At 37.2% G+C, this 72,089-nt stretch overlaps 2 protein-coding genes and 2 pseudogenes across 11 annotated transcripts; 1 reads left to right on the forward strand and 3 right to left on the reverse strand.

The window, feature by feature from the left end:
- The first annotated feature begins 7,297 nt into the window (after nt 1–7,297).
- Nucleotides 7,298–17,456, forward strand: LOC149249505 (uncharacterized). 10 transcript variants are annotated; one of them, XM_089458718.1, is made up of 5 exons: nt 7,298–8,038; nt 8,277–8,353; nt 8,483–8,579; nt 11,589–11,660; nt 12,062–12,421. In XM_089458718.1, the coding sequence occupies exons 1-2, from the start codon at nt 7,800–7,802 to the stop codon at nt 8,350–8,352; spliced, it is 315 nt and encodes a 104-aa protein (XP_089314844.1). In that variant the 5' UTR covers nt 7,298–7,799; the 3' UTR covers nt 8,353; nt 8,483–8,579; nt 11,589–11,660; nt 12,062–12,421. The 10 variants fall into 10 exon arrangements, 7 of the variants coding, with proteins under 7 accessions (XP_089314844.1, XP_089314846.1, XP_089314840.1 ...); XM_089458720.1 differs by having other exon boundaries at nt 8,277–8,326; nt 8,439–8,579; XR_016266774.1 differs by lacking the exon at nt 11,589–11,660 and having other exon boundaries at nt 8,283–8,353; nt 8,439–8,579.
- A 188-nt stretch (nt 17,457–17,644) lies between these two features.
- Nucleotides 17,645–20,523, reverse strand: LOC149249506 (uncharacterized; annotated as a pseudogene).
- Nucleotides 20,520–44,321, reverse strand: LOC149249507 (uncharacterized; annotated as a pseudogene).
- A 2,534-nt stretch (nt 44,322–46,855) lies between these two features.
- Nucleotides 46,856–48,001, reverse strand: LOC149249508 (uncharacterized). The gene has a single exon (XM_089453311.1). It carries the CDS (start codon nt 47,999–48,001, stop codon nt 46,856–46,858), a length of 1,146 nt encoding a protein of 381 aa, XP_089309437.1.
- Between the last annotated feature and the right edge of the window lie 24,088 nt (nt 48,002–72,089).

The raw sequence follows: 72,089 nt of genomic DNA on the forward strand, positions 1-72,089 counted from the left end.
AAATGATTAACCAACAACAAAAAACACATAAAACATGCACCACATTGACATACAATTTACCTTGGAAAACCCTTATAGGAAAAACCAGGCAAAGTTATCTTTGTACCCTTGAACAAGGCCAACTAAGTCTCTAAGCCCATTACAATGGAGTATCCCAAGCCTTTCTAAAGACTTAATTACATCAAAATTATAGGTTTTAACCCTGTATAAAAAATATTGCAAACTAATTCTTAAAAACAGAAAAAAAAAATGGTGAGAGCATAAAACTTAAAATAGATACACACTGAGATTTTCCCCTAGATCCCAAAATCGGGACTACCATATTGATTTTTCATTACATTCATTTCAATGTTACAATACATACATATATATATATACACATGTTGAAGCATCTATAAACCCCAATTCATTAACCCTGGACTAGAACATAACCATAGTTCCCTTGAACAGATCTATAAAATACCATGGGAAAAAAACCATCATGCCCAAAACCATGTGCGAAATCCATGCACAAAACCATAGGTAGGTCCATCCACCTAATATAGGGTCCAAAAAAAACTTCACAGGGTGTTGCCTCAGACCCCGTGCAGGGGGGGCTATCACCCCCCTGAAACCCCCCCAACAGGGGGGCTACACCCCTTGTGACCCCCCTATGTGCCCTAGTCGTGGAAATAATATAACACACACCCAAGATTTTCCCACTTGTTGTTTATTTTCAACACAGGGGATCACATGAGATTTTAGTCATTGGTCCAACCCTAGAGCACCCATTATTTCTCTACACGAAGAGAACTTCTCAGTTCTCACAAACTTTGTCAATGCATCTGCAGTATTATTCAAAGTGTCCACCTTTACCAGCAACACCTTTTCTTCCTCAACCATATCCCTTACAAAGTGATACTGAACATCAATGTGCTTTGTCTTTGAATGATAAGCAGGGTTCTTTGCCAAGAAAATTTCACTTTGGCTGTCACAGTCGATCCTTGTAACTCGATGTAATAACCCCATACTTGAACATAATCTGTGCAAACAAACTGCTTCCTTGCTTGCATGAGTGGTTGCCATGTATTCTTCCTATGTAGTTGAAAGTGCCACTATAGACTCTTCGTTACTCATCCAACTAACTGCACCTCCAAATAGGTTAAACACACCCACTTGTAGATCTTCTCTGATCCAAATCTCCAAACCATGCTCCATCAACAAAGCCATGGATGTCCAAAATTTTTTCCAATCTTGGTCTTGCTTGGTAGCAGAGGCCATAATCTCTAATGCCACAAAAATACCTAAAAAGCCGCTTCACTACTGTCCAATGCTCCTTCCCTAGTTTTGACATAAAGCTGCTTAATACTCCCACTGCATGTGTAATGTATGGTTTAACCAAAGATTTCTCTTTTCCTGATCCCATTTCATTTCCATACCCAAAATATAATTTGCAGCACCAAGATCCTACACATTGAATTTGGAGGATAATTGGGTCTTCAAATCCTGGATAATTTCTTTGTAATTTCCAAATAAAAACATATCATCCACATATAAGACCAGATAAATAAAACGATCACCAATTAATTTAAAATACACACAGTGATCTACTTTGCTTTTGGTGAAGCCAATTCCCCGTATAAATGTATCAAATTTCTAATACCACATCCTTGGTGATTGTTTTAACCCAGACAAAGAACTTTTTAAGCTACATACCAGTTCTTTCTAACCCTTCACTGCAAAGCCTTCAGGTTCGTTCATGTAGATATCTTCTTCTAGATCTCATGAAGAAATGTTGTCTTCACATCCATATTTTCTACCTCAAAATCAAAAGCAACAACAATATCAACAAAATCAATTCCCGACACTTGGAAATAACCTTTTTTTACCAACCGAGATTTGTATTTCTCCACCTTGCCTTCTTCATTCATATTCTTCTTAAACACCCATTTTCTTCCAATGGGTTTCCTTCTAGCTAACAACTCCACCAGATCCCAAGCCTCATTTTTTTCCAAAGATCCCATTTCATCAACCATGGCTTCTTTCTAGAGTTTTCCATCCTCTGAATCTACCGCCTCCCTTAAAGTTCTGGGATCATCATCAGTAATAGATAAAGAAAAAATTGGATAGAAAGCAAATGGACTGTACCTTTCCGGCTTCCTTCTTTCTCGAACTGATCTTCTCATAGCTGGCTCTTCATCTTCTAATTCCTCTTCTATTGTAGAGTCTGATTCTTCCTCTTTTAGCTCAAACTTTATCTTCTCAGGTTCCTTTGGTAGGAATTCATGTTTAATAACATATGTCACCTCTATAAGCACCACATCTCGCTTGTACAAAACCTTCCTAGTTTCTATGTTCCAAAGCTTATAACCTTTTAAACCATCCTATACCCAATAAATATTCACCTTTCAGATTTACTACCCAACTTGGTTATTTTTCCTTTGCAACATGTACATATGCATCACAACCAAATACCCTCATATGTGAAAGAGAGGTTTTCTTATCTGTCCATACCTCTTATGGAGACTTATCCTCCAACGTCGATGAAGGTGTTCTATTAATGAGGTAACATGCAGTCTCCACCACCTCTACCCATAGTTCTTGTCCTAATCCGACACCACTGAGCATGCTTCTTGCCTTTTCCATCAACGTCCTATTCATTGTTTATGCAACTCCGTTTTGTTGAGGTGTGTATGGAGTAGTATTTTGTCGTGCTATATCACACTTCTTACATAACCCTTAAAATTCCTTCTTGCAGAACTCTCTACCATTATCTGTCCTTAGCACCTTTATCTCCTTCTCTATCTAGTTTTCCACTGGAGCCTTAAATTCTTTAAACCTATCAAAGACTTCAAATTTATTCTCGAGGAAATATATCCATGTATTCCTTGAGAATTCACCTATGAATGATACATAGTACATAGACTTACCTAGTGATGGAACCAACACAGGTCCAAACACATCAATGTGAATAAGCTCTAATATCCCTTTCACCCTCTTAGAACGAGAGGGGAAACTCACCCTATTTTGCGTCCCATATACACAATATTCACATAAATCAAAATCCAAAGAGAAATTAGACATACCTTATACCATATCATTGCCATGAAGTATTCGAAGGCCCTTCTCTCCAACATGTCCAAGCCTTTGATGCCATAACATGGTCTTTTCTTGAGAGACCACAAGGTTTTCTGCTTCACTTTTAGGAACCACAGAATTGTTGCACCCATCAATAAAAATGCTACCCAAAAGTTGTACAGATTTCCAATCCGAACTCCCCGCATCAATACCAGTGCTCCTTAACCATCTTGTAGGTATCTTTCTCGAACACTATTTTTAAACCTGCATCATCTTTCTTGCTTAAAGAAATCAAATTTCTGGCCAATGCAAGAATATACAGAACACTCGGAAGTGTTCTAATACTTCCACCTTGCAACTTCAACTTGACTTTTCCGTGACCTGTGATTCTAGCCTTCCTCTCATCCCCTAAGAAGACATCACCACCATCATATTTCTCATATTTGTATAACCACTACCTATGGGGAGTGAAATGAAAGGATGCACCTGAGTCAATCAACCATGCCTCATGATCTACATGTGTACTTGAAGAAGAAGCCAAGTACACATCCCCACCTTCATCTGAGGTGGTTTCTACCTCTGTAAAAGGAGCATCATTAGATCCATTTCCTTTCTCAGGACCTTTATATATACAATACTTTTTGAAGTGCCCTTCCTTTCTGCATTTCCAGCACACCTTTACAGGGTTTCCTGGAGATTTAGATCTCCCACTTGAAAACTTATTTTTATTTTTGTTCTGGGACGGTCCTTATACAGACAAGGCATCTCCATTTTGGCCCTCCATATTTTTCAATCTCATCTCCTCTGACAACAAGGATGAGACTATTTCGTCAAACTTTAAGGTAGTTGTATTGCTACTTACTGCAACAACCAGAATATCCCACGAATTTGGTAGAGAACAAAGAAAACCGATGCACTTATCTTCATATGAAATTTTAATATCAATAGATAACAATTGACTTACCATAGTATTAAATGCGTTCAGATGCTCTGTCACCGAGTCTCCATCCTTCATCCTCAGGTTATACAACTTTTTCCATAAGAACAATTTGTTCACCAAAGACATAGATTGGTACAAAGTCCCTAACTTGTCCCACAAATCCTTCACTGTAGATTTCCTTGATACATTCAATAATACTGAATCTGAGATACACAACTGTATTATGATCTTTCCTTTATGATCCAACTTCCCCCAGTCTTCATCTGACATTGTCGATTGTTTAGTACACGGATCTACCATGATCCACTAATCTTTATCCACCAGTAGATCCTCCATCTTGAGTTTCCACAACTCAAAACTCTGACCATTAAATTCCTCAATCTCTATCTTTCCACTACTCACCATATTCTTCCACCACAAGAATCGATCCCACAGATCTCCCACTGAACAGGGTCTACCACAGGTCCGAGCAAAACCCCTCAGCAGTAGAGGCATTCCCTTGAAGCCGAAACAACTCTGATACCAAATGTAGGTTTTAACCCTGTATATAAATGACCTACAAATGAATTCTTAAAAACATAAAATAAACAATGACGCGAGAATAAAACATAAAATAGATGCACACATAGATTTTCCCCTGGATCCCAAAACCGGGACTACTAGATTGATTTTTCATTATATTCCTTTCAATGTTACAATACATATATATACATGTCAAACCATCCATAAACCCTAATACATTAACCCTGGATTAGAACATAACCATAGTTCCCTTGACCGGATCTACAAAATAACATGGGAAAAAAACCATCATGGCCAAAACCTTGTGCAAAATCGATGCACAAAACCATAGGTAGGTTTGTCCACCTAATATAGGGTCCATTTTTTTTCCCAAGGCGCTGCCTTGGACCCCGTGCAGGGGGGCTATGCACCCCTATGACCCCCCTACTATGCCCTAGTCGTGGAAAGAATATAACACACACCCAACAAAAATCCAGGGCCTGCCAAAAACATGGCTCGAAATCCACCATTGTTGACCTTAACACAATGGCTCATTTACAAATTTAAGGTTAACCTAACATTCCCTTATTTAAGGCTTCACTACATCAAAACCCATGGGCACAAAACCATGGCATGAAATCCACCAATTTTTACATTAACATAATGATTCATTTACCAAGTCAAGGTTAACTAGTGTTCTCCCCTTTAAACTTGACTTGGGATAATTATCCATGTCTTATCCTTCTCAAAGTTTATAACCAAGGTATCTTGGAATCTGGCATGCTTCCCCACCTTTTCAGTCTAGACTTTATTAGTAATTTGCATAGGTGACATCATCAATAGCCAGAGAAATTGCAACAGTTAATTGCCTTAGTGTAGAAGTATTTTAATTTTTAACATTTACATAAATTTTTCATTTTCTCCAGATTCTACAAACAAATTTGTAGTGGAGGAGGGAATCTATCTTTGTTAGTAATTATTCCTTTAGTTGCAACAAACCCCAAGATGGCATAGAGTGCCTCTGAAGATAAGTGGGACTGCTTTAGTAGGGAATGCACAAAATGTCGACCCAAATGTATATCAATATTTCATGGTTGCTTCTTAAAATCACTTCCTAGATGGTTAAATGGAATGTAGATACTATTTGTACAATTGTATCTCTGAAGGATATTACCCACTTCGCTGCCTAAATATTGAGGGGCCTAGTGTTCATGGAGACTCTTTGAAAATTGGAGCTTCATCCTTTTTTTTACGGGGGTGACATCATCAATAGCCAAAGAAATTGCAACAGTTAATTGCCTTGGTGTAGAGGTATTTTAATTTTTAGCATTTATGATTTTTTTTCATTTTCTCCATACTCTACAAACAAATCTATAGTGGAGGAGGGAATCTATCTTTGTTAGTAATTATTCCTTTAGTTACATTTTTCTTATACAAACACATGGTCACAAGAATGTTCCTTTTAATTCCTTATGGAAACAATCGATTCAGTGTGTTATATATATGACATCTAGTGGTGGTAAAGACTACTGTATAATGTTATATACATTTCATGCTTGCTAGTTGACTCAAAACGTAATGATCTTTCTCAGGTTGCAATTGTTGTAGGAGGGAGGAACTTCTTTTGTGGAGCTTCATGGGTGTGATCTACAGGTCTGGATAGAGCTTCTGCAAATCAGATAGGGTGATGTAAAATTACCTCCCTTTATTCTAGTTTTGTTGTGTTTTCTTGTGGATAGTTATATTTTGAAGTCATTTTTTTCTATATTTATTAAATTTCATTTTGCTATGAATTTTGATTTTCCTTATAAAATTGTCTAAAGAATACATAATACATGTTAAAGTATCAGCAATCTAAGATCTTGTTTGAGACAGCTATAATATTTTTTTTTTTTTGTTTTACTGCAGATAATTGTATATAGAACATCTTATTGCTAGTTAAATGAGATGCATGGATTGTATTCTTTATTTTTCCAAGAGGCTTATAAAATTAAATTCACTATAGCCCAAAATTTTGAAGGATATTGATGCATGCGTTTGAATTTTGACATTATTCAGTACATCCTTTGATGGCACTTAGACCTATATTATTTTAGAAATTTGTCCAACTCCATGTAATTGAACCCATAACCTTGCAGTTGGAATCTTTTATTGATTGAGACTACAACATGTTATCTTTGGTGTCATTGCTCAAAGGGTATTCATATTCTTTGTCTCTGCATCAATGTTTTAAAACTCTCACATGGCTTTGGGATCATAAAATGATCAATTTGGACTTGGACTCGGATTGACTAAGATTGATTTGATTTCAATGATTTGGTCTACTAAAAAAATACATAAAAGTATGTAAATTTTAATGAAAAATTATTTTTCAAAGATTTCAAACCATTAGATAAAAAAATGCAAAATCTACTCATGTATATAAAATGTCATGGTAAGTATATCAAAATGGTACTAAGTTCATGTATATAAAATGTCATGGTAAGTATATCAAAATGGTACTAAGTTCAATACATATCAGCAAGAAAATACATAATCAATGAGCCTTTTCCTCTCTAAGTGGCCTCAAAAGTCCAAAAAACATGCAACAAGCTATTGGAGTCTAGCCTACTACATAATACATTATTAAATAGTACATATCATTGATCAAAATACATTAATACATAGTCTCGAGTCTCCATGACCAAAGCTTTGGATACCCTCTACCATGGTAAGTTGACCAAAGTGAAATTACATTTCCAATTCGACTTCAAACCCCCCTCCCCCCCATTTTTTGGGGATCTATAACAATTTCTACAATTATTATTTTGATATTTTTTGTTCGTGCGTCAATAACCGTCCTCAATGCAAGGGCTTGTAGTCTTCTTTTTTTATTCTAGGGTCAATGGCAGAAGCTCTGATTACTGAAGAATAAAGGGTTGATATGAATAATGAGACAGTCATGGAAACACACCAGATCGGAGGGGAAGATGATTCAAAATGTGGATCTACCCGCTGATGTCTCTACCCGAAGAGGGGGCATGTCCTTGTCGAACTTCGACTCTGTGTTTTGATAGCATACAAACTTAAGGTTTTGTGTGGCAAATTTTTGTTTATTCTGCAAGGTTTTGTGTGGATTTTGCCTAGGTTTTGTGTGGCTTTTGCATTTGCAGAAGAGAAATGTCGAGCGGCTGAGCAACCTCGAACTAAAGACCTTTAGCAAGATTTTAAGCGGAAAAGAGATGAATTGAAGCCCAATTTAGTTTGGGGAACATCACATTTGCATTGCCACTACAGAGAAGCCGAAATCCAGCCACTGCGTATGGAAATGACATGGCAACACATGATTTATGGTGAAGAAAAGGATTTTTTCCTCGAGTACATTTATGGCAATTATTTCCAGCACCTTGAAGAAGATGAAAATGTTGAGGCTGAAAAGGATGTCGATAATTCAGTTTTGTGGGAGCTAATGGAGAAAGACAACAAGGTCAATGCTCACATTTTGTGCGGAAGAAGTCATTGGGATCCAATCATTGAATTAATTATATTTGTGGTTGTCTGGTAAGGGTTTGTCGTGGATCAATCTACTAGGGTTTATTTTGGGTCTGTATGTTAGGGTTTATTTTGGTTTTGTCCGGTTGAATTCCTTCTTAATTTTGGGTTTGTCTGTTAGGATTTATTTTGAGTCTGTCCACTTGAATTTCAGTTTGAGGGTATTGTCCAATGAGGAAGACTTACATATTGTTTGCATGAAAGAACTATTTGTATATTTCTTTCATCATTTTGTAAAGTGTTTTAGGTGCAGAGGATATAGCAAAAAGAATGGTCAGTGGGGGATTTACAGTCCAAGTAAGTTCTGCGACTGTCGACTTTAAGGTGCGTATAACAACTTAAGTTATCATAGCATGTATCATGGCTGCCAGCGATGGGTTGATGTTTGGATACCATATTGGAATTTCAGGTAAGCTATGGAAGATTTGATGTCAGCCTATTCTTTCTTACCAGAGTCACCTTCAATGTTGCAACGGAGGATCTTCTGAAGCGCATCATTGGAAGATTATTTGGATGTGGAGTCAGATTTGCTAATCAGGATTGTAAATAGGTGATTAATATTCCTGCTCAGATGGAATCATTGATTGAATACTGAGATACATCTAATTGCAAAGGAATCGCTCTTACACATTCCCTTCAAGAGAAAACCGACTCTAATCTTTAACTTCTTTTTATAAAATTATTGCATTTATTGTATATTATATTTTATATAACTAGAATCCAGATCTGTAAATTTCCTGACATGAATTTGAAAAGACAAAATTCGTCTGTAATTGAATTATTTATCGCTTCTTTTAAAACATATTACGTCGAAATAATTTTCATTAAAACATATTCTATTACATTTGTCTGGCATATTCAATTGATTCTAATTGTCCTGTAAATTTCTCAGCCACCTTATGCTCTGCCTGCCTTCATTTTGGGATAAATCTTACACAGTGTTTTTTTTCTCCTTCAGTCTATCTATTTGAACACTGACGTGATGAAAGGGACTTTATTTTAAAGAGACCACTAAAATAACCCACGCTCACTCTAACAAGATCATTGAAACTAAAAAACATAATGTCTTAGAATCTATGCACATTCCATATGATTTTTACAATTTCCCTATTGTTTCTCAACTAGTGTTTTTTTTTCATATTATCATCTCCCTTGTCCAACCATAAGGCTTTGCTTTTGAGTCTTGGGTTGTTTTCTTCTCAACTAGTAAGGTTATTTTACTTTTCTCTAACTAAATTACTATAACTTTATGATCCTCACTTGAGAAACCAGCAGGGTCTTTAAAATATAACTCTTCCAACTAATTTTCAACCATTTTTTTTAAAACCCTCTCATCTTTAATCTTTTCCTGATGGTACCACCATTTCACAAGAAATTGTTTTATCTTCTTTATGTTAACTTCAAATTGAATTTTCAACATTACATAATCTCCCTATTAAAAGAGGTCCACTATTTTTTTACTAAATTTATGAAATCAACATCCTCTAACCATTAGGAATTGAATTTGAAAGAGCTAGGGTATTTCCCCCCTCAATAGCTAGCTCCATAAGAATGGGAAAATGGTCTGAATCCCCACCTATACCAGCCCATTACTTGACCCTCATATGATCATTCTTAAACCCTTTAGTCAATAGAAACCTATCCAACCTTTTGGATATCATTACATCCACCGTCTCATTTCTTCAAGTTAGATTTAGCTTCATAGGAGCTACATCAAAAGTACTACAATTTTCCAACACCCTTAGAATTTTTTTTGATAAAGGATCCATTATTGTAACTTCACCCTAAATTTCAAAGTTCTCTAATGATAATTTTACATCACCACCCACAATGGTATATGAATGACCCATTAAACTTGTGTTAAAAATACTTTTCAGAAAGGATTTAATGTTTGAGTAAGTTCCATACATATTTAGGAATATAATCTCCATCCTCATATCCCGTGAGAATAGAGTCATGCCTAGACTTGTGTCAAAACCTTAAGAATTAGAACATGAAAGAGATATTAACCTCCATACCAATATTAACCTACTAGATCTACCTCTAGAATTAGAAAATATATATTCCTAACCATTTAAAACCTTTACTACATCCACACAATTTTTTCACCTTCATTGATTGATTCTTGAAGCAAAAGAAAGCCAAATTTTGGGCCTCTAAAGCCTTTTGAGGGTTTTATTTTTTGTGGGGTGATCTAAATCCCATAATATAAAGACATGACAATTGTTAGGGATTGAAATGCCTTAAAAACTTCTTATGTGGACAAGTTCATTCCCTATTGAACCTCTAGATGATCCTTCTCTTGGGCTAGGAGAATATGGGAGTTTCCTCCCTCTAAGACCATCAATTTTACCTTTCCTATTGGAAAAACCAAACCACCTGCCACACCCACTTATACATCACAAATTCCACCCTTTCTAGATCTTAAGAGATATCTAGGATGAACTTCATATACATTTTCCTCCTTAGACATGTAGGACATGGTAGTAACATTAGAGTTAAAAACTGGCTTAAGAGAAAGACCCTTAACAAATTGAGACCCCATTTTGGACCCAAACTACCAAAAAAAATTGAGAGGAGGAAACCCTCCCAACCCTAGGATCCTCAAAATCAACACCCCAACCAATAAAACCATCAAATCCATTACCTATGGCACTACAAATCCCTTGAAACCCACTTAATAGGGCCACTTAAAGACATGCCTTCTAAAGGTGCATATAGGTTAGGACTTAGTCTTGTACACTCAAGCATTAGCTATGGATGCAACACTCATGTACCATCGTGGATGGCTCATTCTCTACATCCTACAACATGATTTTTGAACCATTCTTAAGCATGTCTTCATTGCAAATAAAGTCATGGGCGAGAGTTGAATTGCAACCCAAGGTTTTTATATCACTAGAAGCATCAATCCCTTCGATGAAGTCTTTCTATCACTTTTTATCAACTATATGAACATTCCCCTTCACCCAAACCTTTGGATGGAATGAAAAAGTACGATATTTGGTTGCATGACCACAAACATAGCATAAAACGCATTTGAATGTGATGCCACTATCGTCCAAAACTTGTGTAAATGAAAAAATTACCCTATGCAAAACCAAATCTAGAACATGACCCTTTCTTAAGTAAGATTTTGTGTTTGTCCACTTATCCACTTAATAACCATCAATGAATCACTGAAAATATGTAGATAATTTATACCTCTATCTATATAATTTTTTATTTATTTTATTTGTTATGTATACAATTATTGCTACAATGGATGAATTACTTGCCAAATGTTCCTACTTCAACAAAAACAGAGGTTCCCAATCTCTCCCAGTCTCTCAAGAAGGAACTTTTTGATATTTGTAGGGGTTTTTTCTGAGAAAATATTGTGAACAAACATGTTGAGTTTGTGAATAAGTACAAATGGGACTTCGAACGTGATCTTGATCCTGACAATACATCAACATTTCCACCTACACTATATGATTTGATTAACCATTTAATACTTTGGAAGAATGTTCTACAAATTGATATCTAAGACAGATTTCATGTTGCCTTCAAACTGGAGGAAGAATGCAGGGAAATGTGTGACTTTCATGCAGTTGATCTGGAAGTTTTGGGACAGTACTTTGTAGATTAGGTATGATGATTTTTAAGCATATTCAACTACTGACACTCTATGCCTGAGCATTTGTGGAATATGAGGGCAGCATTCTTGTTTTCCATTTACATACAAGAATTCATATTTTGAATTGTCTTGTACACATTTATTGAAGGTTCTAGAAATTAACATGAATTTATTAAATCAAACATTGAAAAATATAGGAAAATGAATACCAAGACATGTTTAAGTTGTTCTATTTTCTTGCAGTTTCAAGAGGCTTATTAAATTACTTTGAAAATTATATTTTCATGACAGTTTGTGAGAAGGTTCATTTATATTGAAACTAATCTTCTATGGGTTATGATTTATGTATGTGTGTATAGAATTCATGAGGATGGGACAATGGCTTCTAAATCACCTTTATTGGTATCTTGCAGGGGATTGCACCTAGCCATAGAGTGAAATTGGATAGATTTGGGGCTGATTTTCCCATAGTGCACAGACATGGTAGCAACATCAATCAATTGAAAATAGTTGGTTCTGATGGTTCAGAACAACATTTTCTTTTACAAAATTTACTAAGTCCTAGTTCGACAAGTGATGAACAAATAATACAATTGTTTCGTGTCTTAAACAAGTGGTTTGACAAACACAAGGAGTCAAGATGTAGACATCTTGCCTTTCACACTCCAATCATTGTACCAGTTCAGCCACAGGTGCGTTTGTATTCTTACCACTCAAAATGGATTGGTCAACAATTGGTGCTAATTTTTTGACATGTGTTTATTTTTATTTAACTTTTGTGATGTCCTTATGATGCATAGGAATAAATTCTAGTATACATGTTTCTAGTAGAAGAATGAAATTAAGACTGATTTATTATAGTTCATCATATTGCATCATCCAAACAAATTTCAAGTTTACAAATATAGACGAACTTAAATATATTTCTTAGTTCATTAACATGGATAACAATTGAATCCATGTGTCTAATTTGGTTCTATGCTACTCATCCTTATAGTAAAAGCTAGTTATGTATTATAGTTCCTGTTGTTTAACTACATAATTAGGTGAATGGAAATTAATGTTTAATGGCAATGATTTAGTGACCTAATGAAAAAAGTAGTATATGGATATTTACTTGTACTATTCACTTGAAATGTCATTGCTTCAAGTATGTGAAAGAAAATTTTCATAAGCATGAACCGTTTTGAGATGACAGGATTTTCGATAATGGTTTTGAAGGAAGCTTTATCTTTGGATTAGATATTTACTTGGCACCATTGCCTCACTGTGTAATGTTGTACTTGTTTACTTGATATGGGCACACAATGAAAGCAATGAATTTGGAAAGGTAGCCCACTTAACATTCCACAATTATATTACCAAATTAATACAAAAAATCAGATATAGATCTTCATTGTTATAAAACCAACCAAAAAAGATCATCTTCTTATAAATAATGTTGCTCACTTGAGAAACACTATAAATAATTGAGTGCTAAATTTTACTAAAAATAGACAAAACAAAGATTATCTCTGAAAGGGATAATTTGGTTATCCCTACATTTTCCTTGGGGTGGGAAATTTACTCAAAGGGAAAGCTTCCTTTCAAACCAAGTATATAATAATCTAATTGGCTCCAATAGTTCTGGACTTGGTATGGAGTGATGCTTCTTTTGGAAGTAGAGTCAGAAAAAAAAAAACTCTGATGTTAAAGTGCTTAAATTCTGACTCAACAACTTAAAACTATTAATTTCTAGCCAATTTTTGAGACAAATTGACCAAAAAATCTAACCTCGTTAGACTGATACAAATCAAATTATTGTAGTTACATTGTGATTTGATGGCCTAATATTGATAGAGAGCCACATGAAGTTTTTCAACAACCAAAAATCAAATGTTATTTTGGTTTGAGATCGAGGATCGAGGTGAGTTTCATTATTACTATGACATTCTAATGACTAGAGATATGCATAATTAGAAATATCAAAGCGTTGTCGTCAAACAATTTTGAATGAAGGACATAAAGCATATATCAACTTTTGTCAACCAAAACTCAAAATTTTCCAATGAGATGGAGCTGAAAACAATTAAGAAGGTGGCCCATATTGTTAAATTTCTTATTATGGTGCAATGGAAAGGTCAATGCATACCATGGCTTGCATAAGGCCATATATTATCGTGCAATGGAAGGAAGGGTTTAGTAGGTTCCTTTCAAAACCTAGCTTGAATGGTTGCTCAACAATGAGAAATATATTATCATGCCTGCAAGGCACTAAGGGATTGGATTTTAGGTATAGAGTAATTGGAGGGCTAGGAAATGAGGGAAGAAACTATAATTATGTTGATTGGGTTATAGACATTTATGGAAGAAAGTTGATGACAAATTATGTCTTTAATCTTTCTGGGGGGAAATCAATTGGTGTAGAAGACAATACTTTGTTGCTTGACCAAATCTAGAGGCTAAGTAAATGGCCTTGTACCAAGTTAAGAAGGATGGGAAGCAACTCCAGAAATAGGTCCATTGATGGATTTATTTTATAATCTTTTATTCATAGTGTTGTACATATTCCATTAATTGTAACACACAAAATTAGGCATTGTTAGTATGGTGCATTTTTTATCCTTGCTTGTAACAGATTATGCAGACCAACAATTTCACAGATTCCAAACTCACAACATATTTCGAGGGGATTCTCTTCCTTTACAGTTGCATTCTTTGTTATAGGTTGAACCATTTCCTTCCTTGTAAGCTGGTCTACATTTTTTACTATGGGATGCTCTTCCTTTACATTTATATCGTTTGTTATAGAGTGTACCATTGCATGCCTTGTAACATGGTCTACAAGTTATTATATGGGATGCTCTTCCTTATGGTTATAATCTTCGTTATAGACTCTACCATTTTCTGCCTTGTAAGATGGTCTACAATTAAAATCTCATAATAGGAAGGCGACAAATAGATATCATGAAATATCCACCAACTCTTTTACAGTCACTTGTTCTTACCAGCAATATTTACCTAGAATTTAGAGGGATGTTGTCTTCTCAACTCTTACATGGAGTGATCATTGAAACCTAAAGCTAGAAAACTGATATAGGTTGATCAATAATCTCACACAAATATAATTATACTTTTCTCAAAATTGAGGATGAAAAGTTATATAGGGAAACTTTAATATTTATCCTTGATTGAATTGTAAACATTGATACTGCAACCTACTATTAAAAATGAAAGAAACTAGTCAACCAAGAATGGGGCAGCAGAAGAGTTATACATACACTCTCAAGAAGATCACTCTCTCAAGAAACAATTTGTGGCAAGCACAAAATTGCAAAGGATGTAGCAACAATTGGATCTGCAGTAATGTGTGGGATAGATGGATGTCCACCTTTTCCTTCTATAACGGCTTCAAAAATGCCCGACCTAGCCAAAATTGGCCCTGGGCTTGATGCCATACTTGATGCTATAGTCCCAGTTGACTGACTAGGTGTAACATGTATTTCAAATCTGGCTTCTCCATCTCCAAGTGCACCTTCACGAATCATGTGAGCAACACCTCCACCTCCTTCTTCGACAGGTTGAAAAATAAGTCTTACAGTGCCCTTCAAAAGTTCATGGTAAAGAGAAAAAATATTTACATTAGTGAAATGGGCAGTTGTATTACCCAAAAACCCATATGAAATAAAAGAATACAAAACTACAACCAAATAGATTTAAAATATATTGAAGAATATAAAGCATCAGATTAAGTAGGTCTAATAAATGAATTACAGTAAATCTATGGCCATAATGAAAAGTGTATAGTCTAGGTAAAATTTAAACTCAAGTAAGAAAACAAATTTGAATCCATCTAAAAGTGTAAATATAATTTGTTAACATGAACAACATCCTTCAATTTAAAGTTTGAACTATTTATCACTTGCATCTCGTGTATTGCATTAACATATAGATGCATGCTAAGCACCTGACATTTATCTTTGTGTTCATGAAGCAATTTGGCAGCGCCGAGAAGCATAATAACATGTGTATCGTGCCCACAAGCATGTATTTTTCTAATATTCACACACTTGTGCTCCCAATCCACAAGCTCCTTCACATCATACATCAGATCACTGAATTAGTCAAGGAAAATTACCCATGAAAGAATAAACAGGAGTGAAAACATAAATAGGACTCTGATAGAAGAAGAATAGTGAAATGAAACATAATTTGAACACTGCACTCATTTGGTTGCAGGATGGAGGCATTTATGTTCCTTTATAATTATCATACAAGGTTGGCTCAAGCCTCACGAGTCGCATACCTAGTCTCCTTGTCAGAGAATGGTTAGGATTGGATGCATGTTAGGATGACCTTTGGCATATTCGTAAATGTTGTTTATAGGCCCCAAAGTGTTATTGAAACAATTCTTGGTAGAGAATACTACTATCTTCAGAAAATCCCCTTGGTATGAATGCCGAAGTTTCTTTAGGGAACACGGTACTCACCCTGAGCCACATTTCATTACCAAGTTTGTTGTATCATTTTATCTTAAGAAAACTCACAAGTTTAAGAAATTGTCTAGAGACTTATTCTTCTCTCTCGGTTGTGTAGGGCAAGGTCACCCTTGCAAATGAGATTGTTTTGGAGGTGGTAACAACGATTTGAATGGATTTTTCTATCTCTCAGGTGCGAGTCACCCTGATTTTTTTTATCTTGTAGCTGTCAGCTACTTGATTAGCACATGGTTGCAAGTTCCTTCCTTGTTAATGTTGATGGCCTAAAAACCAGGTCTGTGTGGGGGCATCCATCTCCTGGTATGATGCCTTATTCCTTCCTGATGAGAATGATTACTTTTCTCTGAGCTCTATGTGATATTGGGTGTTGATTCATACCCTTGCTCTATAGCAGGCCCTAAAGGGTGGCTAGGATTTACAGATACTCTAATTACTAGATATCACTCTCATTAGGGCTCAAAGCCTCAAATCCTAGCATGTTTGTTTGTTAACTGTTACTCAGAGATATACCTTATCCTCCCACATTTTTATAAGGTCATCTTTTACAGATTTAGAGCTCAATTATCCCTACACCCTTGAGGTCTCAAGGTCAGCATATATACAAGACCATTCTTTACACTCCCCAAGCTCACTCACATGAACGCCCTACCTTATTTTTAATTGTATCTGCTGCCCATGCCAATCTAATCTACTGAAGTAAATAACAATAATCCAACTCTAAATTTTACTAAAACAATGAGCTCGGCTACAAGGGAAGTACAATGAGCATGTTTAGCTAGAGTATTAGCACATTCATTAAAAATTGTGGGTATATGGAAGAATTTTACCTCTTCAAAGTTTTAGATTTCTTGATAGATTTTGACGAAGTTTCGTTTCATCTGTGAATGGATGTTTCCCTTGGATTTTGCATTTCAACAAAGTTTCATATTTCTGGTTGGATTTCAACGAAGTTTTGCTTCATGTGTGAATGGATATTTGTCTTTTGGGTTTTGCATAGCTTTTAAAACTATCTCAAAATCTAGTATAAGAATTTGGTGATCCACCCTGAGAAAGCCAATTAGAGCCCAATAAAAAGAGTACAAGATTAATCTTGGTTATTTGTTGAGTGTTCTAATCCCCATGAATAATCTAATTTCTTTCCAGAAACTGTTCAATGACTGAATTTTTCTTTCATTCAGTGGTGGGTGGCTTCGGTCATATCGTGCCAAGGAAAATAAGCGAGTCACAGTGCATGTTAGAACCTTCCAGAAACTGTTCAATGACTGAATTTTTCGTTCTTTCAGCGGTGGGTGGCTTCGGTCATATCGTGCAAGGAAAATAGACCAGTCAAAGTGCAAGTAACTTCCCAGAAACTGTTCAATGACTGAATTTTTTTTTTCATACAGTATCGCGAGAGCCAATTCATGCCCTTCGCCACTTCAATGGTTTGGATTTGACTTCCAGCCATTTTTCTGTGGGTACTGATTTCTAAACCTTAGTATAGGTTGAGATCATAACCACCAGAGGTAAACCTCAAAACTACATAACCATCCCTGGGGGCTATTTGTCTATTTATTAATGTTGGGTAACATTCGTGTCCAGGCACTTGATCAGGCTCTCGGCCATTGTCCAATAACCATGGCCATTCCTATGAATATCATCTTCCATGCAATAGTATGCATCATGAACCACGGTGCCTATTTCAGGACCACCATCAAGAAATAGTATGCAGATGAACCAGTCAGAGAAGTCTTTGAAACAAAATGCCGACAATTATAAAGCTTGCGGCCGGCTTGCTTTTCGTGTCACATAAGATTGAAGTTTCTCATACTGAGAAGGCGATACCAAATCTGGTTAAAATTACATGTTTCTCTTTTTCATCCATCGTGATCACTTATACCTTCATCCTCTGTTCATCGTGTTAAATTAATCTGTAAATTTAGGGCATCCTCATGAATAAAGCGTATTACATGCATCTTCATGTTGATTGCAGATTTTGGCAATGATGTCATCTTTGAGATTGCTGATTTTGACAATCTTTTCAAGGAGGATCAATTTGTTTGACGTCACTTTTTTAATCTCATATAGATTTGAAAATATTCCTAAAATTCACAATAAAAATAAGTTTAAAACGTATTTCTAAATATAATAATCTCCTCTTTTGCTTCACCGATTAAATTATAGATAGATTGATAAATTATTTATAAACTCAGGATTTGTGAGGTGTGGGTCCGAGAGTAATGATTTTGTTCGAAGGGTAGATGACCATGTGTTGGTGATTGTACTCCATGTGGATGACTTGATCATCACTGGGATACCTCTTTTGGGATTGGAACAATGAGGACTAGGCTGAAGAAGTCACTGGATATTACAGATCTTGGTCTTTTGCACCGATTAAATTATAAATGTAAAATTAGTTCGCAGCAGTCGAAAATATGCGTTTGCAACATGAAAGCCATGCTCGCACCCATTCAATATATTTTTTCTTATAAATAAATAATTAGCAATTACACTAAAAGGTGCAAAGGAACGCCGAAAGGAGGAGTGGGAATGTGGAAAGTAATAATTAAGTAAAAGAGGTCTGCAAGTTTGTGCAATCTACAACAAGGTCTGTTGAATAGGTATGAATGCAAGGAAACATGAAAACAAGTCGAATACAAGTAAGCCACAACTATGAAAATAATGAAAACATAAACGAAACCAATAAATAAAGACCTTTCAGAAGTCGGAAAATGAGTTAATAATCTACATTGAACCTTTGCCTCCCCTCGCTAGAGTCTTCAATACCCCTAAAACAATTGCAATGACCAACCATGATAGTCCATATGCTAGAACACTTTTGTTACAATGTGCAATGTTTAAGTGATAAACAATTCCATATTGGTAAAGGAAAAATCTAAGTGATAACAAGATTTCCCAAATCTGTCCCCGCAAGCCTGAATACTTGAAATGCTCATGTTTTTCATCCCACCAGGATTCCCAACTCTTTTCCTGTGGCACACCAGTACCTCCACGACTGTTGATCCCCTTGTTCCAATTTGTCTAGTCATCTACAATTTTTTGCCACTCAAATCCAGAAGGATTAAACAGGAAACTTGCAAATAGCCATGTCTCGACCATAAACCACATGGAAAAAGTGATAAAGAGATAAGCGAGAGTAGATGAGAGATTGGCCATAGAAATTGTACACAATCAATAGAAACATCAACTCAAGTCCTTTGACAAAATGACTGAGTGAGTAAAAATGGTAATTATCCACAAACTTGGCATCAAAGACAACAAAACTATGCCCAACTCTGTGTTTTTCTCCAATATGAAGTAATGGCTAGCCATAATAATGTGTTTTTATGCCAACAGAGAAAGTAAAGAAGCCTCTACATGACCACGAAGACATTTTTTTATTTAACAGGGAAAATAACAGGCTTTCTTTGGACAATCATTCGCTATTTCATATAATTACAAAACCAAATTAATCAGTAAATTTCAAACTATTCCATATAATTACAAAACCATTTATATGGTTTTTATGAAATCCAACAATTTAAAGAGTTGAGAACTAACATACATTCAGCTCTAAATACATCCCATAATATGTGAATATAATTTAATTATTCCCAACAAATATATGGATTCAAGCTTTAACTTATAAGGGATTAAATTCCACCCTTTCCGTTAGAAACACTTCATCTCTGCTCCTATGCTGAACACAGTTTGCAATTACAATTTACAAACAGTGTGCCAAAAACACGCACATGGCGCACAACGCACTATTCCGAGAACGAAGATATGGATATACCATTCATAGTTCCCCACACAACTGCATTACAAAATATATAAATCCTCGTGTACAAACTGAGCACACCTTCATTCAATCTCAACCTAATTTTAGACAATAAAATGACCCTAGAAGATACTCTGAACTCCACTATGGTTGCCATTAGGAAGAGAATTACACACTGAACATATGGCTCCAGTATTATTTATTATCGTCAACAGACAGCTCGCTCAGGGATCGATTATCGCCACAGCCAGAGTTAGCATGGCCATTAGGGGGGAGTCACTACCAGATCTAAAAGCATATAAACGTTAAAACCATCGTAGCTCGAACCAGACTTGAACCCACCACTGCTACTAATTTCATCGGAATGAATGTGTTGAAACTCGAAAAGAATATTGTTAGAATTCCCCACTTTATCATAACTGGCATCAGCGCCCTGTTCGGTTTTGGTGAGCTCGAAAACATCTGACCTCGCATTGGAGAAATTCCCGTCATTTAACATAACAAAGGACAACAGAAGCTCGTGATGGCTATCGGTTGGCTCGACATTTTCTTCATGGTTGCAGCTCTGGACATCGCTACGAACTTTATCAGAGACTATAGTGGGTTTCTTTTCAACACAATTCTCTTTTTCCAGAAAGAAAAATCAGGATATATATATATTGAGAAAATATAAAGATCTTGGGTACATAGAAGACGCATTGTCTCAATCTGAAAATCTGTATATGGAGAGCATACAAACATAAACCAAATGTGCAGAAGTAGCAGTGCCGCAGCCAATATCTGAGAGTGAAATGCAAAAGATGACAGACCATCAGAGTATAAGGGGCTGTCTGTATGAGATGTGCATATTGTATAAACCATGTGAGCGCAATAGAGAAACCCCAGTCGCCGGACAGAAAGAGCTTACATAGAAAGGCCCGAAGCCTGTATAAACTGAGGAAAATGAAAAACCATATGACACAATTAACACAGACACAAAATCAGAAGATTAAGATCCGCGCCTGATGAAGGCCCATAGCTGTAGAAGACGACAGATCCAATTAAATGGATCGCTGATGACCCAATGACTGAATGAGAAAGGCCAAGGGAGCCAATTAAATCTGAGTGGGCATAGACCCCAAAATGGAAGGAAGAATGGAGGCAAGCGGCAGGCAGGAGGCCTGGAAGATGCGCTTGTTCCTCCATGTCCAGATATTCCAGCATGTGAGACAGAATAGAGCCTGCCAGTTGGGGCATTGAACGCCCCACCAAGAAAAAACATCCTGAACAGAGGAAAACAAACAGTGAGGAAAACCAAAATGCAATGAGAGGTCATACCAGATTGCAAGGGAGGCGGGACACTGAAAAAACATATGGTAGTTAGATTCGCACTCCGTAGGCATAGTTGACATCTGCATGGGCCGTGCCAACCTTTTCTTTGCAATACATCCCAGGAGAGATAAGAAACATATGGTAGTTAGATTCGCACTCCTGTAGGCATAGTTGACATCTGCCTGGGCCGTGCCAACCTTTTCTTTGCAATACATCCCAGGAGAGATTCTTATCGGAGAAGAGAAGCCAAGAGAAAATGATGGTTTTGAGGGGGCATGGGGCCTTCCAGATTTTAACAGGAAAGACAAAGGGGATGGGAGGGAGATCAGCGATCAAGACGGAGTAAATTTTTCGGACAGAGATGGGATGGATAGAGGTGTCAGTGGACCAGATGAGGTTGTCTTTTCATCACAATTCTCAGACTGGTCTATGTGATAAATATTCCAGTGAAGGGTGACGTGCCTATTCTTCTAGCTCTCCACCAACTTCTTGGCCTCATTAAATAGAATTTTGCTTCCCTGAGCAGAAGGGCACATAGCTTGTTGCAGAAAGGCCAAGATAACTTGTCTTACTAGCTCAGTTCTCATTCTCCAGTGCATTAAAACAACCCAATGAACCCCCCAAAGCAGACAAATTGCACTGGTCTAACTTAGTTCCCAACCTCAAATCCTGGAACTTGTCCCATTTCTGTGTTATTTTCATACAATCAAAGCCCCCAGCAGAGCTCAACCCGGGAATCTTTGATTCTTCCCTATCGGATTCGAACCGTGGACTGGTTCTCCGCAATCGACTGAATAAATCTGAGCTCGCATTAACGTTTCTCAAGTGGGCAGACCAGAGGCCCCTGGCCCTAAGCTTGGACTCGCGTGCCAGCCTCGATTCAGCTTCCAGGCGCGCGCTCTCCCACTGCGCCATATGGCTCAGATTCGACGACCCACTGGACGATTGAGCACCGGGTGCAATAATTGATTCGGACTTGGGCTTGTGCGTCACGGGGTCGATTCCCATCTACAACAAGCGCTTCTTCAGGTGGATATTCCAGTAGTTCTTGATCCCACTCCTTTCTAACAGGCAAATATTCGCTGTCGAATTAGACGGCAGGAATCTAACAACAAGAGTGTGGAAACGTTGAAGGAAGGAATCAATGTGAGGGATCAAAGCGAGAACCGCAGGAATCTAACAACAAGAGTGTGGAAATGTTGAAGGAAGGAATCAATGTGAGGGATCAAAGCGAGAACCAATTTCGTGTACGTTGATATGCGTCAGGGTGTTGTGGCAGCCATCTGCGGTCAAGCAACGGTGTTGTGCTGACCATCTACAGTCAAGAAACACGTCTCAAAACTCTTTCCACGCACAAGTTTTTTACTCAACAAAGGACGACGAAAACGAAGGATTGTGATTGGTTGCAATGAACAGTGTTTGCACCGAAGTTCATAGAGAGAATGCCTTCGGCGTAATTAATTTGTATTAATGTTGTTAACATGAAAAAGCTTCTTGGGCCATATGATGAATTGAATATGATAATTTATTGATAAAAATTTATAAATAATATTTTTGAATTTATATTATTAAATTAATGACTATATTTATATTGAAAATAGTATTAGTGAGCCTACTGAATTTAGAATAGATAAATGTACAATGTTCTATTAATGTATTCTATGGTGAAAAAGTTATGGTGAAAAAGTTACTGGAGTGACAATCATCTCAAGACTCATAGTAACAAATAAAAAAATAGAGTATTAAAAAAATATTAAATTGTTAATATATATAATCAAAATTCAAAAAGTTAAGAATGGAGCTTTTAAGAATGTATGTTAAAATGTTATATTTAATTTGGTTAATAAAAAATCAATTGTATAAATGTTAGGATTTAGGGAAAAAAATTGTCACATATATTCAATTCATTTGCCATGGATTTAAATTAAGTTATTGAAGGTGGTAGGATTATTTGTTAATTCTTATTGATATTTATTAATTACAAATTAAGTAATTATGTTAATGTTTAATTTAAAATCTATATTAACATGTTATTTATAAAATAATTATTTTCTTTCTTATTATTATTAAGGACGTGGAATACTTTTCTCAATGATGATTTGAATATTAACATTTATTTTCAATAATTTAGATATAATATTTTGAAATTGTTTTTATATGCAAGAAAATAAATTGCTATTAAAAATTAGTTTAATATTTATTTACCAAATTTATATTTATGGTTTAAATAATCTAATTTGATTCCCTTATAAATTCTTGATAACAATGTTAAATTTTGAAATAAAATTTGTATATAAGGTAAAATTATAAAGTTAATCACATATCCAACCAGTACACTACGTAATGTCACTGCCACGTGGCTTTTGTTTAATAGATCAACATAACAAAATGTAATACTAAAAAATAAATGTATGGATTTTGTGTTATAAAATGGCATAATTGACATCGAAGAAAAAGTCTATACTAGATATCATGTTTTTTCTAGATATCATGTTTTTTGAATTAATAGATGTAGGACTTTTGGGTTGTGTTTGAGAAGATATTGCAACATGTAAAATTTGTTTAATATTTTTTGTTGATAGATAATTGAAAATTAAAGTATATCCAACATGGGTCAAGAGTAAATGTAAGAAATATGAAATGTAAGCATTATACATAAAATTTGCAACGGATTCTACTACCATGATTAGAAGGATTTATAGAAAAACAAAATGCACAAAATAATTTGTAAACATAAAAGGAAATCTAAATAGGTATATAAGAGTAATTTAATATTTCCAAGAAAATGAAAATCAATGATTATTGAGCTTCAAAGCCATTATGCTCATGGTGACATCAAATATTAATTTCCTTTTAGAGATAAGCAATTTGACATATTGTATTATATGATTTTGATTCGTTAAATTATTTTACGTTGGAACACATAAAAATAAAGAATCTTTACCATTGTTAAGAAAATAGTTGAACATAAATAACAAGTGTAGCATGGAAAAAAACAAACCGAAGATATGGCTGGTCCTCCCAATGGCTCGTGTTTTTGTGCACTATTAATCATGAGAGTATGTGTGACTGAATCAAATAGACATATTCTTAACAAGTGCTAATGTTGTGCAAAGTCCAAAACTAATGCAATATTATTTATCTTGAGTGGCTTCTCCGGCAAGAAATTTGCTAAATCGTTTTTATTTCTATTATTGTAGTTTTGTTTAGAGGTCACCATATGTATTATTAGAAATGGGACCTCCAGATCCTTGTGGATTTCTCTTCACTCTTCTCTTCTCATTTTGTGGATTCAATAAGCACAAAACATTAGTGAATTCGTTGTTAAGCCTAATTGTTGCTTTCTCCCATACGTAAAAATGGACATACCATATATAAAAGAGCATTCCCAGTGCATATACGCTGTAATTTTGATTTATATTTATGAGAAGTTAACGAACTTGAAAAAGCAAAAATAGTTTTGAAAGTGAAATAGTAAATTTTGTGACTCGTTTTGCCTATGAAATCTTTCTATAATTCAGACGACATTTAAATAAGGAATCTCTCATAAATGTTTTAGGTTTTATTCCACTATGCCTATATGCTTTTCAATGTTGAAAAAAACCCTATATTTGATATGTAAGTGTGAAATCAGAATATATTTTGTCCATACATGCTTGTATAATAACAGTGCCGTGGCTATCTTGCAAAAAGATCTTCTAACCTAGCACTACATTAGTACATAGTACATTAATCCTCGATACCTGAAAGATGGTTTTTGGAAAGAGACTATGGAAATGTTTTGTCTGTGTAAAGCCTGTGTGCAATTAGACCAGATCTTGAAAACAAAAAACATTGCATTGGAATAGGTCAAGCAATGCCATGAGAAGATCGTCTAAGGTCTAGCTGTAATGATTTTACTAACAGGGAGGACTAAAAGTTCTTTATTGTAGCACATGGTATCATGTTTTTAATATGTCCCAATTGTAGTTCTTTGAACTCATTGTGGGAGGAGGAGCAGGGTTTGTAAATTCAGTAGAGGTTCGATGTTCTAAAAGTGATAGCCCTTTAAGATTTCTTTTCAAAAGGGATTTGTGGAAGGTGGAAATAGAAACACATTTGATGGTAGGATTGTAAGCCCTTGATCTTGATCATTGAAAAAGAAACCCTAACACAATTGTGCCACCCATTATGATCCATAAACAAATAACAATAGGACCTAACACCGAATCTTAAAAAAAACATCTCCCAAGAAAATGAAAAAACTGTTAGAAAAAAATTACGAGGGCAAAGGTGCTCAGAAATCAGTTGCGGCAAAGTAGTCAAGTTCAACTTCAGTTGCAGAAAGGTAAGTCTTAGGTTGCGGCGAGGATATCGCAACCACACAAAGACTTAATTAAAGCACAGAGTTCACTCATGGCAAAACAGAGTAAAATGAAAGAGGCTACCCAAATTTACTTGTGTAAGATTAAAACCATAATGCAACTGACCACACTTTATATTCTATGTCAAAACATAAAGAAATTACATTCTCGTGATAAATGGAGGCTGCAGCTCCAAGTGAAAACACAACGAACTTACTGTGATTTACGCATCAAGGTCAACTTCAGTTGCGGAAAGGTAAGTCTTAGGTTGCGACGAGGATATCGCAACCACATAGGGACTTAATTAAAGCACAGAGTTCACTCATGGCAAAACAGAGTAAAATGAAAGAGGCTACCGAAATTTACTTGTGTAAGATTAAAACCATAATGCAACTCACCACACTTTATATTTTATGTCAAAACATAAAGAAATTACATTCTCGTGATAAATGGAGGCTATAGCTCCAAGTGAAAACACAACGAACTTACTGTGATTTACGCATCACTGGTTGCGGAGTAAATTTTTGTAAAACTCTGTAAAACTGGTTTTCAGGCGCCCACCAATATTTCCTTCACGATTTTCTCCTCACTACCTCACATATTCTTGCTCTCTAACTTGCCCAACATGCCCAACATTACAAATGACTGTCACTGGCATATTTATCTTAACATACAAATTTGACATTAATTACATGACAGAGAAAATATTTAATAAGCAACATGGGCGATTTTACTTAGTAATTGGTTTTCTGAACTTGCAGGTGTCGTGGAGTGTGGGCAACACTCGCGGAATGAATGTTTGCCCATATATATTTAATAAACTTCTCTAAATGCCTTGACTTCTGTGATGTGTTGCGGAATGGTTCGCTCTGAACTTTGGTTTTGACTTCTGTCCTTCTGTTCTGACTTCAGTCCTTTAGCCTGCAAACAAAATTGCAACCGTGCAGTGGTTGACTTGGAAAGCATGGTGTTTGTTAGTGTGCTTAAGGCGGTGGTTGGGATTATTATTTCCAACATTCCCTCTTAATAACAACCGCTGCCATTGACGATTCCCAAACTATCTCTGAGATAAACAAAACTTTCATGTGCCAATGGATTTGTGAAAATATCAGCAAATTGTTCCTGTGACCTGCAGTGCTGCAACACAATTTCATCATTGTTAATCAATTCTTTGATAAAATGATATTTAGCATAAATATGCTTGGTCCTCTTGTGAAACACATAATTCTTTGACAATGCAATTGCTGAGGTGTTGTCACAGAAAATAATTGTCGCTCTGTCTTGGTAGCGAAGATCCCTCAACATCCTTCTCATCCGAATTGCCTGACACGCTGCTGCTGTTGCAGTGACATATTCAGCTTCTGTTGTTGATGATGAAACTATTCGCTGCTTCTTGGAGGCCCATGAAATGGTTCCGGAACCCAAATGAAAAACATATCTTGACGTGCTCTTTTTGTCATTGACACTTCTTGCCCAATCACTGTCGGTGTAACCAACTAGTCTAAAATTATCTGTTGCGGTGTACAAAACGCCATATTGTTTTGTCCCATTGACATACCTTAGAATCCTTTTCGTTGCTTGCCAATATGTTTCCTTGGGTGTCTCCATGAACCTCGACACCAAGCTCACTGCATACATTATATCCGGCCTAGTGGCGGTCAAATACATCAAGCTACATATCATGCTTTTGTATAATGTCAGATTGACATTGCTGCTGCAATCTTCTTTGCTCAACTTCAACCCCATGACAGTTGGAGTTGGTGCAGGCTTGTTGTTCTGCATATTAAATCTCTCCAAAATATCTACCACATACTTTGCTTGAGAGATAAAAATGCCATTTTCTATTTGCTTTACTTCTATGCCCAAAAAATATCTTAATAACCCCAAGTCAATCATTTCAAATTCATTCTTCATGACTTGTTTGAAATCAGCGATGAGGAAATCATCACTGCTTGTAAAAATCAAATCATCTACATATAAGACAACAATGAGAATCTTACCATCATTTTCTTTGATGTAGAGAGTAGGCTCACCGTCACATTTGTCGACACCATTGTCCAACAAATAAGCATCTATCCTGTTGTACCATGCACGCAGTGCTTGCTTCAGCCCATAAAGAGCTTTCTTCAACCGATACACTTTGTCTTCTTTTCCTTCTACCTCATAACCAAGCAGAGACGCAACATACTCTTCCTTTTTCATTACTCCATTCAAGAACGTTGACTTTACATCCATTTGATACACTTTCCATTTATGTTGTGCGGTAATCGCCACAACTGTACACACCGTCTCCATCCTCGCGACTGGTGTGAACGTCTCCTCATAATCTTTTCCATGTTGCTGCTTGTATCCTTTGACAACTAGCCTTGCTTTGTGTCTTTCAATCTTACCATCAACATTACTCTTGGTCTTATAGACCCACTTCACTCCAATGACTTGTTTTCCTTTCGGAAGGTTCACTAAATCTCATGTGTCGTTTCTTTCTATTGCTTCGATTTCTTCCTCCTTTGCCGCAACCCATTTTTATTCTTTGACTGCATCTTCAAAGTGGATTGGGTCATCTACATGACAAAACAAAGCAAATAATGAATTCAGACCATCGTTGCTATCAACCTCATCTTGCTCATAAATTTCATTTAAATTTATGAATTTTGGTCTTCTTATGCTTGTTGAAGATGGGCTTGACATGTCACTTGGTGTTGCACTTTACGGCATGCTTGGAGAAGCATTTGCTTGACTGTGCGACGCTATCCTAATATTTGTTGATGGTGTTCCTTGCTGCCTTCTTTGTTGCGCTTGAATAGGAGTAGAGGGAGTCATTGTTGAGGAATTACTTGCTGCTGCCAATTCCTCTTTATCTTCATGTGGTACACTTGCTTTGACATTGACTGTCTTCTCTAAACTTCCATCCCATGCTTCATCTTTTATAAACTGAACATCTTTGTTGATTATGACGTTCTTGGTTAATGGATTGAAGAGTTTGTATGCCTTGGATTTATCACTGTATCCAACAAATATACATTTCTCCCACTTGTTGTCCAACTTCTTCCTCAACTCATCCGGGACATGTGCATACGCCACACAACCAAAGACTCTCATGTGAGTGACATTATGCTTTTTTCCACTCCATGCCTCTTCAGGAACTATGTTTTGGACGCTTTTGGTTGGACATCTATTCAAGATATATGTTGCACAAGTGACAGCTTCAGCCCAATAATCATTTGGCAAATGCTTTGCCTTCAACACTCCTTGCCATTTCCATAATGGTCCTATTATTCCTTTCCGCCACACCATTTTGCTGCAGTGTATACCTTGTTGTAAATTGCTTGTGAATTCCATGCTCCCTACAAAAACAAAGGAAATCATTTGAGATGTATTCTCCACCTCTGTCAATCCTGAGGACTTTGATGTAGTGTCCACTTTGCTTCTTAACAAGAGCCTTGTACTGGCAAAAGTGTTCAAACACTTCACTTCTCTGTTTTAGGAGATAGACCCATGCCTTCCTTGTGTAGTCATCTATGAATGTCAATACATAGTGGTTGCCACCAATTGATGGTGTCTGCATTGGTCCACATAAATATGAGTGGACAATCTCCAAAGGTGCCTTTGCCCTTACTGACTTTCCTGCTGGAAATGTCTCTCTATGTTGCTTGCCCAAGGTACATCTTTCACATAGGTTGTTTGGTTTTTTTATGAGTGGCAAACCCTTCACCATGCCTTTCCTATGCAACAAATTCAAATCTCCAAAGTTGAGATGTCCAAATCTCAAATTCCATAACCAATTTTTATCTTTTACCTTCGCTTGATAGTTCACTTGTGTGACAGCTGCCTCTTTTCTTCCATCCTCTTGTGAGTTCATTGATAGTTGTGCTTGTGCACCTTCTTCTTTCAAATCTGATTTTATCTTTAGGGGAAACATTCTATTGTTTGTGATCTGAACCTTTGCAATTAGCTATTTGCTTGGAGGCCTATCCAAAATTGTGCATACATCATTCTTGAAAAAGACATTGTAGCCCTTTTGCATGAGTTGTCCAATGTTTATGAGGTTATGTTTAAAATCGGGGACAAAGTAAACCTCTGAGATGTACTTCTTCTCTCCCTTCTTTGTTAAGATATTAACGCTTCCTCTTCCCATGAAAGAGACTTTGCTATTAGTCCCTAATGTCACTTCAGATTTCACACTTTCATTTAGATTGGAAAACATTTCTATGTTCCCTAACATGTGGTTGCTACACCCTGAATCTATATACCTCATATCACTTTGTTTTTCTTGTGCTACATTACAAGCTAAAAACATGCTATCATGGTTCTGATTTTCTTTTATGAAATTTACACTTGGTTTGTTACTAATGTCATATTGCTTCTTTCTACATTCAATTGCATAATGACCATACTTCTTACAGTGATGACATTGGACTTGAGATTTATCATACCTTTGACCTTGTGCTTGATTTTCGCTTGGGCCTTGACTTGGATTTTGATTGCTGCTTCTTCCACCTTTATGTGGGCTTCTTACTCTTCCTCTAGCATATGATCTTCCTCTACCTCGACCTTGACCAAATGAAACTTGTGTCTTGAAGGCATGATCCAATGAGGAGCTTGTTGATCTATTCAGTCTATGTTCATGAGAAATCAGTGATGCATGAATCTCATCCACTGAGAATTGTGAGAGATCCTTTGTCTCTTCTATGGCCACAACAATGGCATCAAACCTTGCTGGTAATTTTCTCAAAACTTTCTCAACTATTCTCCTTTCTTCAAGTGTCTCACCATGAGACTGATTTGAGTAACCAACCCAATTACATGTGTAAAAAACGAGTCTACATTCTTAGACGCTTTCATACAAAGTGTTTCAAAATCTCTTCTCAACATTTGCAGTTTTCCTGTCTTCACTTTTTCCATGCCTTGTACGCTGTTTGGAGGGTGTCCCATGCTTGCTTGGATTTTGTTGCTGCTGCAACCTTTGGGAAAATACTTTCATGAATTGCTTGGAAAATATAGAACAGGGCTTTTGAATCCTTCTTCCTGTTGTCCGTTAACAAATCTCTTTTTGCTTGAGACAAAGCATTGTATGTCGCTGCATCTGATGGTTCTGGAAAACCATTCTCCACCAAATCCAAAATGTCTTGAGACGAAAACAGGGTCTTTATTGTAATAGCCCAATAATCATAATTTTTGTTATTAAATTGAGGTATTTGAGAATTAGTCAAGCTTGTGCTTGATGTTTCCATTTCTGAGTGTAAAAAAAGCTTTCTACCTACTGGTAAATATGTTAAAAAAAAATCTACCCTCAAAACAATTTTTAATTGCTAGTAAAAACAATTGTTTTTACATTAACAATATTTAACCTGCTCTGATACCATGTTAGAAAAAATTTACGAGGGCAAAGGAGCTCAGAAATCGGTTGCGTCAAAGTAGGCAAGGTCAACTTCAGTTGCGGAAAGGTAATTCTTAGGTTGGGGCAAGGATATGCAACCACACAGGGACTTAATTAAAGCACAGAGTTCACTCACGGCAAAACAGAGTAAAATAAAAGAGGTTGCGGAAATTTACTTGTGTAAGATTAAAACCATACCACAACCGACAACACCTTATATTTTATGTCAAAACATAAAGAAATTACATTCACATGATAAATGGAGGCTGCAGCTCCAAGTGAAAACACAACGAACTTACTGTGATTTACGCATTACTTGGTTGCAGAGTAAACTTCTGTAAAATTGGTTTTCACACGCCCACCAATATTTCCTCCACGATTTTCTCCTCACTACCTCACATACTCTCGCTTTCTAATTTTCCCAACATGCCCAACATTACAAATGACTTTCACTGGCATATTTATCTTAACATACAAATTTGACATTAATTACATGACATAGAAAATATTTAATACACAACATGGGTGATTTTACTTAGTAATTGGTTTTCTGAACTTGCAAGTGTTGTGGAGTGTGGGCAACACTGGCGAAATGAATGTTTGTCCATATCTATTTATTAAACTGCATTAAATGCCTTAACTTCTGTGATGTGTTGCGGAATGGTCCACTTTGAACCTCTGTTCTGACTTTAGTCCTTCAGCCTACAAACAAAATCGCAACTGTGAAGTGATTGAATTAGCAAGCATGTTGTTTATCAGTGTGTTTAAGGTGGTGGTTGGGATTCATTGCATTAGATAACCAATCTACAATAGAATAACCGCGTAGTCTAACGAGGTGGAGGAGTTGCTCGGAAAGTTATGGAAATTCCGGCAAGGATTTTTGTAAATCCAAGTTATAGTTGTTAAACTTCAAAATTTTAGGTGTTCTAGACTTTTTTGATGGCACTGAATCCATTTCCACCATCAAAAACACGATTCAAACACTGCCTCTACAAGATTTTTTGAAATTCTTTTCCCTGGATTCCTGCTACTTTTGGCCGTCCGGGAAATTCCTCCGCCTCGTTAGACGACTCCTAGAATAACTAGTTTCTGATGCATACCCAAAAATAATAGTTCTAGAATGGCAATGATTCCTATCTTCCAATTCCCTCCAAATTCACGCCTCACGCCTGAGATATACCTGCATCCAACCCATATTTTTTTATTAACACTGTTCAACAAAGCAACAATAGATACATCAAGAAAATGTACCAGAATACATAATCAGGCATCTGAAAAGCTTGAAAGATTAAAAAAAGTATAGGCAAGTACCTTATGTTAAGCCCACAAGATAACAATCGACATCGAATATAGATTGGATGAGTTCTCCTTGATTCAATGTAGTCGGTTTTTTAAGCCCACAAGATAACAATGGACATTGACTATAGATTGGATGAGTTCTCCTTGATTCAATGTAGTCGGTTTTTATTAACAGATACCTAATGAAAATAGGATGGTTGTTAAAGCTGGTTATTACGCCATAGGGAAACAGAAAACAATAACAAAAATAAGCCTCCCATAGGTATCACATCTATCCAGACTTGATTTCACATTCAATGCCAATGATTAATGCCCACAACCCTCCATGTATGTCACATTTATTTACAAATCTTTTGTAACAGCCCACAATAAACATGTAATTAATCAAGTAATTTATAATCAATTATGCAATTATCAACTAATTAACATCAAAGTTCAAAACTATGAGTAGAAACACTTACCTATGATTTCAGTTGAAGTCTGCTAACTACAACAAGGTTTTGGGGACGACTCTCTACCCAACCGTAGGCTCAGTTGCACAAAATCTTGCTACAACTGGCCACCCCCGAGCCCTCAATCAACGTATTACTACCAGGGTATCCTTTGTCTCACAACACTATTCTTCCAAGAGAATGGATGGTGGAATGATGGAATGATGGAATGCCTCCCATCTTCCTCACCATCTAATAAATAGAGCAAACATTGGAAGGGGAACCACATGCACACATTCCATGTGTCTACATGCAACTTTATTACTTTTTTGTTTTATTTCTTTTTGATAGCTTTACCGATTTTTCGCTGTTTTCTTGTTTTATTTCTATTTATATTTATTTAGAGCTTTAATATGGTTATTTATTATTTATTACTATTTATTATTTTTTTATTCATTGTTTATTATTTATTATTTATTATTTATCACTTATTATTAGGGATTTATTATTTATTATTTTTATTATTATTATTATGATTTATTATTTATCATTTATTATCAAGGATTTATTATTATTATTATTATTATTATTATTTATTATTTTTATTATTTATTATTAAGGGACATTACATACTCTCCCACTTTAAGGAACTTCGTTTATAAGTTAAGTTGAATTATTTAACATTTTATTTTGTTATTTATTACTTCATGTTGCCGACACCCTCTGCTAAACTATTATAACTAGCAGGCATCGAAAGTTTCACAACACCTGGGAAATCCCAAGGAATCTCTTTCATTTTTCTCACTTTCGGAACCAGGCATAAGCCTCCTCGGTCTGTATCCTAGTCCAAGGCTGGCCCCAAGGCTCGCGCTCGACTTAGACCTCATCTACGCTAAGGTAGGCATCCGGTACGGTACTCAATGACTCCGGGCATTTCGCAACGCTGGCCCACTCCCTCCACAACTACTAAGGCGCACAGCCCCATGCATCTAAGTCCTTACACCCCCACCAGACTTCGGCATCCCAATCCAATAACAAGCACCTAGCCTAGAACATCATGCACTTGGCCTCCTCAAGATGGTCCCATAGCCCTTCAAGAGCTATCCATCAAGAGCTACAGAAGACAAATGAACCACTGACATATGTAGTGTTGATTGAGTTTGTCCCCAGCCCATATGGTGTTACTTATTCTCCCTTGTGCGTATGGGATCGCACAAGATCATCAAATAAACCGGCCGTCTCGGCCCATTTGTAGAGTCCTGTGAATAATAAATAATAAAAATAATAAATACCATCACATGCTTCACCTCATGAAATACCATCATAAGTTATAACATCACCATATTTGCATCAAAGATATATCATGACTTCACATAATAAATGAACCACATGTCAATAAACCTCATATTATAGCATCATAATTCCTATGACACATTATGCATATCATATCCATCATGAGTATTCAACATTAAATACCTATCATCACGTAGTAAATGAATATTTCAATATATCTTGACATAACATCATAATACCTATGCCTATCATCACTATTGTAGCAACTATATAAATATGAACCACATGTGCATGATCACCTTCATACCATCATATCATGAATCATCATCAATATGAGAAACATCTCAATACTCATCAAATATAGAATAATACTCTATAAGCATTCTTATCATGATTCATCGGAAAAATCAATTTCATTTACTTTACAAACATTCAACTATGAACTAAGATTATTCAACATCCATCTAGGATCTATGTTATCTCATCAGTGTTATTAGTGTTATGTTTTCATCAAGATACCAATTATTTTTTCAATAATCATTTCCACTTCTTTCAACTAGGAAATTGACCATTTACACCATACGTATAATCATCTAAGTACATCGTTAAATTTCACATGAGCCTCATCATCTTGAGTCTTAATCTTTCATCATATATTCTTCCTTCCGTAAGGAAACTCTGGTGAAATTCATTGTTAAGATATTACTAGTCATACAATCATTATTTAAATCATCTATCTCAAAATTAAAATCCCTTGGTTTTACATCCATTTACCCTTTGGCTTACCAATTCCAATACCCCTATATGCAATTGCATATAAACACTAGGTCATCATGATTTAATTTTATATCATGCTTAATTTACTTGCATGAGGGTTTGTTGATCCATGTTGACTTATATATACATCACTTAACAATTATTATTTTCATCCACAAAAAATATTTTCTTATCTCGTCAAATTCCTATCTAAATACCACTTGATTGCTTTATCGTAAATTCACCCTTCTTCAAGTTGGACAAGAGATTCTTTCTCATTAAATAGTATCATTATTTTAGATTTTGAAACAGTGGGAAACACTGCTACCATCATTGTCCATGAAAAATTTAAATGTGTGGTGTTATGTGGAAACAACCTCTTTTAACGCTATGGGAACAAAACTTCTTCACATTTTTAAACTATGTAGATCATCACTATGACCATTACCAATCATGTTTCTCGGTCCACTCATCAATACCCTTAAAAGAACTTTCTTCTTGATAGAACATCCCTTCATTTCCTCCTACCAGATATTCATAGATATATTTTTATTTTTCTCCTAGTCTTAATTTCCTAATATTCCCTGTCTACTAGCTTCAAAAATGGAAACTTCTTCACTTCATTCTATTTTATTAAATTGACTTTAATTTCTCACCTCCAGTCATTGTGGTTTCTTTTCCTCCTCTTTTAAAAGCATAGCATTGATATACTTTGGAAATGTTGTTACTATTCCCCAACTTGGGTAATACCCGATAAATAAATTCATTAAGATGGCTACCAAATGTAATCCGCTTATCATTTCCTGTTTTAAGACATCAACATAATAAAATTCCCTGATCATACATCTTGTTATCCATAATTCTTTCATATAGTTAGTCACCTATGGAAAACTTTACAATGTGGCTCTCCCATTAGAGGGAAAACTGTTATAGATGTTGTCATGCACACAACTTATCTTCTCCAATCATTCTATTTTATCATACCTTCCAGGTTCCTTAAAAATGACCTTCATTATTACCATGATTATTCAACTTCATTAGTTGATTGCCAATATTTTCTTCTTTATGTGCATCATCCTTAGATAGACCTTATAGTGATACCTTTAGAGTACCAAGTTATGATTATACCAAACTCTTCCATTATGTTCTAAAATAGGTTGCCTCTTCTTACTGATTTCTTACCCTTGTTGTGACACTTCCTCTCTATCTAGCACCAAGTTGGCCATAATCACATGATCTATCATTAGTTATCATCATTAGAAAATTTGCAAGTTTTTCCTTTCCATTTCTCCTTAGACAACTTTATCCAATATATGCAATTAACCTTGAATCACAAAACCTCATGTAACATTATACTCAACATCGTAACAGTTAATTAAACTAAACTGAAATCATAGTGTACGATTTAGATGTATCATAAAGTTTAAACAATAAAACATGATTTAGATGCTCCATAAAAGGTATCTGTCTTAGCTAAGTAAGCACTCCTAATTAGTTCACCACATCTTAATCATCAAGGATTTGTTGTCATCGTTAGAAGATCATATTCAGAGAGTTGTGTTCTTGCAATAATAGACCAGAGAAATGCCAAGCAAACTGCTATCGCTAAAGGACAATGAGAACAACAATCCAACCCAAATAATTAGTGAATAATATGATCAACATTCAAGGAATGTTATCTCTGTGTTTTTAGATTAGATTGAAACCATAAAATAATGAACAGATGCAAGTGAACAACGATCATCTAAAGGTAATAAGATATTAGAGTTTATACCATTGTGAATTGGAACAAATTTCACTATTTTAGAGCACTTCAAATAGTGACGATATTACAAATGTCAACATCAATTATCCAAATACTTCAAGCATTATGTAAACTGTGTTGTAAAATGAACCGGTGGTGAGTGGTTAAGAAAATACATCAGTATTAAAGATTTGTTCCTCCACAAAAACATGCCAGTATCAATAGTGCTATTTTTTTATAGGGAAAATGCCATCCAATGTGGATTGAATCATGTCAATTGGCGTATTGTTCAATCACAAGAGATGAATGTTTAGGATGTGAAATTAAGTTGTTTACAATGTTCAGAAATGACCATCATTCAAGATATGTTTAACATCATAGCATGATATCACATGATTCTCAAGGCAAAATTCTCATGAAAATGAATTGATGGACAGAAAAAGGTGTCATCACTATACGGAGGAAATATTGATTAATAGTTGCAGAAGAAGAGATTTTTGTAAAACACAGGTGCAAAAGACTCAACATTAAAAAATTAGTATATTTGCATTTTAATCTAGAGTAAACAATGGAAAATTTCAGATATTAGATTAAAAAATTAGTTTTTAGAACATTAATAAAAAATATCTTCCAGAAAAACAAGACTTAAAAGTGCAACTCGAATAGATGATGTCAGATGAAACACCTCATAAAAGGCAACTTCACTCAAATCCATTTGAGAATATTGAGAGTGCTAATTTAAGAAAATAGCATGAATTATATCTTACCTTAATTAGCAATATAAGGTTCTTTTTATATTTATGCTATATTGGCTGTGCTTCGAACACATTAATTCACAAAAATAGAAGTTCTATTTTCTTCCTCCATAATTTGAGGGTCAAGGAAGATGGGAAATTTTGGTAAATATGTGTCAGGCCAGGGTAACTCCAGAATGGGCAGAAGAAAACTGATTGATTATTTCATTAGAGAACTATTGTTTATATACATAAATGAGACGGATCAGTTCATCTTCTTGATGACTGTTCACGTTCCAGTTTACCCAACCGCTGAGGATTAGGTGTGAACATTCCCCCCTTCAAGATGTGGAATCTGATTATCAAACTCTTGAAATGATTTCGTTTTTGTGAATCTATCCAAGCGATCAAGTTGCCGCTCAACAACACTGTCAGATTTGGATGATTAAAGAAAAATGACATCTCTAGATACAACAAACTTTTTATTTACTTCATCATAGAGATGGTATGCTTTAGAGGTGTTTGAATACCCCAGGAAGATACACTTACGACTTCTAGCACCAAGTTTGTTTCTATGTACCTTTGGTATTAAAGCATAACAGGTGGAACCAAAAATCCCGAGATGTTTTACCGAAGGAACATGTCCATACCACAATTCATAAGGAGTCTTGTTTCTTATAGCACTAGATGGACATCTATTCTTTATATATGCAGCACATAGAACAGCATCAGCCCAAAACATTATCTTTACATTTTTGAAGAAAAGCATGGATCGTACCATATTCAAGATTGTTCTATTCATTCTTTCTGCTACACCATTCTGTTGGGGATTATAAGGTACAGTTGTTTGATGTTTGATCCCATGTTGGCGAAGATAGTTTTCAAATTCATTTGATGTATATTCTTTTCCATTATCAGTGCGAATAGACCCAATATGAGATTGTGCATCATTTTCAATCCACTTATGAAAATTCTTGAATGTTTGAAAAGCATCAGATTTGTTCGTCAATAAATAAACCCAACACATTCTGGTGTAATCATCAATAAATGTCATGATATATTTATTTCCATTTGCAGAAGGAACAGGCATTGGACCACATAAATCTAAATGAATGAGTTCAAGCTTCCTATGTGCTCTTGAATGTGAATCATGAAAAGACTGTTTGCTATGCTTTCCTAGAATGCAAGCATCACATTGCTTATGTTTTCTAGGAATTGTAGGCAAACCAGCAACACCATTTTTCTTCAACAAGCGGAGACTATCATAGTTTAAATGTCCAAATCTAGCATGCCATAATAAACTTGACGGAAGTGTACCTTCTTCATGATGAGAAATATATGAGAAATGTTGTGCATGAGCAGAGGTTCCTTGCAGTTTAAGAAGTCTTTCTTCTTCTATACCCCTCATGACAAGTGAGTGGTCAGATGCCTTTCTTACCTCAAGCTTTCCATCAAACATATGAATGGAGTGACCTTGCTGGCGGATGTGGACCAGGGACAACAAGTTTCTCTTGAGCTGTGGGAGATATAGAACATGGTCCAGAAGAAAGTCTGGAAGACTAGGCAGTTTAAGCCTGATTGTGCCAAGCCCTGATGGCTTGATTTTTGACTGATCTGCAAAGTATACTGCTCCATCAACATTGTCAGTGAAATCTTCAAAAAAATCTTTCCTATGAGTCATATGACAGGTTGCTCCTGAATCAAGCAGCCAATCATTTTTCGAAGAAGCAAGTGAAGCATTAAACAAATCTTCATTTACTCCAATGTTACATTGTGCCTCAATATAGTGAGCGGATTCAGGTGCTTTACCTTTGTCTGTATCATCAGTTTTACCTTTCTGCTGATTTCTTCTCTGCTCAATTTTGTCCCATGGTAGCTTGCATGTAGAAGCATCATGTGATTCATTTCGTTTGCAGCGAATGCAATGCAGATTTGCCTTTTCTCCTTGAGAATGTCTGCCCCCCCTGCCTTTGAAGTATCTTCCTCTTCCTCTTCGTCCACGTCTTCCTCTTGTAGAATCTTGAGCAGGATGCTTTTCTTTAAGAGCAAGGCAAACAGTCTCTTCAGAAGATTCAAGGACTGTCTTCTTTCCAAAGGCTTTCTCTCTTTCAACAAACTTTTTCACAAGAGAGTCAAAGGTTATATCTTTAAGATTTCCATTTGCTTGTAATGACTCAAGATAATTGGAGTAGGTAGGATAGAGTGCTTTGAGAAATGCAATAAGAGGGATATCCAGCTCAACCTTAGTGGATTTAATATCATGCATTATAGACTTTACTTCAGATGCAAGAGCAAGAGGATCATTATTTTCCAGTTCAAGAGTGAAGAGTTTAATCATGAGCTGAACAACTTCAAGTGCAGAATGTGAGTCATAGAGCTCTTTCAGCTTTTGTAAAGCTTCAAAGGCAGTGGAATAAGATGAAATATGACGACTTACTTCTTCATTTACAGATGCTGCGATCAATGCATAGGCTTTGCTGTTCTTGTTTTCCCAAATGACAAGTTCTTTATCTGATGTAGGCTGCACAGGGTCTTTGTCTTCTTCTCCGACACACACTCCTTTCCACAACTCATTGTAGATGAGGGTGTGTTTTACCATCCGAGACCATTCAGAATAGTTCTCCTTGCCAGTGAGAACTATTCCTACCATAGAGATGATTGAATGCATTCTGTAAAAAATTTCTTCTGCTAAAAAAAATCCTTACGTTACAGCCTTCAAATCCCTCTAATATTTGCTAAAAGCATCAACATTTCATTTTACATATCACTGCAATACTACTATGTTTTGAAAAAATGCGCAAGGGATCACTTCAATATATCACTTCATTGTATTAATATATCACTTCAATATATCAATATATCATGCAATACTACAAATGCTTTGGTATATAAAACATTCTGGAAACACCGCAATATTTTGAATGATATACAAACGCTTTGAATTATTTAAACTGTGTAATATCATGAATTCAACAAACTGCTCAACGCTATACCAAAACCGCCATCATAAATATACACTGAAGTTAAAAATCAACTGCATAATACTCAACACTTTTAACTATCCCAGCAGCTTCGTGTCCAAGAATGCGTGGAAAAAGACCGTCTGGATCCTTTCCGCTTCAAGTATAGAGCCACATGCAATATCTTATGCGGACCTCCCCAGCCTGAGGTGTGGCGACTTGGACATATTCAATATACATGCGTTAGCTGTATCCATTCATTTGATCTCTGTTTCTGTGTATATAACCCTCGGCGATGTCGACACAGGGTCAGGTCATCACATGCAAAGCTGCTGTTGCATGTTGGTGAGGGTGTTACTGCGGTTCAACCATAGAGAGAGGAGCCGAGGCGCAGAGCGGACTTGCGAAAAGATTTGAATCGAAATGGCCAGGATTAAGGTTCATGAACTCCGCAACAAGAGCAAATCAGAGTTGTTAAGCCAGCTCAAGGAGCTCAAGGCTGAGCTTGCCTTGCTCAGAGTTGCAAAGGTCACCGGAGGAGCGCCCAACAAACTCTCTGAGAACAAGGTCGTGAGGCTATCAATAGCTCTGATCTGAGGCTCGGGGGCGTGACGAGAGATGTCAACGGAGACCCGGATGAAAGAGGGGCAGAAAAAAACATCTATTATGTCACCGGCGAGAGCAAGAAGGCGGTAGATGCTAATGCTATCGATGATTATGCCATAGGGAAGCTCAAGGAGTACGATACCATACGATGGGGGAATGTACCTGAGAACAACGAGCTGCAAGTCGGCGTCGGAGGATCCAAGGGGTCGTGTACGCCGTTTCCTTTGAAATCTCCTCAACGGAAGGATTTTGATTAATCTTCAGTATTTCCACAACGTCCTCGATGATCTGTTGCAGAGCCAGTGCATCTGGTGTGGAGAGGCAGCGAATCAATGGAACGCAGGACAATTAATGACTTTTAACTGATGCGCAGAGAATTAATGACACTCAGGACAGATGCAGCGCTCAGGACAGAGCAGCGCTCAGGACAGAGGAGCGCTCAGGACAGAGATAAGGGAGTTACAAGGAATCTGGGACCTGTGCTCTGATACCATGTCAGGCCAGGGTAACTCCAGAATGGGCAAACTGGAACGTGAACAGTCATCAAGAAGATGAACTGATCTGTCTCATTTATGTATATAAACAATAGTTCTCTAATGAAATAATCAATCAGTTTTCTTCTGCCCATTCTGGAGTTACCCTGGCCTGACAATATGCTTATGCACAATAATTGAAAAAAATGAACCACTATAGATCCGATTTCATTTCAATCTCAAAGGAGAAATTGCAAACAAAAAATAAATTTAGAGTGTGGATAAACTTACTTTTTTGCGTTGATCCTGCTGCATGTTTCTCAGTGTGTCGTTACAGAAAAAAAATGGAAGAAACAAGAGCAAACTATTCCTTCTTATTTAACATAACTAGCAAATATCTGGGCATTTTAAATTATAACCTTCGTGGGATTGATTTCGCCGCATTGAAGGCTTCAAAAAACCCTTTGAGTAGGAGAGATGTGAGGGGCAAAAAACAAGCAAGGTCCACGATCTCAGAAAAAAAACACAGGCATTGAATTGAGGCTCACCGGGAAGCCCACTGACGAATGAAAGGTTGGCATTCAATTGACTGAACTAGAGAATGACAATCTCAGGAATATCATCTATTTTCATGACACATTGGCAGATAAAGACATACAATTAAATAATAGCATACCCCAAAATTAAAAATTGTCCTTTGAAGGCTTTGGATGACCAAATCTCTATCCTGAAAAGTCACTTCAAAGACCTAACTTATATTCCCCTACACTGATATTTAATTAAAAACATTCCAGATGCATCTTACTGCTCTCTAAATCCTCTGGATACAATTTCGGCTAATGAAAACAAAGATCTGCTAGTATCTATGCTAACTTGAATTACATTTTGCCTGCAATATTTTGGTGTTTTGTAACTCAAAACAAAACTAGATAGAATACAGATATATTCAAGATTGCTTTGTCCGCAAAAGCAAGTAATCACTTGTAGGAAGGTTGATGCAGAAGTATCAAGCAGAGTTCGAAAAAAAATATCCAAGGTACACTGGAGGACGTCAAGAGAGGAAAGAAAGGCCAATGAGATTATGGTTGACGCAGGCAGATGTTAGCCATGTAGTTGAATGGTGTATATAGACTTCGAGGAAGACAACACTGTGAAAAAGGACATGGAAACAATCCAGACAAGACGACTGGATTGAGACCAATTGGAGCATTTGGATGGGCTTAGAAATAAATATCAAAGATCCAGGGGCTCTTGACTGTGTGAGAAGAACAATTGTAAGATAGAGCCTTGACCAACTACTCGGATTTGATAGATGCATGAGATCGTCTGATAGAAGTGAATCTAGTTTAATTTAGATGAGGCAAAATACCATAAAATAATATAGATTAAGAGCTTGGCAAAAGCACTGAGGTTATTTTATAGATTAAGAGGAAAAAGAACCGTCGGCTTCGCTAGAAAATTAACTAGGCTTGCATGATGAATGTTAGAAGAATTCCTGGAAAATTTTGCAAAGGATTTTATTTATTAAATCTCTCACTAAAGAGCAGATCAGATCTTTTAATGGCTTGAGATTGAGTTAGATTGGCTTTTAGCTATATATATATATATATATATATATATATATATTTTTTTTTTTTTTAAACCCTGAAATAAAAAGATTACGTGTACAACGAAGGTTTGTAGACCAAAAAGGGACATGCGGCCTCCCTGAAGTAACGATCCTGTAACTTTCAAAATAAGTCGAGTTAAAAAATCCCAACAAAACCAATTTTTTTTTTAAGATGCCCATAGGCGCTAAGAGTTAAGCCTAGCTTTGATACCATATGTAACAACGCACAATAAACATGTAATTAATCAAGTAATTTATAATCAATCATGCAATTATCAACTAATTAACATCAAAGTTCAAAATTATGAGTAGAAACACTTACCTATGATTTCAGTTGAAGTCTGCTAACTGCAACAAGGTTTTGGGGATGATTCTCCACCCAACCGTAGGCTCAGTTGCACAAAATCTTGCTACAATTGGCCACCCCCGAGCCCTCAATCAACGTACTACTGCCAGGGTATCCTTTGTCTCACAACACTATTCTCCCAAGAGAATGGATGGTGGAATCATGGAATGATGGAATGCCTCCCATCTTCCTCACCATCTAATAAATAGAGCAAACATTGGAAAAGGAACCACATGCACACACTCCATGTGTCTACATGCAACTTTATTGCTTTCTTGTTTTATTTATTTTTGATAGCTTTATTGATTTTTTACTGTTTTCTTGTTTTATTTCTATTTATATTTATTTAAAGCTTTAGTATAGTTATTTATTATTTATTACTATTTATTATTTTTTTATTCATTGTTTATTATTTATTTATTTATTATTTTTATTATTTAGTATTTATTATTTTTATTATTTATTATTTATTATTAACGATTTATTATTTTATTATTATTATTATTGTTGTTATTATTATTTATTATTTATTATTACGGGACATTACATCTTTTTCTTCTTTTTTTTTTTATAGAAGAAAAAGTTGTATAGTATTTATATTATAATAAAATCCTGTATATACATTATGGAAAGGAATTTTTTTCCCCGTCATAGCATCCATAAACTGTAGGTATTTTTTCAAAATATACATCTTTCTTTGTTAGGTCAAGTATGAGAGCTGTTGTATAGATCATATCATATTAAAGAGCACCAAAAATATAGAACTTCCTGGCCATAAGACATTGTTTATATGAACAGGATCATGAAACATACCAGATTATAGTCGATGCTATATACTTGGCATGGAGAAGGGCTGAATGAAGTATGTGCAGGATTCTACAGTGATGCTCAGTTGCCACTTACCACATGGAGACTGCAGAGCTTTCTTTGATAGTTCATCCGCAAGCTCATTTTGCAAACGTTTTATATGTGTGATAGGGAATAGTGTAGGTTTCCATAAAGTTGAAATCCTGCCCAGCCATCCAGAAAGGCTGTCGTTTTTTATAGATTGTTTTCCATTCATGTGCTCTATGATGATTTTGGAGTCACCATAGATATTGATTGGGCCGATATCCATAAATGTGCAGAATAAAAGCAGACCATGTAGAGCCATGGCCTCAGCTTTGTTATTGGTTCCAATGCCACCGTTCCAAAACATGAAGTATTGAAGGTCATTTGAAATACAAATGTAAACGCCACATGCACATTTGCCATCTTTTGTTGCACCGTCAAAGTGTGCCAGTGGGAAGATTTGCTGTTGTGGGGCTGAAACTGTAGTTTGTTGCTTCAATTGTTGTGGAATGTATGGGAGGATTAATAAATAAAAGGGAATAACCTTGTCAAAAATAGGCCCAAATTCCACCTTGCAGTTTTGAAATATCCTTTTGTTCCTCCACTTCCATATGAACCAAAAGACAATTAGTGGAATGGGTCGCCAAATTATTTTCTGTGAACCCCACCATTCATATGCATCTGTTATGGAGGAATGTGATATTACAGGAAAACCAAAATGAGAAGCCAACTGCTTCCATAAATTCTGAGTTAGGTGACATTTTAGGAAAATGTGCATGTTATCTTCTGTATTGGATACGCAGATTGTGCATATGGCTGGTCCGTGTCAGTTCCTTTTCTGTAGATTTGTCCATGTAAGATTTTTATTATGAAAGACTAGCCACGAAAACAGAATAATTTTTAGAGGACAACTAGCCTTCCATAGAGTGTTGGGAAATAGTTTCCGAGAGGCCTCCATTCGCTGTTCTATCAAGGAGAGATATATATCTCTCACTAACAAATTTGACCTGCCTTTCTTCACTTGCCATACAATGCTATCTCTGTCCTATGTTTTGAAAATCCCTGCATTTTTCATTGCCCAAATAATCTTGTTCCATTGGGAAGCCATTGTTCCATCGAGGCCCAGATCTCTAGCCGATTTCCATCGAGGAATAGCACCCTGCCATCCTTTAATTACTTGTGCCCAGTAGAATAGACCTTTTTGGTGTAGGAGTGTGAAAAGTTGTGGGGCGATTGGAGATTCCACCTCAACCCCCATGATTGCATCAATGCCAATAAGAATGTTGTTTCCTATATGTAATTTCCATATTAGATTCCTGTAGAAGAAAGGAAGAACCTTTTGAAAGATTTTCCAAATAGCCAATCCTTGTGAGGGACCCATAAATCTGTTCCTGTACCAATAATAGACATCTTCATTCCCAAGATATTTCATTCTAATAGCTTGGCTCCATAAACTATTTCCAAAAACCGCTCGCCACAGAGATTTGCATAGTAGTGCCAAGCCAAAGAGACGAAGATTCATGATGCCCCATCCCCCCATTTTTTAGGGAAGGAGATGTTATTCAATTTAGTAAGACGGAATTTCCTCTTTTCCTTGCACCCTCCCCAGATAAAGATGGCCATTAAGTTGTTTAATTTTTTAATGATAGCTGAAGGAATGTAGTACAGATGAGCCCAAAAAATAGAAATTTGTTCAAGTACCGATTGTGAAAGAATCATTCTGCCAACTAAAGATAAACATTTAAATTCCCATCCTGATATTCTTTTGTAAAATCTGTTGATGATCCATGACCAGTCAGAAATGGTGTAGCCCGTGGGTTTAAGTTGGTAACCCAAGTATTTCATACCTTCTTTGATAGTTACTGCTCGAATCTTATATAGTTGAGAGATATATTCCATATCATCCATATTAACCTTTCCGAAGTGAAAAGTAGATTTTCCTTCGTTTATATATAAGCCTGTTACCCTTTGAAATGATATTAATATCTCATGCATTATATGCCAAGTTTGTCTACAAAGCATAGTAAACAGTAGAAAATCATCCACGAAAAGGTTATGCGTAAAAGAGTTATCTCTGGATATGGAAAGTGGGCAGATATTCCCCGCAGCAACAACTCTTTTCAGATGTAGACTAAGGGTATCCATAACAAGAATGAATAAGAGGGGAGACAGGGAGCAGCCTTGATGAAGACCTCTTTCAGCCAAGAAGAACGAAGTGGGATGTCCATTTATGAGAATGGCAAAATTGACTCTTTCCACACATGCCATGATCCACTTAGTGCACTAGTCATTTAGCCCGATCTTAATAAGTAGACATCTCAGGTAGCTCCAGTCTAGACAGTCGTAGGCTTTTTTTAGATCAATTTTAAGAATGGAAACTCCTATATTTTTTGTTTGCATTGAATGTAAAGCTTCCTGAGCAATAACCATTGCTTCTAATATGTTTCTGCCACTTAGAAACCCATGCTGTTCTTTTGAGATATGAGTTGATAGGTTGCCTCGGATTCTTTTAGCTATAATTTTTGATATGATTTTATAGATGGCATTGCATAAAGATATAGGCATGTAATCTGCAAAAGTAAGGGAGTCCCTTTTTTTTGGAATCAATGCAATATAGGTAGAAGAAATGTTGTGATGAATTTTACCATGCATTCTGGTTTCTTCCACCATCCCCAAGATATTGCTTTTCATAATGTCAAAGAAATGGATGAAAATGTCTATGGTCCAGCCATCAGGGCCAGGGCACTTGTCTTTTTTAAAAGATTTCATTACAACAAGTAGTTCTTCCTCTGATACAGCAACAAACAGTCTGTCATTATCCTCTTCATCGAACATACATGGGAATGGTTCGATGCCTCACATAATATCATTTATCTCTCTGTTAGCGCCCCGTTTATATGCCTTTTGAAAGTGTTTGACAGCTTCTTTGGAGATTTCTTCTTGAGAGTGCAGATTATCTCCCTCTTCATTCTTGATTTTCCATATAGAATTGAAAGCCCGTCTTTTGCTAGCAAAACGGTGGAAGAACTTAGTATTTTTATCTCCCTCCTTTAGCCAAGTGGCATGGCTTTTAAGCCGCCATGTTTTTTCTTCAATTGTTAGTAATTTCTGTTTCTTTTTTCCAAGTTCCCATATCCGAGCTCGAATACTCCATGGAATGGATTGGGTAGTCATACCATTGGCTAATTCTTTTTCAATCTTCTGAAGTTTTATACAGTTTGATTGTTTTTTCCGGATCTGCCATTCTTTTACTTTAGATCGAAGATTCCTCATTTTGTCAATCAAGTTAACCGATGGAGACGCATCAGTTGAAGGACTGCTAGCCAACCAAGCATCGCGTATCATGCTGTTGAATGACTCATCTTCTAGCCAAATCTTGTTGAACTTAAAAGGATAGCTTTTCCACGAATTCTGATCCATCCATTTCAGAGATATCGGCCGATGGTCAGAAATGAAAACAGGGAGGGTATGAGAGCTCGGGATGCCAAATTTCTCTAGCAAATTTTCATGCATGATGAATCTATCCAGTCTTTTAGCAATATAGGCCTCCCTCGACCTTCCATTGTCCCACGTGGGAGACAAAGATTTTGCGCAAATGTCTACAAAGTTGTATTGTAGCAACGCTTCTCTGATTTTCTCGCCGATTGAGTCAGCTTTTTTCCCCTTCCCCCAAACTTCATCCGGTCCCAAAGTGCAATTAAGATCTCCAGCGATGAGAAGCGTTTCAATCTCCATAATACCGGAGGCAATAAAGAAGTTCCAATAGGAAGCTCTATCTTTGTAGGGAGCATAAACATTTAGAATGTGGAGTCGGTTAGCACATCCTCTATATTTAGCAATAATCAAGATTCCCCCAAGGCATCGGAATGTTCTTGCAGAGATCCATCTTGGATCCCATAGCACTGTTAATCCTCCGGAGAGGCTAGCCGCCTCCGTTGCCGCAATATACCAGGATGGAAGCATACCCCTAAAGAATGAGATAGTGTCCTGTCTGTCGTGCATGGTTTTCTGTATTAAAATCATTTTGTATGGAGAAAAAAAAAATAAATTTTTTAGAGGTAGAAACTTGGGGTCAGCTCCAAGACCCCTTATGTTGATAGAAAGTATGTTCATTATTTGATATTCTTTTCAGGCAAATCTGCTCTAAGAGGCCCAGAATCAGTATAATTAGAAATGGGAATATCAACAAGGTAGGATTCCTGATAATTCAGAATTTGAATGCCTTTTCGCCCCCTAAAGTGTCTACTACCCCTGTTATGTTTTTGGCGAACAGTGATATTCTTCGCCCAATAAGGACTGATGACAGGAGAAGAAGATTCAGGGTTCATGGATAGTCAAGATCATTGCGAATAGAGTTAGAAGGAGATGGGAAAGGTGAGGCAATGGGGGAAGCGGTGGTCATGGGGGCTTTACCCTTGGAAGCAGAGCGATTCGGTGTATAATGAATGAAGTTGGAGAAACTTTTATAGGCGAGCCACCATATCTGACAGGCGACGAGGACGATGAGGGGATAATATGAATGTCATTCTCCTGTAGGGATGGGCAGCTTTCTTTGGGCACCGGAGAAGGTGAAATGACAGGTACACCTTGAGATGGTTCGGGTTGAGATGGTAGCTTTCTTTGCCCATATTTTTTTTTAAAATGTACTCCACTAATTTGTCGGCAGTTCAATTTCTCCTTATCTCAATACTTTTTATTATCTAATCCATTTCCAAGGATTTGCAGCAGGTGTTATCCATCCAAACTAAACTAGAACTAGAAACAGAAATCATCGACATGTTGTATTTCAAACAATATGCTCCTTATCGATATTTCTCATAATATTTCATTTTTTTATTTTCATAAGTTCTTGATTTCTCATTACTGTAATTTCTGCAACAATTCACAAAACCCTTCACGCACATATTTTCGATATGACGTGGTATTTTAATCCCCGTCCACATAAATGGTGAAAATCGCATATCTTATTGTATGTTGGACAAATATAAAAAATGTGGAGTGCCTGTCACAAGATTGTTGCGTTAATGGTGGGTGTGACAAGTCTATTGCTCTGTCGAGTGCGTAAAGGATGTCAACTAATGGAGAAAATAAATTCACCATAATTATAGTTACCATAGCCCTCCGCCACGAAATTGCGTTAATGACAGGTGTGACAACAATATTTCTTTGGCCAGTGCCTTGAGGACGTCGATTAGTGGAGGACATCAAAGTACACGGGGAAGTCTTGGTGTTGGTCGAGGTGTGATTTTGAAGATCTCCCTACAGACGCGTTTACTCAACTGTATAAAACCGCGTTTTAGCGGATTTTTATCTGAAGAGTTGATACCAAAGGCAGTAGTTCCCAAGCTTCTGATCTTATCGAGGATTGTACGTAGCTTTCAAAATGGGCGAACAAGGTCTACTGTGTTTGGTTTGAATGCAACAAAAGCACGTGAATAAATATTGAGTACATAAAGTTTTAGACCTTTTCGCCTAGGAGCTTACTTATGGCCTCCGGCTCTGTAGTCCTGGTGCTGCCAGCAGGCCTACTTCAGCTCCCAAAAATACATTTGAAGCCAAAGTCGACTATAGCAAATGAGAAAAATTATGCGGCACATGAGGGAAAATTGGCCCAATACTGCCACTAGATTTCATTCGCAGTGACATAATAAGCAGAGGTAATAATATTATAAAATAGTAATTTTTTTTAGTTGAATGTAAAAGATGGTTGGGGAATAATATTAAAATATTGGTGAATAATAATAAAACATTTAGATCCTATTTTGACAATGTAGGTCTCGCTGGTACTAGTGAGTTGATTATTCTATTGTTTTCACTCCAAATGCATCGAGATGGATGAAAAACAATATAATAATGCAATCTAGATCCAAGAGTACGAGTACGTTGGCCTTGATCTTCGAGAGTAATTTTCAACAAATTTAATTATGTGAAAAATTAGAATATCAAAGATGTCAATTTGAGTAATCAAATTGTTTTGTCAAGTAATAGGTCATTGGGTTGATCATGATTAGTAAGAGGGGCATTCTGATGTGGATTAGGGATTCCCGGAATATTTCGAGATAAGAGGGATGGGCCTAGTCAAATAATTGATGTTTCGTCAATTTACAAAAATATTTACAGTTTCTTACAAAAAATATTTAAATTTCTCCGAGCATCATCATGTGACCATCCCATCACATTTGAAAGCTTTTGGTCTAACCTTCATCGAATTTTGTGCTCCATCTTTGCACCTACATCAGGTATAGTACCCACTACCTCCAAACATGGAAGAGGAACATGAGCCATCAAAGGTATAGTACCTACTACAACCAAACATGGATGAGGAACATGGTGCCATGTGACATATTTCAAACATGTAATGAGATAAATTAATGATTCAAATGACTGGTGGATTATTGAAAACAACACCCAATTTTGCTTGATTAGATGCATAAGACAAATCAATTAGGTAATATGGGAGTCATGGTTCCCCAAAGAGGGAATGAGAACTCCTTGTTGGAGGGAGGATGCTGGTTTAGCTAACATATTAGCACATTCATTAAAATTTCTAGGTATATGGAAGAATTTTATCTCTTCAAATTTGTAGATTTCTTGATAGATCTGATGAAGTTTCATTTCATGGGTGAATGTATGTTTCCCTTTGTATTTTGCATAGCTCTTATGATTGTCTCATAATATTCTAGGACCATTAATTTGGTGATTCACCATGAGGAAGCACATTCAAACCCAATGAAAGAGCACAAGGCTTGACTTGATTATTGGTTGAGTGTACTAATAGCCATGGATCATCCAATTTATTTGTTCAATCTTGGCTTAGAATAACCCCTCATCCTCTCCTAATTATAAGTATCAATTTTAACTTATATAATCATTACTTTTTTTCTAGGCAATAGGGCTACGCCGCATATTGGATGGAAGAACAATATACCCAACTACAAAATGGTGTCACCAAGATTGTGCAAGTAATGTCTTCCTGGGGGAATTTTTAACCCTCACAATTGGTCCCCACTCTCAAACCCTCCCCATGAGATTTGAACCTAAGACCTAATGAAAACTGAACCCCACACAAATCAACTGACGTACACCTCATGGGTAGCTATGTTCTATAGTGTTATATGATTTTTTTTTTCTAAATATAGTGTAACCATGTCTTTTAAGCAAGGCCTATAGAGACCAATCAAACCCAATTGAAGCAACAAGTGAGGTGAATAACACCATAGGGAAAGTTCCGAAGGAAACATGGAAAAGTTGAGGCCTACAAATATTTGACGGCATGTTGTTAAGTACATGAGCTAAGGGGATTATCCCATTAGGGAAAATCATAAAACAATCGAAGGGACTAAATGCAGGGGATCAATCCATAGGTATAGTATGCACCACCTCAAAATGTGGAGGAGGAATATGGTGTGCTGTGACTTATGTCAAACTTGTAGTGAGATAACTGACTTAGTCAAATGAATGTTGCATTATTGAAATTAACGCCCAAATTTGCTTGATTAGATGCATAAGACAAACACATGGGCTTCACTGAGGGAGCAATATCATATCACGTGCGTTTATATTGGGGGATATATATTGAGGAAAAAATGACATAATATATTGAGCATATAATAGGGGGTAAAGAGTTTTTATATTGACAAGTATAAAAAATGGAGGTCAAAGTTAATGAAAAAATATAAAAGGGTATAAAAAAAATTAATGAAAAATGGATACCTACAATATCTGGCGAAGGTAGGGTGTTTTAAATTGGGAAGGTGTATTGGGTTCGTGTTGGTAGGGGTTAAATAATGTGATGTTTAGAATTTTCCAATGTGTAGTCAAATTAAGGTTATTGTTTAGTATGCCACAAACAGACGTGATATGTCAGAGGTTCATTGAGTGAAGCCCCCATGAAGACAAATCAATTATGAAATACCTAAGCCATGGTTCTCCAAGGAGATAACAAGAATTCCTTCTTGGAGGGCTGATATATCTTTAATCAAGTATAGTTACATTCATTAAATTTGTAGATATTTGGAGGAATTTTACCCCTTCACCATTTCAGATTTCTTTTCTAATTATAACAAATTTTTGTTCCATGGGTGAATGGATGTTTTCCTTTGGGTTTTGCATAGCTTTTAGGATTACCTCAAAATCTTCAATAAGAATTTGGTGATCCACCATGAGAAAGACAATTAGAGCCCAATAAAAAGAGTACAAGATTCATTTTGGTTATTTGTTTAAGTGTTATAATCCCCATGAATAATCCAATTTCTTTGTTGCATTTGGACTTAAAATAGACCCTCGCTGATGCAGGAATAATTCACCTTTTCCTGCAGTGTCCACTTCCATGAACCTGCAATCTTAAGAATATCGAGAACTCTACAGAAATCTCATTACTCATATAAAGACATTCATTAACATATATGCAATGATACTACACACAATCCATAAGCATGTAAACATATTCATTGTGAAGCCAAATTCATATGTATATGTTTGATCTGATTATACATTCATTTGGGCATTAAATTTCCCTTCATACTTACAATGATTAAATACAAAGTTACAAGAAAATTAAATTTTAATAAATCCATAAATTACTCCGTAATTTATTCCCTAAAATCTCATCATTTATTCACTAAAGCTTTCATGATCTATTCGACTGCTCATCATTTATTCACTAAAGCTTTCGTGATCTATTCGACTGCAGAGGGCCATATATTTGGTCAAAGATATATCTGCTGACGACTGCACAAGATTTTGTCAGCCACAAGCAATAATATAGTCACAACTTACCGGATGTGAGGGACTTGAGGCTTATTTTGGAAGCTGCAAAGTTCACTATGAGAGATACAGTTTCTTTGGTTCCACTGGGGCTCCACCCTTTCCTAAGGACAATGCTTCAAACAAAATGCCCGTAATTTTAGGGGTCGTGGGCGGCTTGCTACTGGTGTCATTTGTGTTCATGTTCGCATATGGAAGAAGATTGAAGTCCGCCATATTCCGAAGACTACACGAAGGTATTGAATCTCTTAACTGAAATGCAAAATATATAGAATCGATATCTATTACGAGAGTGCGAAATTATGATAGGATTAGGTTCACTCTAATAATAAATCCATCCATTTATGCTGGACATGAATTTAGGTTAATTGTATATATAATTTTTCAATATTTAAATTGATACAACTTATTGAAAATCTTTTAGTCAATAAACTTAAGTTGACTTTTTGGCAAAATAATTAGAAAAATATACTTGAGATTAGCACAAAATATAAAATAGTAATAATTTTACTGATAAAAATCTATTTATTTTAATTACATCCACAAAATATAAAATAGTAAGAATTTTACCAATAAAAATATATTTATTTCAATTATATTATATAATATAAATATGGTTTATTTTTCTTTTTTCCAAAGGAAAAAACGAAACTTTTTATTAAGTATATAAAAAGTTTACATTGCATATGCCGTGGCATCACTGCTCAAAACTGAGCTCTGTCAAAACTGAGTATCAAAAATTTCTGCCTTTATACCTGTAGGCTGCTCCCTTCAGGTGCTGTCACTCTTTCTGATGTGTGCTGTCCAGTAGCTTTTAAAAGCCAAAAAGACACATAGCTGTAGCTATGTATTGTTCATCATGTCAAAAAAGCAAATAACAAAAATCGGGTCTCCTCAGTGGTGAGGAAAACAACCCATCGCTGTACATAGTATGGCCGCATAGTTTTTGCTGAAATGTTTTAAGCATTACAAAAATATTGAGAATATACACATTGAACAGAGATTCCTGCCAAAAATATCAGTGAGGATGGAAGTAAGGAGGCTGGTCTGTTCTTCTGATGAGGCCTTGTTCTTCTTCTTCTATTTTCCAGCTGCCCAAAACCTGTTGTAGACCATCTTTAGATAGCTGATCTGCCATGACATTTCTTTCCCTGTAAATGTGACGGATAGAAAAACTGTTAAACATTGATTTCAATCTTTGGACTTCCCCCAAAATTTGTTTTAGAGCCTGATTTCTGCATGAACTGAGACCATTAACCCATCTGATCACGTTTTGAGAATCCCCAAAGATTTGAATAGTGAGGGTGTGCCGATGGATGAGCCAGCAAAGGAGGAGCTTTAGGGCGTTCAATTCTGCAAAGTTATTTGAGCCTGTTCCTAGCCCCACAGAAGCTTTCAGGGAGTGAGAAGGGGATAAGTGAATGATAAGTCCTGCTCCTGCTATGTTGTTTTGTGAAGCACCATCGAAGAAAACCCAAGGGACTCCTTCTAGGATCTGTAATTCAGGGGCAATTCTTTGGGAGGGGGGGTCCTTAGGATCAGGAAGGCTTGAATAGATGGCTGCTCCCTGAGTGGCAGTGAGGGCTACAGGAGTATCTTTATCTTGAAAGATGCTCCTGTTCCTAGCTATCCATATCCCCCAGCTAATGATGAGAGGCAGGTTTCGAAGGTTCCCGGTCGCATGCTCATTCCACCACTTCTGCCACGCTTCTTGAATGTTGATGCCTTCCCAAACTAACTTTTTGTTCAGGATGTTTCCAATCTCACACCATACCTTAAGAGATTCTGGGCATTTGAGGAATAGGTGGTTAACAGATTCTGCTTCTGCTTTGCATAAGGTACATCTTCCGGGCCCGTGCATAAATCTGGACTGCAGAATATCCCAAGTTGGGATTTTTCCCCTTAAGATGCACCAAAAGAGGATTTTTGATTTTGGAGGGCACTTGAGTTTCCACAGCTGCTTCGCCCACCACTCCGGATCTCCCCATCCTTTCCTTGACATAAGAAGATTATACCCATGCTTTGGGGCATATTCCCCTGATTCTGCATGGGCCCAAAGGAGCTCATCTTGCCTGTCGCTCAACCTGATATTTGACCTGAGGAGTTCCTGAGTGAAACCATTCCATTCATTCCACCATCTTTGCTCCAGATCCAACTCTTCTCCATTCTTCCATGCTTGACCCCATATGGAAGAGAAACCCGGTTTTTCTACTTGGCTGAGGAAACGAAGATCCTTCCCTTCCAAGTGCTGAATCAGATCGGGAGAGAGGGCATAGTTTCCATTGCATCCGACCCAGGGGTCCTTCCCAATCTTTACCTTTTCACCGTTCCCGATCTTCCAGGCTAAACCTTGTTCAATCACCTTGAAAGACTCCAAGGTGGCTTTCCAGATTACAGAAACATTCTTTTGGGTCTTAGAAGGATCCCTGATCCAGTCTTCCAGGGGGATTGGATCGATGTATTTTCGCTTAACCGTCCTCGTCCAAAGGTTTTCCATCTTAATGAGCCGCCAACCTGATTTAGCAGCTAATGAAAATATGAAATCAGGTAGACTTTTGATCCCCCAACCACCCCACTCCTTTGGCCTAGCCACTTTCTCCCATGCGACCCAAGGGAGGACTGAGGAATCCTTAGTCCCTGCCCATAGAAATCTGCTGCAAATCCTCCTGATTTTCTCCAGCACTCCTTTTGGTACCCATGTTAGGGCTGCCCAGTACACTGGGATGGCTAGAAGCACAGATTTTATTAAGGTCAATCTCCCTGCTCTGGATAGCCATTTGAAACTCCAATGACTAATTCTAGCTTCAATCTTGGCGATTAGCCAGGACCAATCCTCCTTCCTGTAATCGTTTGGCTTTAACCAGAAGCCCAAGTATTTAAATGGAACGCCCATGGAGCTTATATCAAATGGAAAGAGAGATCTGAACTGCTCCCTTTCAGCTCTGCTTAGACCTTCTTCAAGGATTTGAGATTTCCTGGGATTGATCTGCATACCGGTAGCTTTCATAAAGAGGTCAAAGATGGATTTTAGCTCCTTCAGTTCATTGAGGGATCCATTTGAGAAAATCAGGATGTCATCTACAAAGAGAAGGTGAGATATAAACAAGTTTATTGCTGCCTCTATACCAAATAACTTACCTTCCCTTTTGCTTTTATGGATCAACTGGCTCAGGCCCTCTGCCACTAGAAGGAAAAGCAGGGGAGAAAGAGGGCAGCCTTGCCTCAGCCCTCTCTGTCCTTTGAAAAACGGGGTGGCCGCACCGTTGATGAGAATAGCATAGCTAACATCTGTTATGCACCCCATGATCCATCTGATGAAATCCACTTTGAAACCAAGGTGCGTAAGGAGCATACGAATGTATGTCCAGTTTATCCTGTCATAGGCCTTTGAGAGGTCAATTTTAATCACTGCTCCCTTCTTATTTTTCAACTTAACAGAGTGAAGAACCTCATGAGCCACCCCTATTGCCTCATGGATTTGTCTTCCATCCAAGAATTCGAATTGTTCAGGAGAGATATGCCTTGAAAGAATTGGTTTGATCTTGAGGGCAATAATTTTTGCGATTATCTTGTAAATGCTATTGCATAAAGATATAGGCCTGAAGTCTTCAAAGGATTCTGGAGCCTCCTTTTTGGGGATGAGAGCGATGAAAGTTGTATTGAAAGGGCTGTATATTTCTCCCTTCAATCTAGACTCTTCTACAACTTCGGTGATTTCTTCCCCTATCTGCTCAAAAAAATGTAGGAAAAGTTCTACAGCCCAACCATCCGGCCCAGGACTTTTCTCTTTCGCCATAGACTTTATAACACTTTCCACCTCCTCCTTGGTGACAGGATCCATTAGCTGGTCTGCTTCTTCCTCCTCCACATACCTGTGAAAACACTGCGCTGTTTGGATGACTTCTGCAATGGTGATCTCACCAGGGTCTTTGAAGAGGGATTGAAAATGATTAACTCCAAGGGCTGAGAGAGCTTCAAAAGTCTTGGCTTCCCTACCATCTTCTGATTTTAGACTCCAGATGGTATTTGCGCTCTTCCTCCCTTTTGCATAGTTATGAAAGAAGCTAGTATTTTCATCCCCTGCTTTGAGCCAGATTGCTCTGCTTTTAAGGCGCCATTCTTCCTCCTTGGCCAACAGAATTTGGTTCTTGACCTTCTCCAGGCCAACAATTTTCTCCTTAGCTTCTAGGGTCGCATAGCTGTCCGCCTCTATACTTTCAAGCCTTTGGAGTTCCTCAGTAATCCTGGATAGAGCCTCATCCTGCTTTTGTTTCCTGTCCTTTGCCCAAGAGATTGTGGCCTTTTTCAGTCTTTTGAGGTTTTCCATAAATAAGAAACCTTTCTGTTCTTGAGATCCTCTGACCGGATGAATCCAAGTTTCATTGAATAACTTGTTGAAGGATTCATCTTGAAGCCAGGATGCATTGAATTTGAAGGGAGCAGGAGGCTTTGAGGGACCTTTGGCAAGCTCAATGAAAATCGGAAAGTGATCCGAGGGGCCTCCTTCCTCTACCCATTGCCTGAAAAGGGGGGTGGCTGCAGCCAAATCCTCATTGATTAAGAAGCGGTCTAAGCGCTTTGCCACCCTAGCTTCCCCTACTCTTTTATTCCGCCAGGTAGGTTTCAGCTTGATGAGGTTTGCTTCTATGAAATTGTTGGATGCTAAGAGGTTCGAAAAGAACTCTGACTGCGGGTCCTCTCTAGCATTTGGCCCCCAGGACTCAGCTCTTCCTAAAGAGAAATTTAGATCTCCTCCCATCACTACAAAATTATTTTTCACGAGCGAGCTTCCCATCAATCTATTCCAGAAGGGAATCCTGTCCTGACATGGCCCATAGATGTTAATAATGGTAAAAGGGAAATCAAACTCCGTAGATTGACATTCAATCCCCAACACCTGCTGCATTCCCCATTGATTCAGAACCCTGATTCTGTCTCCTCTGTACCCTACCGCCAAACCACCGGAATGACCCTCAGCATCCAGAGCTGAGAAAACCCAGCCTGGAATCAGGCCTTTGAGCATTGATACAACATCCTCCCCTTTCCCCAGGGTCTCCTGAAGGAGTATCACTTCAGCTTTTGAATTCAAGACTAACTCCCTCAGAGCCAGTTTTTTGGGTTTACTGGCTAAACCCCTGCAGTTCCAAGAGGCGATTATCATTTTGGAACAGGCCCGGGGCTTTGCACTGCTCTAAGTGCCCCTGTGATAGATTGCTGCTTCCCATCTGCCACATCAAAAATGGCCTGGACCTTGGCTGCAGAGAGTTTTGACTTCCTTCCCCTTTTTTTCCCGGGCTGGCACAGGGAAGGGGAAGGATCGATGCCCCCCATAGAAGAAATCGGGCCTGGTTTTGTTCCCATCGAACGAAGGTTATAAGGGCATTGAGGGAGCTGGCTCTGGGAGGCGGGTTCAAGGCAACACCCATCACGATTCAAATCCAGGGAAGGAATGGCAGCCGATAGAGTTTCAATGCAATTTTCAATACATGTTTCCAGGGGACCCTCGAATGTGTTTGAGTTTTTAACAATAGATTCAGAGGGTGCAGAATTGATGAGCGGATCAAACACAGAACGATCAATCAGGACAACATCATTATTTGCATTTGGAGAAGAAAGGGATGAAATCAAATTCGTACCCTTTTGGTCCGCGACAGGGCTTGAGGCTGGGCTAAGGAGCTCCTCGTCCGCAAGCTTTGAGACTTCCGCTGGCTGCTCTCCGGCTTCCATCATCTCCTTCGGCCTTTCCTGAGTGTCAGCTTCCTGGACTTGGCGTCCCTGAAGAGGATCCATATCCATTAATTCCTCCTCCTGAATGACAGAAGGGTATAAATATGGTTTATTTTTTATTTTAATTACTATTCTCTTATATATATATATATATATATATAATTTAATTTATTATTATTATTTTTTTATTTTATGTTAAAAATTAAATGATTTTTTTACATATATTAGTTAAAATGGATATTCAAATAGTTTATCATACTTGTTGCAGACATGGTATTTATGGGTTTTGTTTTTTTATTATATATTAATTTACTTTTGACAAAAAATTTATGTTGTTTATTCATAGCTTAACATAGCATTCAATTTCTGTTATTTATTATTATTATTATTATTTAAATTTACTTTTGTAAGGTGGTTGTATAACCATTCAATTTTGCTTTCAGTGGGTATTAGTTTGTCTTTGACAGAAAAATTATGGTGTTTATCCATAGTTTAACATTAGAAATTCAATTTTTGCTAGTTTTGATTATTATTTAAATTTATTTATTTGTAAGGTGATTAGTTGAGTTTTTATTATGGATTGTTTAGTAACTTCCAATTCTATTAGTTACTAATTTTTCCTTTTTATCTAACTTTTTATCTTCTTTTTCTTTCTTTCTTTCTTTTTTTTTTTCATTCATGAACTATAATTTTTTCACAATATTTTCAATTTAAGACGACTTATTATTATATTAAAAATATATTTTAATAAATTTAATTATAAACAATTAAATATATTAATAAAAATAAAACACACATACATGTTTGTTAATATAAACAATATTAGTTAATTATGTCTTTTAATTTTTGGTGATGACATTTAACATTACAATATTTTGAAAAGAGAATACATACAGGTGAATTGAATTTAAGAAAATGTGGAATACCCTGTTCAGAGTTTTGTTAAACCCAACTTTTCACACTTCCATGTGAGTCCATCTTCAGGGGAGCACAAAATATTCTTGAGAATATTAGTGTGGGTTAGGGCTAGGAAAATTTAAGGTTATATATAATCATTTGAGTGGAGAATATCTTGGAGTTGGTAGAAGAAAATAGTTTATTAGTTATTAAATATTTAATATTATTTGTGAAAAATTATGGAAATAATTATTTTGTGAGGCGAAGATTTATTAAAGAGTTATTATTATTCTATAATAAATTTAATAATTTAATAATAACTTTTTTATTAATAAATATATTATAGTTTTAAATATTTATGTAAATTAATTTTGTTATGAGCTGAAATAATTAATTTAAAAGTTCTTATTATTATAATTAAATATGACTAGGTGAAGCGATTGGAAGGTATCAGAGCTCTACAATCTGATCTAGGGTTGACGTTAGGGTTGTATCGTTGGGTACCATGGCGGGACGTGCAGGGGGGAGTGCCGCTCCCTCCTACAGTCAAATAGTGGCGGACAGAAGCAAGGACGCTGGAACGCATCATTTCAAGAAACCTATGGAGATGGCAACAAAGGCTATTAACATGGAAAAACTGGGAAAAAACAGACCTCATGAACAAGAAGGGGATCAACAGGAAGCCAGTAGGGAGAAGAGGACAGGGGGCAGCAATCAGAAAATTGCTTCCATGAGCACAACTGGGGTTTGCAAACCCAAGTCGACCATAATTCCTCGGGTCATTTTAAGTGACCCAGCACTACAAGTGCATAGAGATCACATGACGGAATATGCGGTTATATGCAAATTCATGGGGATATGGCCGACGGAGAAGGCGTTGCACGTATGGATAAGGAGCCACTGGAAACCCAAGGGGGAAATAAACCTTCACCTGGGATCCAAGGGCTTCTTCACGGTGGTATTCACAAGCCTAGAGGACAAGGACAGAGTGTTTGAAGGAGGACCTTATTTCTACGCTGCGGCAGGCCTCTACATGCGGCCATGGATGATGAAATTTGTCCCAGAACACGAAACATTCACATCAGTACCGGTATGGATTAGACTCTACTCCCTTCCTCTGGATTATTGGTTGCCAGAGTCTCTGAAGACAATAGGCAACAAACTGGGGCATTTTATAAAGATCTCAAATGCGACTCTGAAAGGAAAATATACCTCCTTCGCCCAGATATGTGTGGAAATGGACTTATCTGGGGCACTTCTGGACGCGATCATTTTAGAAGTGTATGACGAAGAATGGGTGCAGGTGGTGGACTATGAACATGTCCCATTTAGGTGCCATAAATGCCATGAACATGGGCATCTATACAGAGACTGCCCAACAAACAAAATGGAAAGAAACATCAAAATCACCACAGATAAAAATCCTGAGGGTTTCACCAAGGTCGGGGGCAAAGGGAAAGGTAGGAAGCGGCAACAAAAGAAGATTGATGAGGACAGACAACAGAGCCAAAATGGTTTCAAGATCCCAGAAGAAGAAGTTGGAAACAAAGGAACAAACCAGGAATCGGAGATCACTCCCACTAAGAAGGAAAGGGATGCAAGCATGGAAAATATGACAGAGAATAGCCAACAAAAGGAGGATCTACCAAGCAGTATGGAGATAAGTAGGGACCATGAGATGACCCCAAGTGAAGCTAGAACGGAGGACCATGAATTGCAGGAGATTCTAGAAAGGGAGAACTTAGATCTAGAGAAGTTTCTAGAACAAGGTATCACCAAAGGAGTGGATTCCTTGCCAAAAGAGGAATTTGATAGGGTTCAATAGCTCTTCCTCTGGAGATCACAATCGAAGGGCTCTGGAGTCAAAATAAATCATGAAAGCCAGGAGCATAAGGGGGTCAAAACGATGGAGGACTCGCAGATACAATCTCCCAAGAACCCAGGTAGGAAGAGAGGAAGGAAAAGACAGAATGAGCTACTAAACGAATGTGGGAAACGCATGATTAACTTAGGTAAGATGAGAGATCTCACTAGTTATTCCTTTACAAATCTTTCTTAATGAAGCTTACAACCTGGAACATTAGAGGTATAGAAAGTAGAAGGAAACAAAGAAATCTTAGCAGTAGAATAAAAGAAGAAAAACCAGATATGGTTTTTATTCAGGAAACAAAATGTTCGATGGAAAAGATAAGAGAAATACATAACAAATTGTTAATCAAGTATGAGTTTCTAGAGGTCAAAGCAAACAACTCGGTGGGGGGGATTCTTATGCTTTGGGACCCCCAGAAATTTGGAATCCTAGATGCTGAAGCATCCAGGAACTATCTTTCATGGGTGTGTTAACCTTTAGGGGATCAGGGGAGTTACATGATCACAAACATCTATGGGCCTCAAAAGCAAGAAGACAAGCTCAAGCTTCTCACCTCCCTTGAGGAGCTCAGAGCAAGACACCCTGATGTACCCTAGATTGTTGCAAGAGATTTCAATATGATCAGATCTCTTACAGAGAAAAAAGGGGGTATCAGACAACTAGGCAGAGACTCCATTGCCTTCCAAAACTTCATAATGAACATGGGGTTAGTGGACACTGAAGCTTTAAATGGCACCTTCACCTGGAACAATAAGAGGGGAGGGGCTTCTCAAGTCGCCTCTAAGCTAGATAGATTTCTCATCTCAGAGGACCTCTTTCTGTCAGGCCCTGCCATGTTAGTTTCTATCCTGAGGCTCAGACCATTGGCCTGTACAGCTTGAGGCCACTTCTATGTGCACACCTAGAAACAGACCTTGCAGGTTTGAAAATGCATGGCTCTCTCACCTTGAATTCACCAGCAATATTGACACATGGTGGAGGGAGGATCTGAATATTCAGGGCACTAAAATGTTCTTGCTCCAACAGAAACTTAAACACATCAAATCCAGGCTTAAAGATTGGAACAAAAAGGAGTTTGGTAATATTTTCAAAGCCAAAAAAGAAGTTGAGCAAAAACTCTAGGAGATCAATCAGATCATCATCACAGATGGTTTCACTGAGGAGCGGAAAAATCTAGCTGATTCTCTGCAGAAAGAATGGGAAGATAGATGCATGCAAGAGGAGATTTTCTAGAGATAGAAATCGAGGGTGCAGTGGATTAGAGAGGGAGAAAGAAACACGAAGTTATTTCATAAATCTACCATAGATCACAGGGCACACAACAGAATCACAAAACTCAAGGATTCTCAAGGGATAGAGCTCGTCTCTCACAAAGAAATGGAATCTGTCCTTGTTCAACACTTCCTCAACATAACAGAGGAGCCTCTAGTCGATAGATCTAGGTTCATTAGTAATTTCACAAAGTACATCCCTCAGCTGGTCACCAGAGAAGACAACCACAATCTTAACAGGCTAGTGTCGGAAGAGGAGGTCAGTGATGTGATCAATGAAATGAAAAATGGCAAAGCTCCAAGCCCGGATGGGTTCAATGTGGATTTCTTCAAAGCTTACTGGAGAACAATCAAATAGGATATCCTTGAGGTGGTGGAAGACTCAAGAAGATCCAAATCAGTTCTGAAGGCTCTTAATGCCTCCTTCATAGCTTTGATCCCAAAACAGGAAAAAGCCATGACTCCGGATGGTTTCAGACCCATAGCTTTATGTAATGTGGTGTACAAAATTATTTCCAAAGTTATCGCCAACAGACTCAAGCCCCTTCTTCCATCTCTCGTCTCAGAGGAGCAAACTGGCTATGTGGAGGGAAGACAGATTCTCAATAACATCATCCAAGCTCACGAGGTGGTACACTCTCTCAAAAGCAATAAACAAGCTGGTATGATCATTCAGCTAGACCTAGCGAAAGCTTATGATAAGCTAAGTTGGTCTTATATAAGGGTAGTACTAAGAGCTTATGGCTTTGACCACAACTGGATAAGATGGGTTATGGCACTAGTATCCACAACCAGTTTTTCCATCTTGCTTAATGGCGCTCCCTCAAGAACCTTCATGCCCTCTAGAGGTCTCAGACAAGGGGATCCGCTCTCTCCCTTCCTCTTTGTTCTTATGATGGAAGGGCTAGGAAGAGCGATCAAAACAACAAATGCTGAAGGAAGAATCCAGGGTATCAAACTTACCCTGGATGGAGAGGCAAATACTCACCAACAATTTGTGGATGACACGATGCTGCAGCGTATACCCATAGTCAGGGAAGCCAAAGTGATTAAAAAAATCTTAAACGACTTTTCTATGGTGGATGGCACAGAGGTAAGCCTCAACAAATCAAAAGTTTTCTTCTTTAACACTAACATTGCTATTCAAAGGAACATCACCAGAATTCTTGGGTTTCAAAGGGACCAGTTACCTTCCAAGTACCTGGGAATGCCTCTTACAGAAAAACCTCTAAGAAAGGGAGTGTGGGAGCCGATAATGAATAAGCTTCAGGACAAGATTAGGAAATGGACATGCAGGTCTTTAAATTTGGCAGGACGCCTTGTGCTCACATAGGCTGTCTTGCAGGCTATTCCCTTTTTCATGTTCTCAGCTCTTCCGACTCCTAAAGGAGTTCTGCAACAGATCAGGAGCATTCAAAGGGATTTTCTATGGGGCAGAGGGGAAGAGAAAAAGAAATGGGCTTTAGTAGCCTGGGACAAGATTTGCAAACCCAAGTCCCATGGTGGTTTGGGGCTTCATGACCCTAAAACCCTCAACAGAGTTTTGGGAGCTAAACTTTGGTGGAGGTGGCTCAAGGAATCGGCAACCCCTTGGGCCAAGATCTGGAAACAAAAATATGCAAAAAATTGGTAGGAGAGGGATCACATCCAAATGTCAGGGTGCATTAAGGGCTCCCACATTTGGAATCTTGCTTGGGAGAATAGAGGTATTGTCCAGCAGCATAGTTTTTGGGAGATCCGAGATGGAAACCTGGCACGATTTTGGGAAGATAACTGGTAATAGGAACCCAATTTTTTTAAGGACGAATTAGCCGCTCTAAAAAATGATACTGACAACAAAGGTTTACTTATGGTAAGTGACTTCTGGGATCAGGTAAGGAACAATGGTAAATGGAGAATTTGGAAGGATTTAGGCCACAGTGAAGATAACCCTTTGAAGGCCCAGGCAGATTCTCTTGCTTGGGATTTGGAGCAAAGGAAGATTTTGGTGTCCTCCTTGTTTGACCAACTAAGATGGGGAAGGAACACCGAAGGAAACTTTAACCTCAAAGAATCTAAAAGAACAATCTCAGGGTTTAACGACCAAAACCTTGATCAGGGATGGAAGAACCTTTGGCAGAACCCTCACTGGATGAAAATAAAGTTGTTCATTTGGCTTGTTCAACAAAAGAAAATTCTAACTTGGGAGAATCTACTGAAAAGGGGTTTTGTCGGCCCATCCAAATGCCCTCTATGTGGCTTACAAGAGGAGACAATGAATCACCTACTCAACCTCTACCCTTTCACCTCCACTGTGTGGGATTGGGTGGCCTCAGTCTTCAGGCATACTGATCAGGACAGACTCAGCATCACCAACACTTTGAAGAATTGGAGGAAAAACTTCTCAGGCAATGAAATTGTCAATAAAGCTTGGACTTTGGTTCCAGGCTTTGTCATCTGGGATGTTTGGAAAGAATGCAATGGCAGGATTTTCAAGAGCAAGACAAGCACGCCCCAACACATAATTGCACAAATTCTATGACAGCTCAAAGACACAGTCAGAGGTTTGTTGTGGAAACTTCTGGAGAATCCTCCTCTGCCCCAGGAAGCCTGTATACTACTGCAGTTGGGTCTCCAGTCAATAGTCCCACAGGGCATAAACAAGGGTGTGAGCCAAACAAATGCAAGTATGGATATTTGGAAGCCTCCTCCACATGGCTTCTTAAAAGTCAATATAGATGGAGCGTCTAAGGGCAACCCAGGGTTAGCTGGTTTTGGGGGTGTTATAAGAGATGAGCAGGGACACATAAAGGAGATCTTTCATAGTCACTTGGGAAAGGCCACTAATAACATGGCAGAACTCATGGCCTTAGAGCAGTGCCTAGAAATCTTGGTGGAGTTAAATTCACACAATGTCATCATTGAAGCAGATTCAGAATTGATTATTAAAGCAGCCAAGAAAATGTGCAATGGAACGGCACCGAAAAAAGTGTCGAAACATTGGAGGCTATCGCAGGTCTTTCACCGTATTCACACCCACTTGCAAACCTTAAGAACTGTCAACTTTGTCCATGTGAAAAGAAAAGCAAATATGTTGGCCGATCGTCTGGTGAATGAAGGAGTGATTAGTAAGGGAAGTGGTGCTCGGCACGTTTGGGAGTCGATACCCCCAGGAAAAATGTGTGATGATTGTCTCTGTCAGGCTGCCAAAGATATGGAATTCTTCTAGACCTTCAGCAGAGAGGAGGAGGAAGACTAGCGAAAGGCGAGGAGAGAGGAGGTCCTTGGGCTGTGGTCGCTCCTAACTGTTAAAACTCAAGGAAAAGAAGATCGAAGAAGTGAAGCAGTTATATAGTTACTGGTGGAACAGAGGTCATGGGTTGCTATGGATAAGTTGCTTCAGGAGGGTTTTAGCAGACTTTAGTCTAAACATGGGTGGATCAGGAACAAAGGAAATGATCTGGAACAATGGATCGATAGGATGGAACGGCGGTGCTCAGGAGAACTGCGGGAGTAAAACATTGCTTAACCCTTTCATCAATTGAATGGCCGCAGTCCGCAGATTCTATTGGCCTCAGTCATCCAACAGATTTCAGGTTGGAAAGGGATCAATCGTTAACCACTTAGACAGACCCGAAATCCTATAGATTGAGGAGCTCTAATCTTTTTTGGATCCAGAATTTTGCTATCCATCATGCAAGTGTTCAGGCCGAAATCATGGTTGACCGTTGGATTAAACATGCTTTGATCGACAATGCTGATTCTTCGAGCAACTCCTTGGGTCGGAGGATTTGTTGATCGTCGGATGGGAAGTTTGTTTCGATGGTGGGGATTGTGCGTTTATGATGGGCTTGGGGAAGCGGACCAGAGAATATTTTGGTGCAATTTGGTTATATTTGAAGTCCAGAGGTGCTTAACCTGTTCGCCAGTTGAATGGACACAGTCCGCAGGTTCCTTGGCCTCAGTCTTCCAACGGTTTTCAGGCTGAAAAGAGCTCGACCTTTAACTACTTGGACGGACTTGAAATCCCATAGATTGAGATGCTCTAATCTTTTTTGGGTTTGGATTTGTGTTATTCATCGTGCTTGTGTTTGGGCCGAAATCATGGTGGACCGTTGGATTAAATAGACTTTGATCGACGGTGCCGATTCTCCGTGCAGCTCTTTTGATCGTAGGATTTGTGGACCGTCAGATGGGAAGTTTGTTTCGACGGTGAGGATTGTGTGTTCAGTTTCGGACTTGGGGAGCAGATCGGAGAAGAATGATTGGCATTTATGGTATTTTCCGATGGTGTTTGCAGTTTGTATGAGAAACCGGCGAAAAGAAAGGATCTTGTTTCTCGACTATTAGGGTTCCTTAGTCTTTTGCTGTAGAGTTGATGTAACCTTGTGAGATATTGTAACCTTGTGAGATATTGTTTGATCTTGGGTTTGTTAACCCTGTTAATGGTAAACTAGCAACGAGCTTGTCTTGTAATGGTAAACCAACAAAGAGCTTGTCTTTGCATTGGTAAAGACGTGTATCATATGTATTACACTTTTACGGTTAATAGAAGGTTCCACTCTTACTTGACCAAAAAAAAAAAATTAAATATGACTAGAATTATTTATATTTAATATTAAGAGAAATGATTTATTTTTGTAAGACAATTTTTTAATTTTCTTTAGATATTTTTGATTTGTTATTATGAGAAGTTTGATTTATTGAGGGTTTCCAGGTTTACTGATATTAAGGGCTTCATCACGGTGCATATTATTCTTTCTTTTTTCAATTTCTATGGCCTCTTTAATTTTTTGCTTTAGGTAGTGCTCTTATTTTATGACAAGTTTATCTTCTTCCATTCACATGTAGTGTGAGGATGAGAAAGCATGCTTTGCAAAAGCGGATTTTGTAGTTCTATTCCTAGATATGTCTGCAACATGCTCTTTAAGTCTAATGTTAAGTGATCTGTTTGTTTCGCCTATGTATTCTTCTCCACAAGAACAAAGAACTATGTAAACCCCTTTTTTTAGGTTAGGGTTTATAGGGTCCTTTGTGGAGTCTATGATTTTTCTAATTGTATTAGGGGGGGGTGAAAGCAATATTAATGTTGTGTTTGTTTAGGATTCTAGATATTCTATTTGTTGTTCCTTTTATGTATGGAAAATAGATTTTTGGAATGTCTAGGGTTTTCTTTACATTATTTCAATTTAGGGTTTGACGGATGGTTTTGTTGATGATGTTTATATTATATCCATTATGTTCAAAGACTTGGCGGAGGTGGTTTAGTTCGTGCTTTAGGTGACCTAAGTTAGAAATTCTAGTAGCTATTTAGTGAGGGTTTTAATAATTACATATTTCTGTTTCGGATGGCGATGAGAGTTTACGTGTAGGTATCTTTTAGTGTGAGTTTTCTTGTTGTACACTTGGGGGATAAGTTTCCTGTGTTTTTGGGATAAAAGGATGTGAAGAAGGGGTAATTTGTTATCATTTTCTATTTCAATGGTGAATTTAATGTGACTTGAGAGACTGTTAATGTGAGTTAACAATTTTTCCAGTTTATTTTTACCATGACTCGATTTTGGGAAAACATCATCGACAAATATTTTCCATTCTTCTAGGGTGTAAGGAAAATATTTGAGGGCTTTGTGTTCAAAATGGTCCATGTATATGTTAGCAATTATAGGAGATAGAGGAGAGCCTATTGCTACTCCATGAGTCTGTTCATAATTTTTTCCTTTATGGCTGAAATATGAAGATTTTAGGTAAATTTTAGGAGATCTATAGTTTCGCTATCAATGATTGATTTCATAACATCGATGGCTTCATCTATTGGTATCATGGTGTACAGGGAAATAATGTCAAATCTCACCATGAGATCTTCGTGTTTCATTACAAGGCTTTTGGTCCATTGAATGAATATGGCAGAGTCTTTTATATAAGATGAGGTGTTTCCGGCTAAGGGACATAACTTTTTGGCAAGATATTGAGTAACGAGGTAGGTGGGTGAACCTATGGTATTGACTGTAGGTCTTAACGGGATACCGTATTTATGAACTTTGGGAGCTCCATATATTCTAGGAGTGATGGAGCTAGTAGGAGTGATTCTCTTTTTTGTAATAGTGTCTAGAGATGAATCTTTTATTTTCTTGGTGACCTCCCTAATGATTTTAGCACTAGGGTCCTTATTTAAGATTTTATAGAAACCATTATTGTTTAGGTGTTCTTTCATTTTTCTGTCATATGTATATCTGACCATAATTACGGTTGCATTACCTTTATTCTCTTTTAGGGTAATTATGTCTTTGTTCCTTTTTAGGTTATTTAGAGCCATTTTATCTTCCTTGGTTATGTTTCAAGTTGGTGGTTTGGCATTTTTAATAATTTTGGCAATGCCTTGTCTTATTTCTTTAGCTTCAATTAGATTGAGATCCTTTATGGATACTTCTATGTTACTAATTATATCTTCAAAGAAAATTTTATTAGGGATGAAGGTGAAATTTAGACCCTTATGATGAAGGGATTTAGAAGCGTGGTCGAAGATGAAGCTATATAGGTTGAAATATGTGGGTTTGTTGAATTCTCCACCATTTAGTGAGTTTGACGAATGATTTTTGGATAGTTGTGCGATGGATTTTATGTGAGAGTGTGTGTTCTGAGTGAAATCTACTGAACGATGTCTAGGTTTTGGTATCAGCGCAATGTTCACAATGTCATGTGAGTTGTTGTGAGATTTTTCACAAGTGATGTCATTGTGGTGACTGCACGAGTCTGGAGAGAGATTGGGTTGCTATGGAGAGGTAATGTTGTATTGTGCACTTTCTGGAAAGGCATCATTAGATGAATCAAAACTTAACGTGCTATCTATGATTTCTTATGAGTAGTTGATGTGTTGATTGTGTAGAAGGTGATGACTGGAGATGTTGATGTCATAGATATCATGTGAGGGAGAGATATTGATCCTCTTACTTGGTTTGGAGCTTGTGATTCAAGTTTTCGATGTGTGGTTTTGGATCCTGTAAGATATCATTGGTTGAAGGGTCAGTCTGCCTCATGTTGATATTAGCGTTATGGTCGGGTTTTAAAGATAAACAAGGATGTCTGAGATCTGTTGAATGAGAGGTGTCATGAGTTAGTTTGATTATTTTTTTGCACTTCTTCTCAGAGTCTTTATATTTCCATCATTTAGATTTTGTGTGTGTGAGGGCCTCTGAGGATTTCCATAAGTCAAATCGCAACAATGAAACAAGCAAGAGATGAAGACCCATCAGTTGTTGGGAGACCTTAATTAGCCGAAGTCTCGTAGATTTTATTTCATTTTTAATTAGGGTTTCACTTAATTGATTGAAAATTGATAGGTTGCATCCTCGTCTGAGGGGATGTTTACAAATGGAAAATTTTGGAATAAGGTTTTTGTCTCTGCAACGTTTGAGGAATGCCAGGTTTGATAGGTATTTTGCCCTGGATAATCAAAGCTTCTCAAAGAGGGTAGTGTTGTCCATCATGTCCCTTCCATGGTAGGATTGGATAATTTTGAAAAACCTCAAACATTAGTAATACTTGGAAACCCTTAATAAATCAAACTTATCATGATAACAAATAAAAAATCTCTAAAAAAAATTAAAAATTGTCTTATATATATATATATATATATATATATATATATATATATATATATATATATATATATATATATATATATATATATATATATATATATATATATATATATATATATATATATATATATATATATATATATATATATAATTTCATTTCTCGTAATATTAAACATAAATAATTCTAGTCATATTTACTTATAATAATAAGAACTTTTAAATTAATTATTCCAGCTCATAACATAATTAATTTACATAAATATTTAAAATTATATAAAAGTTATTAATAAAAAATTTACTATAAAATTAATAAAAAATTATTAAATTTATAATAGAATAATGATAACTCTTTAATAGAACAAAACGACGAGAGAAGCTGGAGGACATTAACTGCTGAGACGACATTTTGATCTAGGGTTTGAGTCAGGGTTGGAAGCTGGTGACCATGGCGGGTCGTGGAGGAGGGAGTTCTGCTCCCTCCTACATTCACATAGTCGCGAACAGAAACAAGGAAACTAATCTGCATCACTTCAAGAAACCAATAGAGGGGATCATTGAGGACACTAACACAGAAAAAATTAAAACTCATGAACAAAGAGCAAATCATGAGGAAGATAGCAGGGAGAAAAGGAAAGAGGGCAGCAGTCAGAAAAATGCACCTTTGAGGGCGATAGGGGGCTGCAAACCCAAGTCGACCATCACTCCCCAGGTCGTTTTAAGTGACCCAACGCTACAGGTGAACAGAGATCACATGACGGAATACGTGATCATATGCAAATTTATGGGGACCTGGCTGACGGAGAAGGCCTTACATGCATGGATAAGGTACCACTGGAAACCGAAAGGAGAAATAAACCTTCACCTTAGATCCAAGGGTTTCTTCACGGTGGTGTTCACGAGCTTAGAAGATAAAGACAAAGTGTTCGAGGGAGGACCCTATTTTTACACTGCTGCAGGCCTGTACATGCGACCATGGGTGATGAACTTTGTCCCAGAACGAGAAACGTTCACTTCAGTACCGATATGGATAAGACTTTACTCCCTTCCTTTAGATTATTGGCTGCCAGAGTCTCTAAAGGCTATTGGCAATAAACTAGGGCATTTTATAAAGATATCAGATGCAACATTAAGAGGAAAATACACTTCCTTTGCCCGGATCTGTATGGAAATGGACCTATCTAGGGCACTCCCAGATGAGATCATTTTAGAAGTTTATGATGAGGAATGGGTGTAGGCGGTGGACTATGAGCATGTCCCATTTAGGTTCCGCAAGTGCCATGAACATGGGCACCTATATAGAGATTGCCCATTAAACAAACTGGAAAGCAACAAAAAAACCACCACAAGTAAAGATCCCAAGGGTTTCACTAAGGTGGGGGGCAAGGGGAAAGGAGGAAAGCGGCACCAAAAGAAAGTCAACGAGGACGGACCACTGAGCCATAATAGTTTCAAAATCTTAGAAGAAGAAATTGGAAACAACGGGGAAAACCAGAAATCAGAGACTAAGACCAATGAGAAGGATAGGGATACTAGCATGAAGGACATACCAGAAAACAACCTGCAATAGGATGATCTACCGAGCAATGTGGAGCTTAACAGGGACCATGAGATGACCCCAAGTGAGGCAGAAACGGAGGATCATGAACTACACAAGATTCTTGAGAAGGAAAAGTTAGATCTAGGAAATTTCTGGAGTAGGGTATTACCAAAGGAGTTGACTCCCTGCCAAAAGAGGAGTTTGATAGAGTTCAACAACTCTTCCTATGGAGATCCCAATCAAAAAGCTCTGGAGTCAAAAGAAACCATGAAAGCCAAGAAAATAGAGGGGTGAAGACAATGGAGGATACACTGGGGCACTCTTCCAAGAACCCGGGTAGGAAAAGAGGAAGGAAAAGGTAGAATGCGTTGCTGACAGAATGTGGAAAACTGATGATCAAATCAGGTAAGATGAAAGATCTCACCAGTTACTCTTTTACAAACCT

Source organism: Pinus tabuliformis, chromosome 7, assembly GCF_031772625.1.
Source record: "Pinus tabuliformis cultivar Carrire ecotype Pingquan chromosome 7, CPIR1, whole genome shotgun sequence".
Classification (NCBI taxonomy): domain Eukaryota; kingdom Viridiplantae; phylum Streptophyta; class Pinopsida; order Pinales; family Pinaceae; genus Pinus; species Pinus tabuliformis.

Excerpts from the sequence above, each read along its gene's own strand:
- LOC149249508 (XM_089453311.1), bottom strand. The coding sequence starts at position 48,001 with ATGCACGACAGACAGGACACTATCTCATTCTTTAGGGGTATGCTTCCA.
- LOC149249505 (XM_089458714.1), top strand. The coding sequence starts at position 7,800 with ATGGAAATGACATGGCAACACATGATTTATGGTGAAGAAAAGGATTTT. Across the intron at positions 8,039-8,276 it reads ATTATATTTGTGGTTGTCTG|GTGCAGAGGATATAGCAAAA; the intron begins GTAAGGGTTTGT and ends AAAGTGTTTTAG.